This window comes from Rhamphochromis longiceps, linkage group LG15 (genome assembly GCF_057381845.1).
Source record: "Rhamphochromis longiceps isolate RC_006_pf linkage group LG15, R_longiceps_female_GT1.1, whole genome shotgun sequence".
NCBI classification, from domain to species: domain Eukaryota; kingdom Metazoa; phylum Chordata; class Actinopteri; order Cichliformes; family Cichlidae; genus Rhamphochromis; species Rhamphochromis longiceps.
The window spans coordinates 21,329,500-21,395,500 of record NC_140571.1 but is presented as its reverse complement, the minus strand read 5'-3'; the positions used below and the strand labels follow the sequence as shown (position 1 = coordinate 21,395,500).

Genomic DNA, 66,001 nt, shown 5'->3' with positions numbered 1-66,001 from the left:
AAAAAGCTCACAGTAAAGAGGCAGAGTTCCCCTAAAGTAAAGATGGGCAATTGATTAGTGATGGTAAGTTTGATTCTTTTGACTGAATATAGTTTGAATGAGTCACTCACCAAAGTGAATCGTGTTTTTTGAGTCATTTGAGTCACTGAGTCAGTTGCCCAGAGAGTGCAAAAAATGTACATTTTCACTCAAACTTAATTTGTTTCTCTTTTCATGTATATCCTACTGCTAAGATGAGTGACTGCAAAAGAAAAACAACTGTTTTATATTTTATTTTTTTTATATATGTCCACTGAGCTGTGAGCCAGGGGGCGGTAAAGCGCCTTAACATTGGTTGCCAACCAAGAAGAAGAACCTGTGAGCCAGTAGGGAGGGGACGAGATTCGTTCCTGCTATGCTTTATAACAGGAAGGGAGGGGGGGGTGAGTCCTGAGCAAGGAATGTAGAAAACATGGACGATGCGACAGCTCCCCAAAAATGAAGCCAAAACGTCTCTATTGCTCCCTAGTGTCTGGCTGCAGTATAGGTCATAAACCCTGCCTCCTCCATGTTAGTGGATGGGACTGGGGTCAGACTAAAATAAATTAATTCTCCTCAGATAATTTTTTTTCCCAAAGATTCTTTCTTTTGTTATCAATAGTTCTCATGATGGTGCTTTATGTCCAAGGAGTCTCCTTTCCCATCCATCCATCCATCTTCATCCGCTTTATCCGAGGCCGGGTCGCGGGGGCAGCAGCCTAAGCAAAGAGGCCCAGACCTCCCTCTCCCCAGCCACCTCCTCCAGCTTATCCGGGGGAACACCAAGGCGTTCCCAGGCCAGCCGAGAGATATAATCTCTCCAGCGTGTCCTGGGTCTGCCCCGGGGCCTCCTCCCGGTGGGACATGCCTGGAACACCTCACCCAGGAGGCGCCCAGGGGGCATCCTTGTCAGATGCCCGAACCACCTCAGCTGGCTCCTTTCGATGTGGAGCAGCAGCTGCTCTACTCTGAGCCCCTCCCGGATGGCCGAACTTCTCACCCTATCTCTAAGGGAGAGGCCAGCCACCCTTCGGAGGAAGCTCATTTCTGCCGCTTGTATCCGCGATCTCGTTCTTTCGGTCACTACCCACAGCTCGTGGCCATAGGTGAGGGTAGGGACGTAGATCGACCGGTAAATCGAGAGCTTCGCTTTTACACTCAGCTCCCTCTTCACCACGACGGACCGGTGCAGCGTCTGCATTACTGCAGCTGCAGCCCCAATCCGTCTGTCGATCTCCGGCTCCCTTCTCCCATCACTCGCGAACAAGACCCCGAGATACTTGAACTCCTCCACTTGGGGCAGGAACTCATCCCCGACCCGGAGTGGGCACTCCACCCTTTTCCGGCTGAGAACCATGGCCTCAGATTTGGAGGTGCTGATCCTCATTCCCGCTGCTTCACACTCGGCTGCGAACCGTTCCAGTGCGAGCTGGAGGCCCTCACCCGATGAAGCCAACAGAACCACATCATCCGCAAAAATCAGAGATGAGATTCTGAGGCCACCAAAGCGAAAGCCCTCCGCCACTTGGCTGCGCCTAGAAATCCTGTCCATAAAAATTATGAACAGAACCGGAGACAAAGGGCAGCCCTGGCGGAGCCCATCACCCACCGGGAACGAGTCCGACTTATTGCTGGCAATGCGAAGCAAGCTCTTGCAACGGTTGTATAGGGATCGAATCCCGTAGCAATGGGACAGACACCCCATACTCCCGCAACACCTCCCCACAGGACACCCCGAGGGACACGGTCGAATGCCTTCTCCAAGTCCACAAAACACATGTAGACTGGTTGGGCAAACTCCCATGCACCCTCAAGTATCCTCGAGAGGATAAAGAGCTGGTCCAGTGTTCCGCAACCAGGACGAAAACCGCATTGTTCCTCCTGTATCCGAGGTTCGACTAGCGGACGAACTCTCCTTTCCAGCACCCTGGCATAGACTTTCCCAGGGAGGCTGAGGAGTGTGATCCCCCTGTAGTTGGAACACACCCTCCGGTCCCCCTTCTTAAAGATGGGGACCACCACCCCGGTCTGCCAGTCCACAGGTACTGCCCCTGATCACCACGCAACATTGCAGAGGCGTGTCAACCAGGACAGCCCTACAACGTCCAGAGCCTTCAGGAACTCGGGGCGGACCTCATCAACACCAGGGGCTCTGCCACCAAGGAGTTGTTTAACTGCCTCAGTGACCTCGCCCCCGGAAATTGGCGGGTCATTCCCCTCATCCCCAGACTCTGCTTCCTCCTCGGAAGACGTGTCAGTGGGATTAAGGAGGTCCTCGAAGTATTCCTTCCACCGCCTGACAATTTTCTCAGTCGACGTCAGCAGTGCTCCGCCAGCACTATACACAGTGCAGGTAGAGCACCGCTTTCCCCTCCTGAGACGCCTGACGGTTTGCCAGAATCTCTTCGAGGCAGTCCGAAAGTCTTTTTCCATGGCCTCTCCGAACTCCTCCCACACCCGAGTTTTTGCTTCAGCCACTGCCCGAGCTGCATTCCGCTTGGCCTGTCGATACCTGTCGGCTGCCTCCGGAGTCGCACAGCCTAACCAAGCCCGATAGGACTCCTTCTTCAGCCTGGTGGCTCCCTTCACCTCTGGTGTCCACCATTTGGTTCGGGGATTACCACCACGGCAGGCACCAACCACCTTGCGGCCGCAGCTCAATGCAGCAGCTTCGGCAATGGAGACGCTGAACATGGTCCATTCGGACTCAATGTCCCCAGTCTCCCTCGGAATGCTGTTGAAGCTCTGCCGGAGGTGTGCGTTGAAGATCTCGCGGACTGGGGCCTCTGCTAGACGTTCCCAGCACACCCTCACTACGCGTTTAGGTGCACCAGGTCTGTCCAGCGTCCTCCCCCGCCACCTGATCCAACTCACCACCAGGTGGTGATCAGTTGACAGCTCAGCCCCTCTCTTTACCCGAGTGTCCAGAACATATGGTCGCAGGTCTGGTGATACGATTACAAAATCGATCATCGACCTACGGCCTAGAGCGTCCTGGTGCCACGTGCACTTATGGACACTCTTATGTTCGAACAGGGTGTTCGTTATGGCCAAACTGTGATTAGCACAGAAGTCCAATAACAAAGCACCGCTCGGGTTCAGATCAGGGAGGCCGTTCCTCCCAATCACGCCCCTCCAGGTCTCGCTGTCGTTACCCACGTGAGCATTGAAGTCTCCCAGCAGGAAAACAGAGTCTCCAGGTGGAGCACCTTCCAGCACCCCCCCCCCCCCCCCCAGGGACTCTAAGAAGGCTGGGTACTCTGAACTGCCACTCGGCGCATAAGCGCAGATGACAGTCAGGACCCGTTCCCCGACCCTAAGGCGCAGGGAACAAACCCTCTCGTCCACCGGGAAAAACCCCAACGTACCGGCAGCAAGCCGAGGGGATATTAGAATACCCACCCCAGCCCGCCGCCTCTCACCAGGGGCAACTCCAGACTGAGACAGAGTCCAGCCCCTCTCCAGGAGACTGGTTCCAGAGCCCAAGCCATGCGTAGAGGTGAGCCCGACTATATCTAGCCGGTACCTCTCAACCTCACGCACTAACTCAGGCTCCTTCCCCACCAGAGAGGTGACATTCCATGTCCCTATTGCCAGTCTTGGCAGCCGGGGGTCAGTCCGCCAGGGCCTCCGCTCCTGGCCGCCACCCGGCACACAATGCACCCGACCCCTATGGCGCCTCCTGCGGGTGGTGGGCCTGCGGGAGGATGGGCCCATGTCTCCTCTTCGGGTTGTGCCCGGCCGGGCCCCATGGACTAAGGCCACCAGACGCTCGCCCTCGGGCACCCTCCCCGGGCCTGGCTCCAGGGCGGGGCCCCGGTAACCCTATCCCGGGCAGGGTAAACTGTTCCCTCGATATTCTTTTCATAAGGGTCTTCTGAATCGCTCTTTGTCTGGTCCCTCACCCAGGACCAATTTGCCATGGGAGACCCTACCAGGGGGCAAAAGCCCCCAGACAACATAGCCCCTGGGATCCCTGGGACACACAAACCCCTCCACCACGATAAGGTAGCGATTCAAGGAGGAGGTCTCCTTTCCCATGAATTTGATTCTAATTCCTGCCGCGGTGATGTTAAATTGGGGTGAAACGTCATCATAGCAACTTTGACTGACAGCTGCAGTCACAGAGAAACAGAGTACCTCTGTTCGGGAATACAGATAGAGCGTAGGCTCTGAGAGGAGGGCCAGTGTTTACTTTTCGGAAACACGCCTGACTGTTTTACCCTGACAGCCTGAGGTGTTCTTCGGTAAACTGGACTACCCGACAAAAGGACCCGCTGCACTTTTTTGGTAAAGCTTTGGTACTACACGATGCACCACGCACTGTGCGATTTTTTTCAGTCGCGTTAATCAGCTTCTGCTCAAACTGCACGATTGACTCGCAGAGGTTATAAGTTCGTAGGTCACGATGCAGGATCTCACACTATACGGCCCGATGCTCTGATGTGACCCGAGTGCTCACACTGTGCGTCCATAAAATGAAGGTTATAACAGAAAATCTGTCGCTTGCTCTCCCTCGCTGTCTTTTACTCACACAGCACCACCATCAACTTTGCTACATTGCTAATGAAAAACATTGACCAGGCAGCTGTGTTTGAGCAGCAATGTAAATCCAACTATTTTCACGGTTGTTGTGGTCGTGATAATTTTGTGAGGCCACATCGAAAAGGCTCGGATGAGCTTTCCAAAGTTCTACAAGTTGTGCCTCCATCGCTTGTGTCCAGATAACGCTGCACTGCTGTGCTACTCTGTCTTTTTCACCGACGTTTATGTGTTTGTGCGTGCGCAGTGTGAGCGGCTGCGGTGACACCCTCACAACGGTCGTGAGGATTTCAAACATGTTTGAAATACTCCCGACCAAGCAATTTCTGATCGGGAGGTGTTAATTGCTTCTCGTTACACCACGTATACTACACGATGCACCACGCACGATGAAGGCCAACCTCGGGCCGACCAACAAAACGGTCACACGACTCAAAAATCGGCTCAAAATAGGCCAAAGATCGCAAAGTGTAAGCCCGGCATTAGTTAAACGTGTTTGCAAGCTAATCCGTAACTACTGTGCTTAGCTAGGTCCTGAGACCTCGCTAGCTAAGATGAACACTCAGCTGTCGGGGAAACTTGCTTTGTAAAGTTTGTTTAGCTAATCCGTGCAGGTAAATGAATTTACACCGACTAAAGAAATCAAGAGAAACGCCCCGGGGTGCTCAGTCACTAATTATCGTTACTGTACTTTCATTACAAGTATTATACTGTAAAGGCAACAGGCTGCACTCTGCTTCAGCTCCTGTGCAGAGCTGATTATTAAATATGTGCAAAGACCAGCATGTTTTCAGTCTCCACATGTGTAAAGACAGTAACACTATTTTTTTAAGCTTGTACTTCAGTAACTCCTCATTAATCTGTAACTATGGATTAAACTGTAGAATTGACAAAATGTAAGATCCTGAGTGTGTGGGACAGAGAAGGATCAGCTTTATTTCAGATTTGAGAGATAAACATTATATTTCAGTTTGTGATGATTCTGTTCTCTTTGTGATTACAGGAGCTGCCCTCAGATTCAGACCTCAGCACCACCGAGTGACAGCAGACAGATCATCCAACATGTTCACATGTTAACTGCAAAATTAACTGATGAAAACAGTACAAAGGTTAAAGTACCACATGTGCTGTCAGTGAAAGCTGCAGCTGTTTTATTGATAAGGTTAAAGACAAAAAGTCAAAAGTATTAATCACCCCTGTAACTGTGTCACTGTATATCAGCATTACCAGGACCTCAGTTTGGTGTTTCCGAAAGCTGCTGATCTCAGACCTGCACAGCTTCCATTGTAAACACTTGATATACTCAGCTGCATGAAGAGCACGTTTGAGTTTCTCTGACACAATAAAATAAAACTTGATGAAGGTCAAAGGTCGTCACTTGTATGTTTAACTATAAACTTGTCATCTGGAATTCCTTTAGAGTTTTTTGCAGATAGTGTGTCATTTACCATAAAGTGATTCAGCTACTCATGTCATGGTCCTGGGCCATGTGGGCCCAGTATTCTCAGTTTTTGTGTGTTTTGTACTTTATTCCCTAGTTATGCCTTGGTTCCTAGGATTATTTAGTTAAAATGTTCCTTATTTGGTTACCTCCTGTGTGCCCCTGTGTATCTGTGAGCCCTCGTCTCTCCTTGTGTTTTATTCTATGTTTTCCCCAGCCCGTTATGTCTGTGTTTTCCCCGTGCTCTCTCTCCTCCTGTCGGAACCTCTGTACTTCCTGTTTTACTTTGCCCGTCTCCCGTCAGTGTTGCGTTCACTCCTGCAGTGTCTTGTTATGATTATCAGTGTCACCTGTGTTCCCCGTGTGCTCCCACTTCCCTCGTTAACCCTCTGTGTATTTATGTCTGCGTCTCCCTCAGTTCTGTGTCGCGTTCTCCCTCATGACTGTGTGCCCCTCCGTGTGTGTCCTCGTCAGTCTGTTCCTTAGTACTTCCCAGTTTAGTTTCATGTTATTTTGTATCGCCGTTATCTTTTGTCATCTTTTGTCAGCAATAAAGCTGCATTTTGAGTTCAGTCCTGTTTTCCCGTGAGTTTGCGTTTGGGAACTATTTCCTGCCTGCCACACAGCCAGATCATGACAACTCATACCAGAGTAACAAGAGAGGAACATATATTTTAAAATATATAACTTTCTACATGACTGAATATAATATCTTTATTTAAAAGTCCAGAGCCTCTGGGGAGTATCCGAGTATTTATAACATTACACAAACCAAAGGTCTTCATCACAGTGTTCATGAAATGCTGGGTTTATCCATCTTCTGGGGCAGGCCTACGGTGGAGGTCTGAAGATTTCCCTGTGAGGGAGCTGCTGGTCAAGATCATGAGTCCTGCTTGATCAATGCCATGAGCTTCAGTCTTCCTGTTGTTTCTTAAATGGAGTTGACGTCATGCCGCAATGCATTGTGGGAGCGCGGCGCCATTTTCGGGGTCTACAAATCAAAACGAACACACTGTGTTGGAACGATGACTACAAGAAAGATAATTAAAAGCAGCTCAAAAGAGAATGGACTGTATAGAGACCGATTGCGTTCAGAGGCGAAACAGCGGTACTTACAGAAAATAGCGTGCATTGGAAATGAAATACGGCGGTGGAGTAGAAACCCTGAAGACCAACCGCTATTGACGTAGCCTGACATATTTTCGTACCTTGTCTGTGGAGTCAGCGCGTACAAGTCATCATTCAAACAAAGGTAAGTCAGCTCGAGTACTGCGTGTGAAATGCGTTTGATTTCCCTGCAAACATTCAGATTAGTGCAGCATAAATTCATTCATGAGGGGGAAATTACAGTGAGAACATGTGGAGGCTGTTAGAGGGATAACATAGTGAGTTCAGTGCATTGATGTGACATTGTCCTGAAGGATTTAGTTATTCTTTATGGTTAAAGAAATTGCAATAATTTATTCATATTTATTATAAATAATTCTAATTATACATCTTGCTTCCATATTTGTATCTTGTGTCACTAAAAATACATTTTGTTTTTTAGTTTTATACATTGATTAATGACCTGCAGAATCTCCTTATCATATTAAGTGATTCATAATTGTCACTTTATGCTTTCTCCATCTTGAAAGTGATTACATCCTTGCATTACATACTTTAGGTTCATTTTCTGCAGGCAGGTTTCTGAGAGAGAACAGGCAGATTTACACTATAACATGCAGCGTTCTATAGATGGACACATAAAAAAATTAAAAATTACATGTATGTACTAACTTTCTAAACACTTATCTACATTTATGATAAAGTAGATAAAACACATTTGTGTCGGCCTTGGCTCATAGTTCTTGTCTTTAAATGAACTTTGTGTGTGTTTCAGGTACTGCACTCTAAGACTGAATGAACCAGCATTGCAGCCATGGGTCACTGTGAGCATCACAGGGAAGGTTGAAGCCGCCCACTGCACCTGTAAGGCCGGAGTCGGAGAGACCTGCACCCACGTCACTGCTCTTCTGTTTAATGTAGAAGCAACAGTGCGGATCTGTGGCACAAGGAGTGTTACAGATGAACCTGCACACTGGGTTTTGCTGGGTAATATGACCAAGATACAGCCAGAGGTTGGCCATAAGATAGACTTCTCCTCTTCAGCTGCCCAAAAAAAGGCTCTTGATCAAAACATAAACAGACAATCCGTAATGAAAGGTCAAAGGAGCCGTCCTCAAAAAAGAAAAATCCCACCTGCTACTGTGGAGGAGTTGTCACTGCTATAATGCCATAATGTTTTATCTAGGGGTCTAGATTTATGCCTGTAGTGCACTGCCGTGTAAATAATTTGCATTTACTGAATATGTACTGACTGAGTACCACTGTTTAAAAATTGAATAAAGAAACAAACTAATTTTTGCCTTTTTTTTTAAACCACTTTATAGAACATCACATCAGTAACAGTGTAGAATCCATGTCATTTATAGTTTACAAATGACAAAATGTTTACACCAAATCATGACAGTGTTTACATGATATCAGCCACTACTAACACTACTTTATTTACTGTATCTTTTAAAAAATACCGCTATTTATACAGCAAAAGACTTAAGAATATTTAACAGGAGCAGGTTTCATTCTCCCCTGGTTTTATTATCACACTGTTCACCAAACGCAGCAAACCTTCACCATCTTATCCAGAAGGGTCACCCCTTCACCCTCACATGGAAGAAGTAATCTGATTGGCATGGTGGTATGTTTGAAGCAGGTCCCTTGTGTAGCACTGGAACCCAGTCACGATGTTTCATCCATTTCATTGGCTGGTTTGCTGCAATAATGCCAAATAATTAGCAACTCTATAAATAGAAGGTAGTTCTGCAAAATCACTCAGTAGGATGTTTGTTCTAATTAGCTATGACCTCAGAGTGCATCGGAAATAAAACTAATAGGCTATAAAGAGTGATACGAACATATTTAGAACTTCCCGTAATGAAAATGTCTGGAGCACCAACAGATATCTGGGAATGGTAGAGAACTGGATATCAGCTCGTCTCACAACTGCTATCCAGGCTAGACGCCTTCGATTGGTAACATCTGATACAGGAGCTGCCTCATGTTGCTTCCAGGTTGGGAAAGAATGAAAAGATAAACCATTTCAAGCTTATTCTCTTGCCGGTCGTGCGATTGAACATTGCAGCCGACCACACAGCAAATACGAACCATGGCTGTTGTGTGTGCCTTTGCTCCTTTTTGCGCTTTGTTTTGACCCCGAAAATGGTGCATCAGGCCAAAATCCTTTCCACGCCCACCCCCGTGACATCACGCTCTGAAGCCCTATTTTGACTTCATTTTTGCACAATGGGAGGAGGCGCTGTCACGTCGTCCATGTTTTCTACAGTCATTGGTCCTTGTCGCTACCTGATCCGTACCGGAAACCCGATCGGTACCCTACATGCGCGAAAGGTGTCCACTTCCGGTCGTAGCGTTTTACGATAGTTGTGGGTTAGAGTATCTGTTAAGATGTTAAGAATAATAAGTATATCTTAAAATGTTTCCAATAATGAAACATTTCAATATAATATAGACAAAAACGAAAAATAAAAAGATAGATCATGAAAAGTTGATGTATAACCTATATATGCACATCGAACGTGTTGCGCTTTTGCAGATAATTTATCCTCATATAACTGTCTAAAAAAATAGAAAAATGAAGTTGATATGAAGCCTTGACGAGCTGGTGCTGATGTTCGTAAACGAGAAAAGTGGGAAATGAAGATTGTGGTTCATCCGTTTCTCAGAGAAGACAAAAGCAGGGATAATATTATCGTTTGATCCTGGTGTTGAAGCTGTATCACGGCTTCCTAATGCATTGTTGCCAAATGCATTGATCTGATTAGTCTGATTTGTGTATTCGGATCCGAAACATCTGAAAAATCGGTTTGAATTATATGCACAAATTCGTCCAGTGAAATAACACGGTCGGGGCGGAACGCCTGCGTTAGGAGGCGAGTCTGAAAAATAATTTTAAGGGCAAGAAGCTGAACCAGGGCAAGCAGCAGCAGAGGAAGAAGAAATATGGTCCAAAGCAGAGAAGGTGATGGGGTCAGACAGCAGAGGGAAGGAGAGACAGCCTGAGTTCTCTGTGTTTATTCAAAGCGATCCCCATGGTAAGATGTCTATCTGAATCTACCAGAATGGTACAAAATACACCCTTGGTTGGAATATTCCCAGAGTAGAGACTCTTGTTACTGTTTTGCTGCAATGATTGGTTGGGCAGCGAATAACAAAATGAGTGAAAAAAATGAAACTCTGATGACGGCAATGGATGACCATCGCCAGAAACAAGTGCTTGAAAACCAGACTTACATTAAGACTATAGCAGAAATTCTAATCTTGACTGCTACAGAAAATATAGCTCAACGTGGACACAGGGAGTCTGCTGACTCAAATAAAAGGGGCATTTTCCTAGAAATGTTGAACATGGTAGGCAATCATGATCTTGTGGTTAAAAGGAGACTGGAACAACAAGCCAAAAATGCTTTGTACACCAGTAAAACCATCCAGAATGAAATTGTTTCATGTTTGGCTGAAATGGTTGCTGAGGAGATCATGCGAGAAGTTAAAGACAGTGCACAATTTTCAGTCATTGTAGATGAGACTAAAGATGTCAATCAGAGCAAATTTCTTTTATAGTTAGATACTACTATAATGGTGCAATACACGAGAGTTTCTTAGGGTTTCAAGAGGCAGACAGACTGGAGGCTGTTGGGCTGACCAGCAAGATTATTGGCTGTTTAGAAAAACATGGGCTGGACTACAGACAGAACCTTGTTGGCCAAGGGTATGATGGAGCATCTGTGATGAGTGGGTCACATTCTGGTGTACAAGCTAGGATAAAGGAGGTGGCAAAGTATGCTTTCTACATTCACTGTAGTGCCCACTGCTTAAACCTTGTCATAGTAGATGCAGTGCAAAGGGTGCCTGATGCAGGAAATTTCTTTTCTTTGCTAGAACGATTGTACACATTCATATCTGGATCTTACGTCCATCAGAAATGGCTGACAGTGCAGCAGGAAATGTTTCATGGGGTACCAAGAGAACTGCAGCGCCTTAGTGATACACGTTGGTCTTCTAGACATATAGCATGTCGCAATATCATGGACAGGTTGCCTGCAATTTTGCGTGTACTAGAAGAGATATCATCAGAGAACAATGCACAGAGAGCTGTAGAAGCAAAGGGCATTCTGGTTCAAATGGATCTGAATTTTGTTGGATGCCTTGCACTCTTCAGAAAAGTATTGAGTGATTCTAATATGTTATCAGAAATGCTTCAGTCCAAAACTGTTGACCTTTCTAAGGCTATAAACCTAGTTGAATCGCTTAAGAAGACAATGGTTTATTACCAAACTGAATCCTTTTTTGATGACCTGCGGACTGATATTGTATAAACATGTGAAAAAAGTGGCATTTCAACCCAACACATCCCAAAACGATCAATACAGAAAGCAAGAAAACTTCATGATTCTCTTGTTAATTCTACCCTTGGACAGCATGTAGACCCAGACAGCAAACAAATGTTCAGAATCCAAGTATTCTATCCAGTTATAGATTGTATGATGGGAGAAATGGAAAGACGCTTTTCTAGGCTGAACTGTAATATTATGAAAGGTATTCAGGCATTAAATCCATCAAGTGGCACATTTTTGAGAGAGGAGGATGTACTATTTCTTGCCCGTGCTTATGACTCCAATACTGATGATCTGAAGCATGAAGTACCTCAGATTAGGCGAGTCTTAGAAAGACTTGCAAAGAGTGATGAAACAGTTCCTACCACTCTCCTAAAATTTGTGAGTTTCTTGGAGTCGTATAATGATGTGTTTTTTGAACTGTTTCGGCTGTGCAAAATAGCTGTAGTGTTGCCTGTCAGCAGTGCATCTTGTGAAATGACCTTTTTTGCTTTGAGGATAATTAAAAACTATTTACGATCAACTATGACAGAGGAAAGACTGTCCAATCTGTCTATACTCAGTATTGAGTCCAAACGCACAAAAACATTGGATTTGGATGAGTTTGTCAGACGGTTTGCTCATCAACATGGAAATCGCCGCATTCAGCTGTTGTAGACACAATATTCTTCAACGTGGCCTAATGTAATGAAAAATAAACTTTAAGTACTTGACTAGTGAATTTTGATGGTGAAAAATGTTTTTTTTATATTATTTTGTTCAGTGTTTTTTGTAAAGTGCAGATTTCTGACCTTTTGCTGTAAATGTAAGGATGTAATACACTTTTGAATGTATTTCCAACATAAAAAGAGTGTGAAACTTAATTAAAAATACAAGTCCAACTTAATCCACCTTGTATTGTGTAGGTTTCTGGATTTTGTACTTATTGGGATATATGCTTATTTGTTGTATAGGCTATACAGTACATAAAATCCAAAATATTTTTTAATGTAACTGAAATATTTAGTTATATCGGCTAATGCCAAAAAGAATGTTAGGCTACGTTATATTTAAAAAAAAAAATTGATGTATTTTGACTATATATGGCATGTATTAGAAAATGTAGCACCTGCAAATGTGTAAAGAAATGGCTTCAACTTTGTCACCCTATCTGATCTCCATGCCACCCCCAAAAATTTTCTGTAGATCCGCCCCTGCTAATAAGGTCATGCACCCTGATTTTAAAAATGAATGTTCTTCATTGGATGATGAAGTGGCCTTTTTCATGTCTCCTTGTGATGTTCCTCTGCCTCCAAGACCTCCACCCATTGCAGAGTTAGGTCACTCTAGAAAGCACAGATATTCAAGTATTTCTTCTGTGGATAATGAAGAGGAACAACTGATGCCTAAGCATTAGGCTGATGACTTATAATGTTTCATTCAGGGGCAGCTCTAGAAGGGTGGCATGGGGTGGTAGGTGCTACCCTAAAATGATCTCTTGCCACCCGAAGTGCCACCCTAGGTTTGCATATGACAGTGTTGTTTATTAAAATAAGATACCATTAACACTTTGAGCGTAGTTACAGTTAACAGTGAATATAAATGCTAAAACTGAATATATTGCATAGTGTTACCTCCCTCCACAAATAACAAATGGTTCAGCCCATAGCGCAGACTGGCTTTTTTCTTGTTTTCAGTAGCAAGTGATGGTTATGATTGTGAATTGTGAATTCAGATTTCACACAGGTGGTTGGTTGATGCACTCTGGAAATGGAATAAGGGTGAGTATTATTAACCCTCTGGGTTCCACGGACTCGCTGCACCCCCAAATCACATGACTGATTTAAGCTGACATAGCAACAAGCTGCCACGCTGAGTCTTTCAGCCCGTGCTGAAAGATCGGACTTCAAAGTATACACCGTTTTTTAAATTTTAATTATAGGCCAGTAAATCCAGAGTTATATATATATATATATATATATATATATATATATATATATATATATATATATATATATAACATATTAGGGGTGAAACGATACACAAAATTCACAGTTCGGTTCGATATTTTTTCGATACAAAAAAATGTTCATGCCTTTTTAATTTGTCATTTATTAAAATTATAAATATATATTTTAACTCAAAAGTACAGTTTTGAAATTTAATGTTGTTGAAACAACAAAGTAATAAAAAGTAAATCTATCTGATCGAGCTTAGCTTCTGTCTCGCTCATATATATAAGTATATATGAGCCATGCTTTTTTCTATATCACTTTTTAGGGGTTTTTTTCCAAAGCATTTTCTGAGGACAGCGCAAAAACAGTAAAGAAAGGGGGAAAAGCCACCTATTTGGGGTGGCTGTAGCTCAGGTGGCAGAGCAGGTCAGCCACTAATCAGAAGGTCGGTGGTTCGATCCAGGGCTGCCTCCTGGCTGCATGCCAAATATCCTTGGGCAAGATACTAACCCCATGTTTGCCTACTGGTGGTGGTCAGAGGGCCCGGTGGCGCCAGTGTCCGGCAGCCTCCCCTCTGTCAGTGCGCCCCAAGGCAGCTGTGGCTACAATGTAGCTTGCCATTGCCAGTGTGTGAATGTGTTAGTGATGGGATTTCCGGCTCTTTTTAGAGAACCGGCTCTTTCGGTTCGGCTCACTAAAAAGAGCTGGCTCTTTCGGCTCCGAACCGGCTCTTCAGGTTGTTTTGTTGCTTTAATTAATTTATTATTAACAGTATTATAAAATTATGCACAAAAGGAATTACTAACGTAAAAAAAGTGGTTTTATTTATATATGTTTATATATAAATATATGCGGTGGTCCCTAGAGACAAAACACGTACAAACTCCAAGACACATTTCTAGCATGAACTGAACTTCCAAAGCAGAGCTACTAGATCACTTAAATTACACAATTGAAAGCATGTGTGTATTGTTTGTGTATTTATACACAGGCACTCATATATATTCAAATAATTTTAAAAAAAATGTTCATTTACCTGTTACTACCACACAACAAATCCAGTCATTGGTACTTGCTGGCTTGTGTAGCCACTCGGTAACAAAAGTTCAACACTGCCCCCAGCATCCTGGAGCACTTCTGTTGTCTTTTGTACGTGTTTTGAGTTTTTATGTGCTTCTGAGTTTTTACGTGTTTTGGAGTTTGTATGTGTTTTTACGTGTTTTGGAGTTTTTACGTGTTTTGGAGTTTGTACGTGTTTTTACGTGTTTTAGAGTTTTTACGTGTTTTGGAGTTTGTACATGCTTCCGAGTTCGTACGTGATTTGAAGTTTGTATGTGCTTTATCTCTAGGGGCCACCGTAAATATACTTTTATTTATTCACTCCACATAAAATGTAATAAATAAATCATATAATACAAAAATCAACTATTCACATTTCAACTTTTAACTATTTAAATTTTCAGCTTTTTCCTTTTACAAATTTAAAGTGAAACAACACAAAACACTGCAAACCACAACACAATTAAATATAAATTAAAATATGAAAACAAAAAGAAACATGCACATTCTCTGTCAAATGGACCTGCATGAATAAACTTTCTGAATCCTTTATCATCTGCAACTGAAAATAGTTGTGGATGATTACTATACCTTTCTAATGTGACGTTGTTGTCCCTGGCTCTCTTTCTCTCTCTCCCCCTCTGGATCTGTTCCTGTGCTACTGAGTGTAACTACTGCCCCTCCCCCCTCTGCCCAGCGTAAAGCACAAGGCTCGCATGCTGAGTGAAGCAGAAAAAAAGTGCGAGAGAGAGGGTGAGAGAAAAAAAACAAAACAAAACACACGTGACGGCTCGCGATAAGGAGCCGGCTCGCGTCGTTCACGTCAAAGAGCCGGCTCTAAGAGCCATTTCGTTCGCGAACGACCCATCACTAATATTTAACCCCGTGCAGACGGATTCCCCATGCCAGTCCGTTAATCACCTCTCTGTGGTAACTTGCCTCCCGCGAAAGCGTTGTACTGATGTATCATTTGAACTGCGTTAACTCTGCCTTCATGTGTCTAGATTTCAATCTGGCGTCCTGCATCTGCCACCTGCCTGCTGGCTTGGACCACCCGGTGCACCACCTGGCCTCATCACTGACTCTACGGATACCCTTTCCACAGAATTTCACACTCCCTTCCCGAGTCCCACGGTCCCACTCCGATCATAAGCCAACTACACAAACCCTGTCTTGTTGCGTTTACCTGTTTTCCCAGCTCACTATTAATTTTCTCCCCTTTCTGTTGCAGCCTCTCACGGTCCCGATTTCGGCTTCCCCGCATCATCTATTTCCCCGGGTTTTTCAGTTCCTCGCTTGCTTCTCTGGTTATCCTGGGTCACCTTTTGTTAATATAGTAGTTTTTTGCTGCTCGCATTTGAGTGTGCTTTTGGATCCTTTTGGTGTACGTGCACCTCGGTGCCTGACAAATGACACTGACCAGTGTCCCATTCTACCTCCTCCTGAAGTCCCACTGCGCCCAAGTCCTCCACCTATTGGAGTTTCTAGTAACTACAGAAAACACCTAAATTCAACTTTCTCAGAAAAGCCTCCTGGTGCAACTGCTCATGAGGATTCACCGCGCCCACCTGATGAAATTGCACACTTTCCAAAGAAGAGATACTTCCATTTATCTACTGTTGCTTTTCCTTGTCTCGATGATTAAAGATGTGTTTGTAGTAATAAATACATTTTTGAGCAAATACATGTTGAGATGGTATGCTTGCTTATGGTGGTTATGAAAGGATTCAAAAAGGATTATTGCTGATAAACTCTTAGCTTTTCCTACTCATGTTCTCCATGAGCTATTTTGATGTATACTTTGAAGATCCACTCACATTATTATTAAATATGTATATTCTCAGTAGAGTATATAGCCACATGTGAACAAGGAATACATTCAATTCTACCAGATACTCATTAACAAGTTACCTCAACATAAACAGTGTTGTGGAGTAATGGAATATATCCTCTATGCTGTTACGTATATAAAATACAAAATATGCGTAACTGTATTCCTTTACAGTTACCCTATTAAAAGGTGGTATTCAAAATACAGTTACTTTGTTGAAATGAATGGATTACACAGCGATATTTTCCTGTTTCATAAGGCTGTTGTCATGGTCCTGGGCCATGTTGGCCCAGTGTTCTTAGTTTTCTTGTATGTTTGTATTTTGTTCCTTATTTAGGCCATGTTTTCTGAGTTGCCCTGTTGTGTTGTTCCCTAAGTGTTTTCCCTTCATGGCTTTTACCCCCTGTGTGCCCCTCTGTGTATCTGTGAGCCCTCGTCTCTCCTTATGTTTTATTCCATGTTTCCCCTGCCCATTATGTCCAAGTTCTCCCCGTGCTCTCTCTCTCCCCCCTGTGTGCCCTGTGTATTTATGAGCCCTCGTCTCCCTTTGTGGTTGTTTCATGTTTCCCCAGCCCGTTATGTCTGTGTTTTCCCCGTGCTCTCTCTCCTCCTGTCTGAACCTCTGTGCACTTCCTGTTTACTTTGTGACTCTCACGCCCGTACATGTCATGTTCAGTTCACCCCGCCCTGTCTCGTTATGATTATCAGTGTCACCTGTGTTCCCCGTGTGTTCCCACTTTCCTCGTTTACCCTCTGTGTATTTCTGTCTGCGTCTCCCTCTGTTCGGCGTGACGTCGTCCCTCATGCTGTGTGTGGATCTCCCTGTGTCTCCCTGTGAGTTCTTAGTTTATGGTTTCCCAGTTTAGTCTAGTTTGTATGTTTGTTCTCCCAGCAAATAAAGCTGTGTTTTGAGTTCACCTCCCCGAGTCTGTGAGTCCTGCATTTTGGGTCCAACTCCTGCCTGCCGCACAGCGTTTCCTGACAGTACGACGTCACCACAACATGGACCCAGCGGATTCATCCCGGGAACATGACCTCTCCCGCATCCACCGCCTGATCGAGCGGGTTTCCCTCACTAAGGACGCTAAGACCATGGCAGTTGGGATTAACGCTATAGAAGCGATCCTGGAGGGGAATCCTCATTTGCGCACACTAAAGGGATTTATGGGCTTCATGGACCAGCTGCATGAAGCCCAGGAGGTGCTACAGGCTCGGGAGCTTGCAGCCTTTGTCCGCGCCCAGTATTCTTCGCCGAAGCCGCCGCATCGGCATCGGCCGCAACACAAGGAGCTCTCCGCGGAGTCGGCCGCCGTACAGCAGCAATTGCAACAGGGGAAAGGCGTTTCTGCACCGCGGCCACAGAGCTCCACTTCTTGCCGCTCAGGGCTTAATTCACCTGCCTCCTGCTTGGCGGCGATGTGGTCGCAGGACGAGGACGTCTTTTCTCCATCGTCACCAGTTTCTCCTGTCGCCTCAGCCCCTGCCGCCAGGAGGAAGCGGCGCCACCGCCGTCATTCCTCACTACAACCGGAGCCCAATCACTCGTCAGAACAGCAGGCAATGAGTAGTGAGGTGAAGGCGGTTTGTTCCATGGACATTCACCCCGGCCCAGTAGAAAGAAAAGACTCCCTGACTAATTATGTTGATGCTTTTTCCGCTGAAGAATCAGAATGCATGGGCAAAACTCTGATTGTGCACCCTCTGTTGGAGCCTGCTAAGAACTCTTCTGTCGATACAGAGTTAACCCCGGACAGTTTGAATTCAGTTTTGACATGTACTGCTGAATCTATGAATGACGCTGTGGGTTCGCAACCCAAGAATGGGGAGGGGGACTTAACGGGCTGTTTCTGCCCTGTTCTCTTAGAGCAGAGAAGCCTAAGCAGAACTGTTTCTTCTGAACTCGTTCAGCTAGTTAAACCGAGCCCTAGAGGCTCAGGGGAGCCTATACCACCCCCTGCATCACGCTCACTACAAACACCTCCTCAACCGTTAGCCCATTCAGCAGCCCAGCTCGCTGTTCAGCTGCCCTCAGCTCAGTCAGCTGCCCAGTTAGCTACTCCGTTACCTGCAGCTCAATCATCTGCTCCTTCACTAGTTTCATTCTCACCACAACGGTCACTTCAGTCTTTCTCAACCCAGTCTCCTGCTGAGCAGCCAACTTTTCTCACTCGTATTAAGCAGGAAAACATGCTCAACAGGACTGTTTTCGTCCCTTGAAAGCTGGCCCGATTAGAGACATTTACTACCTCCAGGGCCTCCCTAGAGTCCGAGTTTCAACCCGCAGTTGACTCTGGACCCCTGGGGGCTAAGGAGTCAGCCGAGGACTGCACCCAACTGTTGCCTCCTGAGCCTAACCTATGTGTTGCTCAGCCCCAGTCAGCATCAACGCTGCCAGAGGCCCGTGCGCCTGCTGGTCCTGCTCTGTCCCTGCCAGAGGCCCGTGCGCCTGCTAGTCCTGCTCTGCGTTTTCCAGAGGTCCCCGGGCCTGCTGGTTCTGAAACTGTTTTTGCTGGGGGGCCCGAGGAGCCCGTCCAGCCTTCTGCTTCGTCAGCTGGGGGGCCCGAGGAGCCCGTCCAGCACCATGCCACGTCTGCTGGAGGGCCCGAGGAGCCCGTTCAGCTTCCTTCCACGTCAGCTGTACAGGCTGGGAAGCAGCCTGCTAGGAATGGCGTGAGCTTTCTCTCCGCCTCGGACTGCTTTCTGCTTCAGCCGTCTCTTCCGGCTGGAGGGCCCGAGGAGCCCATCCGGCCTCAAGCCACGTCCGCTGGAGGGTCCGAGGGGCCCGTTCAGCCACCCGTCTCCGCTGGGGGGTCCGAGGGGCCCGTTCAGCCACCTGTCTCCGCTGGAGGGTCCGAGGGGCCCGTTCAGCCACCTGTCTCCGCTGGAGGGTCCGAGGGGCCCGTCCAGCCTCACGCCTCGTCAGCTGGAGGGTCCGAGGGGCCCGTTCAGCCTCCTGTCTCCGCTGGAGGGTCCGAGGGGCCCGTTCAGCCTCCTGTCTCCGCTGGAGGGTCCGAGGGGCCCGTCCAGCCTCACGCCTCGTCAGCTGGAGGGTCCGAGGGGCCCGTTCAGCCTCCTGTCTCCGCTGGAGGGTCCGAGGGGCCCGTCCAGCCTCATGCCTCGTCAGCTGGAGGGTCCGAGGGGCCCGTTCAGCCTCCTGTCTCCGCTGGAGGGTCCGAGGGGCCCGTTCAGCCTCCTGTCTCCGCTGGAGGGTCCGAGGGGCCCGTTCAGCCTCACGCCGCATCAGCTGGAGGGCCCGAGGAGCCTGTCCAGCCGCCACCTGCGACCGCCTCGTCGACGCCTGGTCCAGCCTCTGCCTGTGCTTCTGCTACGCCTGGGCCAGCCTCTGCCTGTGCTTCTGCTACGCCTGGTCCGGTCTCAGCCTCTGCTTCTGCTACGCCTGGTCCGGTCTCAGCCTCTGCTTCTGGTCCAGCTTTGGCTTCTGCTTCTGCTCCGCCTGGCCCAGCTTCGGCTTCAGCCTGTGCTCCCCCTGGTCCAGCCTCAGCCTCTGCAGCTCCGCCTGGTCCAGCCTCAGCCTCTGCAGCTCCGCCTGGTCCTGCCTCGTCTGGTCCTGCCTCGACTGGTCCTGTGCCCACCAGGCCTTGGCCAGCATGCCTGAGACTGGAGGGCCGCCGCTGCCTTCCGCGCGGTCGGCCCCCTGAACTGCTCCGTCGTCTCCTTCGCCGCCGCCGCTGCCTTCCGCGCGGTCGGCCCCCTGAACTGCTCCGTCGTCGTCCCCCCCTTCGCCATCGCCGCTGCCTTCCGCACGGCCGGCCTCCGGGCCAACTCTGTCACCTGTGCCACCCGCCTGGTCGCCCCCCCGACCGTGTGGCCCGTGAACTCTTGTGCCTGTGGGCTCTGGGTCGGCCCCCTGAACCTTATTTGGACTATAGTCATGTGCTCCTGTGTTTTCTGTTGTTTGTTTTTGTTTCCCGTTCTGGTCCCTCCGTCCTGGTCCCCCGCCTCCCGCCCTGGGTGGGTTGTTTTCTGTTTTTGTTTTTTCGGGTTTGGGCTGTCGGGAGCCAGCCCTTGGGGGGGGGGGGGGGGGGGTACTGTCATGGTCCTGGGCCATGTTGGCCCAGTGTTCTTAGTTTTCTTGTATGTTTGTATTTTGTTCCTTATTTAGGCCATGTTTTCTGAGTTGCCCTGTTGTGTTGTTCCCTAAGTGTTTTCCCTTCATGGCTTTTACCCCCTGTGTGCCCCTCTGTGTATCTGTGAGCCCTCGTCTCTCCTTATGTTTTATTCCATGTTTCCCCTGCCCATTATGTCCAAGTTCTCCCCGTGCTCTCTCTCTCCCCCCTGTGTGCCCTGTGTATTTATGAGCCCTCGTCTCCCTTTGTGGTTGTTTCATGTTTCCCCAGCCCGTTATGTCTGTGTTTTCCCCGTGCTCTCTCTCCTCCTGTCTGAACCTCTGTGCACTTCCTGTTTACTTTGTGACTCTCACGCCCGTACATGTCATGTTCAGTTCACCCCGCCCTGTCTCGTTATGATTATCAGTGTCACCTGTGTTCCCCGTGTGTTCCCACTTTCCTCGTTTACCCTCTGTGTATTTCTGTCTGCGTCTCCCTCTGTTCAGCGTGACGTCGTCCCTCATGCTGTGTGTGGATCTCCCTGTGTCTCCCTGTGAGTTCTTAGTTTATGGTTTCCCAGTTTAGTCTAGTTTGTATGTTTGTTCTCCCAGCAAATAAAGCTGTGTTTTGAGTTCACCTCCCCGAGTCTGTGAGTCCTGCATTTTGGGTCCAACTCCTGCCTGCCGCACAGCGTTTCCTGACAGCTGTGCCCTCTCTATTTTTGCCCAAACAAAACACACATTAAGGACCCGGCCATCGCAGTCTACGTGGGCCAGGTCCTCAGAAGGTCGGGTAGGCCAGAAGTAAACGGCTGTGAAATTGGACGGTCTAGCCTGATCTACTCCCGCCCTTAATTAAGAATATTTCCGGTCGTCAGCGCCCCGAAATCTTGCTCTGTTTTTTGTGTACATTTTTAATTATCGACAAGCTAAAAAAAACTGTGTTGCGGTCGTCATCGCCGGCATGCTTTGAACTGCAGGCTCATCAGAGAAAATCATATCCAGGTAAAACTATTAATCTAGATGCATTTAGGAATTACTTAGCTAGTTTTATGGATAATTTTGGTGACTGAATGACAGCGGTCATTCAAAATATATGAACAAAATCTCTTAGAAAATGTTCTTCTATAAGTTTCAATTTATTTTCAATTATTCATATGATCCTGTTACTTATTTGTGTACATAAAATGGCAGTAAAATTGTCAGAAAGCTGAAAACGGTTAATTTTTAGTTCATAAAAAAGCTTAGCTACACAGATGAAATGTTTAAACTGTTATTTATCAGTGTTAGTATATTTCACTCAAGCTTAGTAATCAATATATGCCATAATATATATGTCATAAAATAAATGAAGTCATACCTTTCTATTAAAACTGTTTATGCTGTTCTCCACCTTTTCCTTAACCAGACAAGGCCGTTGTACTGCAGGATTAACCAAGGTGTACCAGTCCTGGACCGTTTTTTTAACCAGGAGGATCCAAGGCCTGATTTTCGGCTAAGCAGGGCATCTCTGGCAGTGTTGCTAAATCTCCTGAACCAGGATCGGCAGCATGGATGGGGTGCCACAATTGAGATACTGGTGTATCTTTTCTGGTTGGCAAGTGGAGCATCCTACAGGGTGGTCTCAAGAGTGTTTGGGATGCCTCGTTCTACTGTCCACTACATCGTCCACCGAGTCACAAAACAGGTGTTGGCCATTTGCTACCAGGTCATCCACCTCCCAACAACTCCAGAGGACCTGGAGGTAGTGTCCCGTGGGTTTGCAGGGCTGGCACACCACAGAGCCTTTATGAAAGCGGTGGGTGGAATCGACGGCTGCCACGTACGCATCAAGTGTCCAAGTGGCCCTGATGGTCAGTCCTATAGGAACAGAAAACTGTTTCTATCCATCATCTTGCAGGCGGTTTGTGACCATCGGGGCCGCTTTATCGACACATACGTGGGCTGGCCTGGGTCGGTGCATGATTCCAGGGTGCTCCGCCACAGCCCACTGTACAGTCAGTCAGTCTACCCTCCTCCAGGGCATTTCATCCCCGCAGATGGAGAGTACCCATGCCTCCAGCGTCCACTCCCTTTCAGCACACCCTACAAGAGGCCAGTCCAAGGTGTGTAAGCCCAGCGCTTTAACAGCCATCATTCCAGGGCACGCACCATCATAGAGCGTGCTTTTGGAATGATGAAAACGAGGTTAAGGGCCATCTTCCTGCAAGTGCTGGAGGTGCAACACACCTTTAAACCCCACCACTCAATGTCAAATTAATTGTGTGTACACACACACACATCTATATATATATTAGGGGCATAGCTGGACTGGCCATCGGGCATACCGGGCATTTGCCCGGTGGGCCGCTGGCGATTTTTTGTTTTTATGGGCCGATGGATTTTTTTTTTATTTTATTTTTTATTTTTAGGAAGGGTATATATATAATGAAAGGTGTTGGATTGGCCAATTGGTCATGATCGACTCTGGGCTGGACCAATTACAGCCGAGGAGGCCGGATGCACCCTCCCCCTTGTTTAGCAATCACGTGATTTTCGCGCATTGCATGCCGGGAACTCGTGGCAAAACAATCCAAGTACCGCATCAAATGCAAGCATTTGCAGCACCGCAAAACGTTCATTCTCCGGTTCCAATACCTTCTTGTTTTTTCTTTGACGCACAAAAAAGGAATGTACAAAACAAAAGGAGAACAATGCCGTACAAAGACAGACTCGACGAAAAGACAGAGAAAAGATACGAGGAAAAAATCAAAGAAGTGAAAGGGTTAGACCCTTACGAGCACACAGAGTGGACAAAAGACATTAGCGTGCTGCCCAACTTTCACCACGCTCAGATTTATAATTATACGGTTCTTGGAGTGAGTGCATACACTCATGAAGTTTAGTAACTTCAGGTCACTGCAACAAGCCCAGGTACAGTTTACCGACGGATGGGTGCAGGACCTTGGTCCAAAGATTCGCACCAACATTTGTTTTGATCCAGCATTATTTTTAATGCAGGGGCAAATTTAAAAAAAAAACTTACGTTCATTGCCCTAGGAACCGTTTTCTGCCACGCCCCAAAAAGTGCTATAAAAAGATTATATATTCATATTTTTTTCCCACTTTAAATTAGCCAATCTTTTAAAACTACTTCTCCCTGAAATATTCATATAAAGTTTTAATTATATTTCGGGGGTTTTAGCCCTTTAAATCGCAGTTTAATTACATGAGCGCACCGTTTTTTTAGCCCCCCAAAAAAACCTTAATATTTTCCATAAAATACATTTGAAGTAATATTTCACTTTTATTATAATTAGGCCTTTGGATGGTCCAAAGATTCGCACCAACATTCGTTTTGATCCAGCATTATTTTTAATGCAGGGGCACAGGAAATTCAATATAATGGTATATTATGATTTTTCACTTTTTCCCCAATGCTTTTTACCTTGTTGTGTTCTAAAATAAAATGAAAAAAAATATGTAAATGAAAATACAAGATCAGTTTGAACCAGAAAAACACTTTTATTTAGAACAATGAACATGAACATTTATGTTTTTGGGAACGGGAAAGATATAAGTAAGAAAAAGGGAGGGAGAGGGGAAGAGCATATGTGGAGGTGTGGTGTGTATGTGGAGGTGTGTCAGAGTCCTCAGTTGACGCAGTCTTTGCAAATGAACACAATGTGGTCCTTACATGTGGACTTCCCGCATTTGCAGCAGGTGCCGACGACGCGTCTCCTTTTCTCATCGCAGAAGTCGCACTGTCTCCTGCCCTTGGAACTAGGGATCAGGGCGGGGCCTGCAGCAGCACTCTGCCCACTCGTCACGATGTCTGCAGCACCTGATGAGCGGGGAAGGCGTCCTCGCTTCAGTATGTGTGGGTTTACTAAAGCTTCACCCACTTCTTCAACATACAGCCTCCGTTTGTAATTTTTCTGCTGTTTCCAGGATGGGTCAATAGCGGTCCACAGCACGTAGGAGTTGTACAGTGACACGTCCAGCAGGTTGTGGAAGAGTGCCACTGGCCAGCGATTTGTTTTCCTCCTAGAGGAATAGGTGCCAACAACCTAAAAAAACCACACACACACACACAAAACAGAAAATTTCAAACCTATGTATATTTTACACAAGAACATATGAGCAAGAATGAATAAATCTGTGCGTAACTGATGCGTGATGACACCTACCTTGTCAAGGTTGTCGACGCCACCTTTGCACCGATTGTAATCTTGGATGATTACTGGCTTTCGCTTCCCTTCCCCGCTCACATCCGGAGTGCGGTGTTTTGTGCTCATCAAGAGCACATTTTTGCCACGTCGGGGGACATAGGAGACGAGAGTGTGGGTGAGCGTGAAGGCGAACGCAGACGACAGGACCGCTCTCCCTCTTGTCTGGAGCAATCGAGGCGGAAGCTCCGGCTTATTTTTCCTAATCGTTCCAACTAGGGCCACTTTCCTCTTCAGCAGCTCTTCTGCCAGGGCAAAGGACGTGAAAAAATTGTCACATGTCACCACGTTTCCCTGGAGCCCCTCCATTAGCTCCAGGGCCACCTGCATCCCCTGGTTCACCTCCGCGCAATCGCCAGCTTTGCCGGTGTATACCTGGAGTCTCCAGGCGTAGGAAGTTTCCACGTCGCATACAGCCCATATTTTTAGACCGTACCTTGCTGGCTTCGTTGGTATATATTGCTTGAACTTGCACCTTCCCCGGAACGGGACGAGCTGTTCATCAACACAAATGTCTCTGCCTGGGTTGAAGAGCAGCTCCAGGCGATGTGTCCACAAATCCCACACCTTGGGGAAGGCAGCCAGCTTGTCCTGACGGGGTCGGGAAAGCTTATCATCAAAACAGAGCGCCCCGCCGATTTGATGGAAACGCTTGTGGGACATGGTGGCTCGAAAAATATCCCGTCCGCATTTATCACCCCAGAGGCTGCGAGACGATTCGTGTCTTGACCGGTAAACACCGGCCAAGATGAGCAGCCCAACATAAGCACGCAATTCATCACAGTCCATGTCACGCCAGCCGGCGACTGCGCGTCTCCCGTGCGGATTAGTCATGGCCACCGTGTGCTGCACAATTTCATCCGTGAAGAGGAGTGCAAAGCTGGATGCCAGGTCCCTGATTCGGGCGGCGGCGTAGTGTGTCGGTCCTGGGGTGACATTTGTAGCTGCAGGAAAATAGCGGAGGGTCTCTGTATGAGTGGGGGACCAAACGATTTTGCCATTTTTTGCAGTCCATTCCGAAGCTGCTTCCTCCATCTCCCCTTCGCTCTCAGCGTCAGATGTTTCTTCGTGGGAACTGGACTCCAGCTGCTCTAGTTCCACAGAATTATCAGTTTCCTCTCCAGAATCCTCGGAGGAGGATGAGGAGTTATCCTGGCACTCTGAGTCCAGGACCATTTCCAACACTTCATCTGTGCTATAATATCTTGCCATCCTGAAAATGACTACTCCCGCTCTACTGCTCATTCTTATAACCTCTGCTGCATTGCATCTGCATAAACAATTTGAGCCCGCAGACAAAACCCAGTCTAATTTGGTTTCGGCCCCTGCTTTTATGTTTATTTTGTTTATATTGCAGCGTGGCCTTCTAACAGAGGAAAGACTTTTGAAGTTAGACACAGACACACTTATTTTTCTCTTTCCTTTTTAAATTTTTTTAGGCATAAAGACCTTTATTTTACATTTTTTAAACATACACACCATTGTCTAAGACTGTTAGTGACAGAGAATTATCATTTATTTGAGCAGAAAGTCTATGGAATAAATACGAGAGTTACTTCATTTCCTTCACTTGCCCAAAAGTGAAAAAATGGCGCCACCTGGTGGACAAATATAAAAAGTAAAACTTCAAGGCCCTGAGTCCTCATTGACATCCAAAGCAAAATAAATAAATAAAATCATATAATAATAATTTTGGGATGAAAAATAGCTGTTGTGGCGAATCCACTAGCCAAAAAATGGATCGGACATCAATTGTAGAAACGATAGTTTTATATAAGGCTTCAAAAGGGGAATGTACAACAAATAAACTGCTCGACATCAGAGCAACATACAATGGCTTCCCAAACTTTCTTTTCTAGCTAAAAAACCCCAGAGTAACTTTCGTCTACTACAAAGGATTCTGGGAAACGCAGTTTTCTAATGAAAATACCTGTTAAATGCTCCCTTTTAGCAGAAAATTAAATCTATAATTAACAGCCCTCACTAAACATGTGACTAACACTTAAATCACTTACAAAATAATCAAAATGCTGTTATCAAACAAAACTGCAATAAAGTTACAACAATAGCGTTTATAATGGAAGTCAATGGGGCACAAAACGGTCCCTAGGGTAATGGGTGTGGGGATTTTTGCTGCTCAGCCAGGCTGTTTTAAGAAATTCACACTGAAATTTTAAAAATCTTTTAAAAAAATAATCCTTTGGCAAGTTTGGTTATATTCCACTGAACACAGTGGAAATGGCATGCATTTAAAACAAAAAAGTGGCACAAAAAGGTCCCAGTATGACATGAGGGCTAGGGATCTTTTTTAATAGCACTTTTTCAAACTGTTGTCTGCTACAGAGTCACAAGTATTATACTAGTAGTAACATAGAATCCACTTTCTACGGTTTGCATATTTCTGAAAAACCTCTTAGTGGTGTGGCAGCCGTCAATTGAGCCAGCCTTGCAAACCCGTGGATGGACTATGCAGCGGACAGAGGGAGGAAGCATCCTAAAACTCTCTTTGCAGACCACCTTGTGTGATTCTCCACTCTCCGACCACAAAAGACAAACCACGCCCATATGGAAAAGATATATATATATATATATATATATATATATATATATATATATATATATATATATATATATATAAAAACACCCAGCACGCCCCTGCGGGCGGTTTATCCTTCAAGCTCGGGTCCTCTACCAGAGGCCTGGGAGCTTGAGGGTCCTGCGCAGTATCTTAGCTGTTCCCAGGACTGCGCTCTTCTGGACAGAGATCTCCGATGTTGTTCCCGGGATCTGCTGGAGCCACTCGCCTAGCTTGGGAGTCACCGCACCTAGTGCTCCGATTACCACGGGGACCACCGTTACCTTCACCCTCCACATCCTCTCGAGCTCTTCTCTGAGCCCTTGGTATTTCTCCAGCTTCTCGTGTTCCTTCTTCCTGATATTGCTGTCATTCGGAACCGCTACATCGATCACTACGGCCGTCTTCTTCTGTTTGTCTACCACCACTATGTCCGGTTGGTTAGCCACCACCATTTTGTCCGTCTGTATCTGGAAGTCCCACAGGATCTTAGCTCGGTCATTCTCCACCACCCTTGGGGGCATCTCCCATTTTGACCTCGGGACTTCCAGGTTATACTCGGCACAGATGTTCCTGTACACTATGCCGGCCACTTGGTTATGGCGTTCCATGTATGCCTTGCCTGCTAGCATCTTGCACCCTGCTGTTATGTGCTGGATTGTCTCTCTCTCTCTCTCTCTCTCTCTCTCTCTCTATATATATATATATATATATATATATATATATATATATATATATATATATATATATATATCTTATAAAGTTTGTATCTGCCTTGTGTGAAACTTGTATGAAAAGCATATAAGAGTGAAAACAGATATAAGATCCCTTGAAAAATTATATAATGAAACCTGTATGTTTTGGATACTTACTAAAACAATATATGAAAGTAATGAGAAAGTGGCCACTTTCATGAGTAAATCACGTAAGCCTTATATGATTTACTCATGAAAGTGTAATCACATATAAGTTTTTACTATTTCTTTTCCATATGGGCGGGTCACAGTCGCAGCACCCCATCCATGTCTGATCTTCCTTCGGCAGATCCAGCAACACTGAACCTGGCCCCACCTTATCATGCGAATATCATTTCGCATGATAAGGTGGGGCCAGGTTTCACAATGAACACACCCGAAACTCTGGCTGATTGGGACCCACGCCCAGTTTCCCACCTTGGCTCAGGCGATTAGAGGATCATCAGGGGGTCCTTTTGTCCCTCTGTGGGGGGGCACTCCCACTAGGTTTATATCTGGGACTCTCCACCATTTGACCTTAGAACTGAAGAAGCTTCTCGGATGAGAGGTGAAACGTCTTCAAGCAACTTAAAGAAGTCCAGACGCTTTTCTTTGCAAGCTCCTTTGACAGACTGATTTACAACACAACATGGGGACATGAACAGAGCACCAAGGACAGACACAGGTAGGGCTGACAATACACCAAACTACAGGTTCAACCCTAAACTAATACAAACCAGAATAAACACAAAACGGTGGGTCAACGACCCAGGACCATGACACTATGTGCCATCTTTGTGTACACTTTCCCACCCAGACTTCTAGACTTCTGATTGGCCAACATTTCTACACGGTTAGGAATATATCGCCATTTGTTGCTTTGGCATGTTCCTAGCAGTGTTTTCCTTCAATTTTGCGTTTACATGTGGACGGGATTATTTTTTAAAACGAAAACGGAAAATCTCAGTTTTCAAAAATACCTGTGTACGTGTGCACGTAGCCCCAGTCTCCAAGTGTTTTAAGTCGATAAATATGTACTTAAAAAAATAATGACAAATAGAAAATCTGTCCATGTGTACCAAAAACATACATCAAATGCTTAGGTAAACTACTGTGCAACAGTTGAACTACAAAGTAGAGAAGAATGCAAATATACAGTTACAGCAATTCCTTAACTTACAAATTTCAAACCATACATAAAATGCATATTTATCACGACATGCTGTTTCTGTGATAGATCCCAACTAGCTTATGTGCAGAGGTTAAATTATGAACACTATATATATTTGAATTAGCTATGTCTTTCATTTTAGGCTATCATGCTTGTGTTAGCTAGCATGTGCTAACTAACACAGCTTGTGTTAGCATTGTGCTATATTGTTGCACTAACAAGCTAGCAAGCGTGGCTTAAACAGCCAGATTCACAACAAAAAAAAACCCCAAACATGAATAATTATCACTGAAAAGAATTAACAGACTAATGATACCTGTTCACACAAAGTATTTTCATCGAGATGGTTGAAGACAGATTCACTCTTTGTCACGTCCTGCAGAGCAGACCGAGTGGAGTGAGTGAGGTGGACCCAGGTGCATACTGACCTTAACCTCCTAAGACCCGAACTTATCCACGGCATGCATTTTAAATTTCTCTTTGATATTTGGGCTCATTGGGACCCGATGAATGTAAAAATAAAGAATTACCAGATTTTTTTTTTTTTTACCTAATTTTTGTTTCTAAGAAAAATGAGAGCCACATATGAGGATATCTGTTTACATTTTCCATAAAACAGTAGCAGTATAATGTCCTTGTAAGTGGATATCAGGCCCTTGTAGAGCAAAATTCAGTATTTTGGTCTAAATAACCCAAAATGTGATGTCCACGTATGTGGACGCCAGGTCCTAGGAGGTTAATGAAAAACAAGCCTTTATTTTGGGGCTAACACTCACAGACAAGAAGCAAGGCAAAATGAGGGAACATCTTTCTTTCTTTATTTTGTCTTTGCCTGTCCTGTTCGGTACTTTAGCAATCACGCTTGTTGTCTGAAGGACAGGAAAGAGCCCAACGAATTTATTTTTTCAAGTGGAGAAAATATGCCAATGCCATGTTGTTCCACTTGATTAGTCTGTATTATCATTCTTTATTTATGTTATTTTTTTAAGTTATTACAAATTGGACAGACATATGGAAAGGGAGAAAGGAAGCAAAGGGGTAGGGGAGACGGTAAAAGAAGACACTGCGAAAATCCGTTTGATCACCCGTCAAAAGAAGAAAAGAGAAAACAAACAGCACAACATGATAGAGACAACAACCTAGATACATGTAAGTAACAGTAAATACTAAATATTGAATGTTACTAAGTGGCACGGAGGACCGACAGTGCACAATATGCTTTAAGTTAGCAGCCAAGGAAGATAGGTTTGTGTATGTGAGCGCCTGTGTGTACACCTGTATGCGTGAGCGCGTTTAAGTTTAAAAGGTTTCTCCATCTGGGGGTGTGAGGGAAAATCTAAACTTAAACTAGGAAACTATAAATAAGACTTTCACTATGACTTGACAAAATTAAACTGGATGTGGGGTAGGTAACACAGACGATGCAACAATGAACAAAGGGAGACGGAGGACTTTGTTACGACTGTTGTCGTAATGTTGTCTCATATGTAAATCTGAGTGTACAGGTTAGTGATGGGTCGGTCGTGAATGAAATGGCTCTTAGAGCCGGGTCCTTATTAGGAGCCATGGGTTTTTTCCTCTTTCTCTTGCTCTCTCGCTCTCTCACTTTTTTTTTTTGCTTCATGCTGCACGTTAGCCTTGTGTTTGGGCTGAGCAGAGACGGGAGACACAAACAGAGCCTTGTGTTTGTGCCCGAGGGGACAGGGGCGGTAGTTACATCGCAACAGCAGTAGCACACGAAAAGACCAGGAGGGAGAGAGAGAGAATGACAGAAACAACAAGAGACAACATCATTATATTAGAAAGTTATGTTAAAGAAAATGAGTGACACCAAGAAAAGAAGAAAAATCTGTAACCATTTCAATTTTATTGAAAATAGAAATGCTCTTCTGAATAGTTGCTGGGATGCTTAGAACTCAAAATTCACTGCTTTAAATAGTTTATTTTGATGCACATGCTGTTTTCTTTTGCAAAGAAAGCAGTCTCCATTGTTGACATACCATCACCTGATGTCCAGTAACATCATATCATCATTCCTTTCTCTGGCTTTTTCATAATGTAAAACAAAGTTTACACTTTAAATTGACTTACATTACATTTTCTTCTCTTCTATCTTGTACTTAATTTGTCACTAATTCCAACACAGATAAACATTCAGCCACATATGAATACACTTTAAGTTAACATTAAGTTTTTGCTATTTTAGTTCACATACATTTGTCATTAGTTCAATCCCACATGAACATCCATTTCAACGTGCTCGTTCTTATTCATTTTCTTAGGAACACTTTTCCTACATTTCTCTTCAAAACTCAGTTTTTGTCAATCACCAAATATTATAATATAACATAATAAATAGAATATTTTTTAAATCAGAACATCTTGTATAAAGTGTGATTTTCTGATTTTGTTTAACTTGTATTTTTCTTCTCTGGCAGAATTTGTGATTTTCATGCACTACTTAATGTGTATCCATACTTAATAAAAAATACTTTATAAAAACGTTCATGTCAGAGCAGAACAACGTATACATGTTAAGACATCCTCAACAACCGCATTACGGATGATAGCTTTTAGTTGGCTTTGATGGTTGCATTGATCCAGTCCACAAACTTAGAAACTTGAGTGTAAACACTGGCCGTCCTGCCCAACGTACATCACTCAGTCCATGTTGCGACACCCTGAAGGACAAATCTGTTCTGCTCATAACAAACCGGAGGACCACCTCTGTCACCCTACAGGTAGGAAACAAAAACTAGATATTAGATAGTGGATACTTTACTATTTTACTCACACAGCTGTTTTTGACTGATGCTAAAACCAAGCTAAGAAAGTGTCAGAGTCTGCGTGTGGAGAGAGGAGAGCGGACCCAAATGCAGACAAAATGAAGCGTGGAACATAACTAGATTTTAACGAAAAGGGAGCTGTTCATTGTGGCTGTTAGAAAGGTGCAAAACAAACCTAAAGTGGAAAAACTAAACATAAACATGAAAACCTGGTGTGGAAGGGTGGATACCTGGAAACAGGGCGTGAACACAACAGACAACCTAACAATGGATGCATGACAACAGATCACATAAATACTAGGGGTGCAACGATACACAAAATTCCCGGTTCGGTTCGATACTTTGGTGTCACGGTTCGATATTTTTTCAATACAAAATAAAATGTTCATGCCTTTTTAATTTGTCATTTATTAAAATTATAAATATATATATTTTAACTCAAAAGTACAGTTTTTAAATTTAACCCTAACCCTTGTGCGTGTTTTTTATTTTGACAGCGAATGCGCACCTGCGGACCACTTATGTGCACCCCTGGTTATTTAGCTCGTCATATTGCAGCCACAGAAATTCTTTTGTCCATGAAACCATAAAGCTGCACTTTCTTTTTGCCTTATAGTCTGATTTGTCATAACTTTTCCGTTTTGCGGTAAGCTTTTCTTTGGCTGTCACTTCTTCACCCTGACCTGTCTTATTTGGCTCAGCAGAACTGAAATATATATCCTGCTGCTTTTACAGACGCACTCACATAAGCTCAGCGATTCTCTGCGCGATCAACCTCTCACATGTTTAAGCTTGCTGCGGGAGATTTCACTTGTCATGTTTGCATAGTAAGCTAACGATTGATAAGACGATGTCAGAGGAATTGGTGCACAAATTATCATCACTCACCAATCAGTACTGTCGCTCTCTATACACAGTTCACGCGATTGCAAAGTGAAAGCAAAAAAACAAGCGCAAATTCAAACGCGATTTCAATATGTCACATATTGACAGTGGCTCACCGATGCCAATGACATAATTACCCAGCTACATTTCCGAAAGAATGCAAAAGCATTGACATATATTTTTCCTTCCTACAATAGCCGGACGGGCAGGGCAGAGATAGATTTTGGTAGCCCGACTGGAAAAATCGCTAGCCACGGGACGTCGGGCTAGCGATTTTGCGAGCCCTGTATCTGATTGAGAAATCACTCATCTTTGGAAAAGAGAGTTTATTACAGAGAAATGGCTCTTTCCAAAATAAAAGCTATACTATCCGCTTCTTCTGGGCTATATTCTCAGCAGCATATTAAACATATCAGGTCCCCATAAGCAATGGCGTGTCCAGCGGGGTGGCCTGGGGGGGCACAGGCCACCCCCCAAACCAGACTGGCCACCCCAGGTGCCACCCCAAAGGCAAAACAATAAAATTCAATCAAATATCAAATGTCCGATTATGTTTTCACGGTGACGCTCAGATATCCGAGTGTAAGTGAATGCAGCATCGCTTCTGCGCTATGCGCATCACGTTAGCAAAGGTAGGAGAGCCAAGCGCGAAAGATGGCACTGCAGGAAACAATTTTTCGGTGAAAGAAAATGAGGACAGAATAAATGTCCCGGTAAGTAATATCAAGTTTGTTGAGTTTAGTAAACTTCGGTGAAATTAGAATACCAAGGAAAAAAATAACACTTAAAGAATTATTGCAGCTGTGGAATATTTCAGACAGTATGCTACTGAGGGCAGCTAACATAAGAGTTATGCGTTATAAGATATAATCTAAGTCGTAACATTGCTGTATGGAGCTGCAGATTTGGTTGCAGGTTAACATAGCTGGACTGGCCATCGGGCATACCGGGCATATCCCCAGTGACTTATTTTTTATTTTTTTTGTAATGGCATGAACAATGAGAGGTGGTGGATTGGCCAGATGCAGGTCGATGTGTAGAAATAACTCCGTTGTTTGGTGGTGGCTATGACGGGGCTTCCACAGAGGCAACAGGTGGATGAGGGAAGGGGAGGCAGGAGGAGAGACCCGAAGCAGCCACCAGTCCGAGTGTCAGGTGAACTGAACTTCAGGTAAGAAGTTATGACCTGCAGTCTATCTGGGTCAGATATAAACCAAGTTTAGGTGGAGTTTATTTTCATGTTGCTGACTTTTTACTGTCAGTTGCAATAACTCATACTGCGTTCTAGCCAGTTTGACGGAGTTTTTATACAGCTGGGTGGGTGCTATGATGTTACTGATAGTGAACTTTATTTTATTCATAAGGTTAGTAGAGTTGCCAACGGCTCCTTAAAAAAATGGAATGGTCCCTCATTCAGAGAAAATATTACACGTTTCGTATTGAGCTGAGAAGAGACGCAGTTTGTCCCGGACTTTAGCTAGAATGGAAAAAAGACACAAAGCTGGATTTATTCTGTCTTTATGCTGCACAGCTGCCTCTTCTCTCATTCTCTCCCCCTCCCTCTCCTGTTGCTACTTCAATCATGAAACTGATCAATGATCAGCTGATCGGCTTTTCTCTCTTGTTTATCGCCCACTTTGCGCCAGAAAGAGGAAACCAGCAGATGTTGCGCTAAACAACAGCAGCACGTTTAAGCTTGATCGGCTGTTGTTAGAATGTATTTAATATTAATTTCTAGTATCAGCTGATGTTTGGTGGAGCCACAGCTGTAAAGCTGCTGGTCATGATGTCTGTTTAGATATGTGGTGAGAGGGAAACATGAAGATGAAACCAGGAGATGTCCTTACTGAACCATCAGAGCTGAACAGGTGATGGAGAAACAGGTTTACCTTTTAGGTGACATGAATGAGTTGAAGGGAAGTTATGAACTGTTTCTGAGAGACAAATAACACCAGGATCCTTTTTTATGTAGCAGACAGCTGGTAACTGTGCAGGGGCGGGTCTAGCAAAGTTTTGCCAGGGGGCCAGGTAGGGCATTAACAGGGAAAGGTGGGCACAAAGAAATACTTTTCTTTCTTATTCTCATTTAAAATACCTAGTTTTTATTAAATAATTATCTAAATCTTACAACCAAAGTTTTTATCTGACGTAAAATGTATAGAAATCATACATATACCAACAAGACTGTACATCACTGTCACAACAGGGTTTGTTTTCAGTCAAAGTCTTTATGGCTTTACTACCTGGTGGGTCGGTCTGTAGTAAAAATGCCCAATTTTTTTGTCCCAGTCCAGCCCTGCAGGTTAATACTGGCAGTGTCACCATGCCAGCTGACTGTATTTTATCATCAGCCAGTGTTGTTCTTTATCAATATTACCAAAGTTTACGATAAGGCAGCATAGAAAGTATTTACTTGCTTTCAGGTTTCATTCAAATGTTAGTCTTTTCAGTTGTTTCCCCACTTTTTTCCTGTTTCAAAATCAAACACCAGTTTGTGAGAAGATTATCTTCTTTTTTTAACAGGCAGATAAAGTTTTGCATTGGCATTGGCTAATTTGTCAATTGTTTGTTACAAATGTTCGTATTTTAATTTTCAAAAATGTTTTTGCCCAAAACATATGTGCACTATATGTCAGTAAAAATACTATGCAAATATTGTTGTCCTTGACTGCTGAGTAAACACTGACAAAGCACTGATTGTATCTCTTGTACTTTATCAACGCAGTATCTAAAAACTTTGCACCGTAGTGGTTAAAATCTCATTCTAATAAGAGTTAAAAGTGCATTTGGTTATTAGGTTTATAGGATTATTGAATTATGGTTAAGGGTTGGTAGAATTTTTTTTTAAAACATTATCTGCCAATTAAATCTGCCACCCTTCTCCAAATCTGTGCCCCTACCTGGCCCCCCCAACAAAAATTTTCTAGACACGCCACTGCCCATAAGGAGACTCATGTGCTAACGGCTGTCTAAATGACTCGGGTAAAGTTTGTAGCATGCATGCTTGTTGTTTTTGTCTTTGCACTAGGATGATGTCGGCGTAAATGTGCAGTCATATTCGTTGTGTTCCCACTAGTGCTTTCAGGTTAACCTCGTTAAAATGACCTTAACGCCACAACACGGCAAATCTCCGTTAACGAGCTACCCCTGATAGCCCCGTGCATGGGGCTAGACGGCCAACACGTTAACGAGCTAACTGCGCTAACACACTAGCTCCCACCCATGTAATTGAGCATTGCGTGGCACATCCAACATACTGTTTTACTTTAGTCCATGACGCGCTTACCTTCAGGGTCATACGTCACATGAAAACCAAAATAATTCCAAACGCCAGATCTGAATGAGGGTGGGGGAGGTTCAATTTGCCATGTTGCAAGGAGAGCTTAACTTCTGTCTCGCTAGCTTGCCCTGCGCTCTTCCTTCTGACTATGCTGTCTTTGTGGAGCGCTCAGTGGATCTGCGCTCGACAGTGCAGCCTAGGCGGAGTAGTCGAACGCAGATTCACTGAGCGCTCCACACAGACAGCATCGTCAGAAGGAAAGTTGATAAAATAAATTACAAATGTTGTATTGTTCGATACATATGCGTACCGAACCAAAAGCGCTGTATCGAACGGTTCAATATCGATACGAATATCGTTGTACCCCTAATAAATACACACAAGGGTGACAAGGCAAATGGAAACACACGGGGAACACAGCTGAAACAGATGAACATGACGCCACAGGGGAAGAAAAATTAAACAAATTAGACTGTCAAAATAGAAAATACAGAGGTGCAGACTTAAGACACACGACCTTGACATGACATCAGGGAACAGGAGATGGGACACGGGTATAAGAAACAAATACAGAACATGACAGCGAGGGGGAGACAAGGAATGAGATACAAGGGGAAACGTAAACGAGGAGGAGACAAGACTGGGCACACGGGAAAGAGAGGGAACGAGAGCAACGCAAAGGGAGACAAAGGCATCACAGAGACGCACAAAGGGCGACGGGGACTTAAACACAGGGGACATGACAGACTCCCACACTAAAGACATGAAATTACAATCATCATAATGAGGAATAGTGGTGGGTCGGTCGCGAACGAAATGGCTCTTAGAGCCGGTTCTTTGACGTGAACGATGCGAGCTATATTTCTTTTGAGATTATTTACAAGGATAGAAACGGTTAAACTTTGGAGAAGAAAGAGAGGGATTGTTTGGCCATTGGTTCAGAAAAACACAAGAGTAGTAAAGAGAAAAGAAATGTATGTATATGGGTTGTTGACAACGGCCATAATTAAATGAATTATGAATCCTACCAGAGCAACTAGGTACGTTGCAGTGCTCCCAGCGGGCATTAGGATCCGTAGTGTAACACCACGGTCCATTGCTGTCCCCATCAGGGTTTCTGCAGAAGTTGGAGTAAAGCTCTGCTTGTGGGTGGCTCTGCGGCGTGAAACTGCAGCAGAAACATTAAGAACAAATCTCACAAAGGCATAAAAGGATATGAAATGATGATGTAAAATCAAATGCAAACACATACTTTGGCCTGTGTGGGTAGCTTGAGTCCCATCTTTGACAGATCTTTCCTGAGTTTGTTCTGGACTTTGTTCCTCTATAATCTCTTCCTATTCCATTTACACACTCAAGAAGATAGTCTAGAAAAGAAAAGAAAAGAAAAGAAATAGATTGACTGATGTTTATCACAAATTTCTTATCTGATCTGAGTTCTGTGATGTTTTATGAAACTAAATTAAATTACAGCAGTGTTTAACTTTCAGGTGAAGCTGTTTTCAGTGGTGGAGATTCTTCCTCTGTAATTCTCACCACTGCAGACCATACAGTGGTCTCTGGCCTGCTGTAGAGGAGGGGTAGCACAGTGAGCTCGCAGGAGCGGCACGGGGGTGTGTTTGAAACAGGTATGCTGGGTCAGGTTAAATGACACTGCTATCTTTTGGGGGTTTTCCAGTGACAGTGGAGCAGAAGGACGTGTGTGTGGCAGCAGCCTTGGAGAGACTGTTCCAGCGTGCAGAGCACCGAAACAACAGCATCTGCTGCCCACAGATAATAAAAGATAACAGAGTAAACTGCCAACTGTGTGTGTGCGTGGGGTCCTTACCACAGTGGTGCTGAAATCTTGGTGCTATGTCGGACCCCCAGTCACTCTGCCCGCTCCAGATTGTGGGCCAGGTGATGTCTGCACAGCAGGCGGCTGCGCAGGAGGAGCAGCTGGGGGTATTGCGGGACCACTTGGAGTGGGACACCGCTGTACTGGAGCGGCTGATGGGGGCTGCAGCTGTGCCAGCGTGTCATCCCCCCCGCCCCCACGCTGTCAGTGGCACTTCACCGGATGGTACCGTTGGTTAGGGCTGCACGATTAATCATTAGAAAATCGCGATCTCGATTCATACTTATGTGCGATCTCATTTCCAAATGACAACGATTTAAAAGATTTTTTTAAAAAGACGACGACGACGATTGTACCGCATTTTGGTCCAGGACGTAATCTGCATGAAAACAAGCGCTCTCTCTTCCTGCTCAACAAATGACAAGGGCGGAGCCTTATACCACGTGATACAGAAGCTGTGCCGTGTGATGCTAAAATTAGCAGGGAAAAAAACAACGGAGAGCACGTCAGGGATGATGAGAAAGTGACAGTAGAAAATCCGTCCCGGTCAACCACCCAAACATCAATAACGGGAACCTTATACAGCGCTTCCCTATACACGTCGAACTCCCGCAGGCACAAAGAAATTACGGAGGCTATCACTTATAACCTGACTAAAGATATGGCTCCCATCAACACTGTGCAAAACGAGGGATTTAGGAAAATGATCAACACCCTAGACAAATGCTACACAGTGCCGTCCCGCAACTATTTTTTCTATTGTTGCACTACCTGCTCTATACACGCAGTGTCGAGCAACGGTGGAGACGGAATTTCAAGCAGTACAACATTTTGCAGCAACAACAAAACGTGAGACATTTGTTGTTTTTATGTTTATTTATTGTTTTTATGTTCAGTCTCAACTGTTACGAAGTTGATGTGCAGTTAATAAGTGCAATAAATATTTATACTGGAAAAGAAAATCGTGAGAGAATCGTGATCTCAATTCTACCGTTGGTATTTATAGAGACTTTTCACGCCACAATGCTGGGGTGCTGCTGTCCGGAGGAAGAGTGGGCACCACGGCTGTTGCCTCTGTTGTCGGGTGAAGCCCAGACAGCTGCCCTGAGCCTGCCTCCGGCGTCCCATGGAGTGTATTAAGATGTCTGTCAGGCGGAATTGGATCACCTTGGTCTTTCCCCGGAGGATTACCGGCAGCAGTTCCACGCTGGTCAGATGCCGGGAGGGGAGCGGCTGATAGCATGGGCAAGGCAGCTCGAAGACGAGGCGAGGTGGCTGTGTCCAGGGCGCATGTAGGAAGACGCCCGTATGCTGGACTTGGTGGTCATGGAGCAATTTGTGAAGGGGTTGCCCGACGCCACCACACATTGGGATCGCTACCACAGCCCCATCGATCAGAACGTGGCAGTCAAACTGGTGGAGGACCATCTGGCCACTGGCCAGGAGTACACGCATCTGAGCAGCCAGCCTACAGGATGCCGGCGACATTGAAGAAGGGACCTCAGCATGGACAGGACGGAGTGAGCACCGGTGTGGAGCCCCAAGAACCTGTTTGCACCCCTGCTTCCTGCCAGAGACCCAGAAATGTTCGTCGCCGCCTCTGAGCCATGGGCGGCTGAACAGACCCTGGGGCCAGAGTGCTGAAAGTGCGGGTGGCTGGGGCACCTACGGCGGGAGTGTCCGTTGATGGAGGTGGGCCAGGTGTTCCGCTTCGCTGGGGCTCCGGCCTTGGGGGCTGCACCCAGACCCTTGTCCACTGAAGCTTGGTTTGCCCCGGCTCATTGTTGGAGGCGGAGTGGGTGGAGGTAAAATGTGTGCATGGGGATGTTCACAGGTATTCCATAGTACCGCTGCTGCTAAAATTCCGGGGCAAAATGCATAGGGGAAAGGCTGCGGTTAGCCCGCGCCTGTCGCGTCCCCTGATTTTGGGTACAAATTGGCTGGGGTTTCATAGCTTGTTGGAGCAGTACATGGGGATGCGATTATGACTGGTAGATGCGTGTAATGTCTGCATGGTGCTCAGTGGTGACGCGGGGTCGTCCAATGCTGACTTTTGTGGGGAAGAAGAAGTGGGTCCTTCTACGGAGGTCCTTCTGTCTTCTGTGTCACGCCCTATGGAAGATTTTCCACTGGAGCAGTCTTGTGATGACACCCTACACTCAGCCTATGACCAAGTGATAGATATTGATGGTCACCTGGTGTGCCCTGAAGCCATGCAGACTTACCCGCACTTCCAATTGCGGAACAGTAGGCTGTATTGAGTGAGTTGCGACACTCACACTAACGAAATACACACCCAGTTGTTGGTGCCACGGAGCCGGCTGAAAATGATTTCCCGGGCGGCTTATTGCAACCCCATGGCAGGGCACATGGGATGCAAGAAAACTCAGGAACAAGTAATGGCCCGATTTTATTGGCTGGGCAGACGTGCGCCGATGGTGCGTGTCATGCCCGGATTGCCAGATGGTGAGCCAGCCAGCCGTTCCAAAAGCGCTTTTGCATCCATTACCCTTAATGGAGGTCCCATTCGAACGCATTGGTGTGGACCTCATTGGGCCATTCCACCAGAGTGCACGCGGCTATCACTTTGTATTAGCTCTGGTGGACTATGAAACGTGATACCCAGAAGCAGTGCCACTGCGCACCATTTCTGTAAAGAGCCTGGCTCAGGCACTGTTTCAGGTCATCTCCCGAGTTGGTATTCCGAAAGAAATACTGACTGACCAGGGCACGTCGTTCTTGTCTCGCATACTCAAAGAGCTGTATGAATTACAGGGCATTAAATCCGTTTGGACCAGCATCTACCACCCTCAGACTGACGTGGAGTGGCTGAATAAGACTTTGAAGTCCATGATTCGTAAGTTCATTCATGAGGTTGAACACAATTGGGATCGCTAGTTAGACCCTCTGTTGTTTGCAGTGCGGGGAGTTCCCCAGGCCTCCACGGGATTTTTTACCTTTGAATTACTGTACGGCAGGAAGCCGCAGGCAGGAGAAAAGTCCGAGCCCCGCAAAAAATGAAATTCAGTACGTGCTGGACTGCTAAAACCGCTTCTCCGGTGAGCCTGGTTAAGGAAAGAGATGAGTTGAGGCCGGAGGTACCAAATTCCACTACTCCTGCCTCCCTTCATTGTGATAACTATCTCACACAGGCCCAGAGAGCAGTTGATGCTGCATTGCAACAGCCTGGTGCAGCCTGGCATATGGTGTGTTCATGGCCCTACAGGCTACCCGAACATAAAAATTGTTCAGAGGTAATTGGCTTAGATGCTAAAGCTGGGAGTAATAGAAGAATTATGATATAGCCCCATCGTTCTTGTGGTGACAAAAGATGGGTCTATATGGTTCTGTGTTGACTATCGCAAGGTGAATGAGGTGTCACAGTTTGATGCTTACCCCATGCCCCGGGTCGACGAGCTCCTGGACCGGTTAGGCAATGCCTGTTTCTTCACGACGCTGGATTTGACTGAGGGCTACTGGCAAATTCCCTTTTCTGGAGAGTCCAGGGAAAAGACGGCTTTCTCTACTCCATACGGGTTGTACCAGTACCTTCCAGCTCCTCATGGACTGGGTGCTGAGACCACACACTGCGAATGCTGCCGCCCACTTGGATGATGTTATCATCTTCAGGGACACCTGGACGAAGCATGTGCAGCGGGTGGCCGCGGTCCTGGAGTTCCTGAGACATGCGGGGCTCACAGCCAACCCGAAGAAGAGTGCGGTTGGACAGAAGGAGGTAGAAGTATGTGGGGTACCACTTGGGGGGCGGGCAGGTTCGTCCTCAGGTGGAGAAGACAGCAGCGATTGCATCCTGCCTGCGCCCCTAGACCAAAATGGAGGTGAGACGGTTCCTGGGGCTGGCCGGCTATTATGGCCAATTTGTGCCAGGGTTTGCGGACCTGACCAGCCCCTTGATCGAAAGAGTGCCTCAGATCTGGTCCAGTGGACAGGGCAGTGCCAGGCAGCGTTTGTGTGGGTGAAACAGGCTCTCTGTGGGGAGCTGCTGCTATACACACTTAATTTCTCTCTCCCTTTTCTCCTGCAGACAGATGCCTCAAACAGAGGGCTGGGGGCCGTTTTGTCCCAGCAGGTCGGGGGAGTCGACCGACCGGTTGGTACATCAGCTGGAAGCTAATGGACCGAGAAACCTGGTACAGCACTGTGGGAAGGGAGTGCCTAGCGATCGGGTGGGCGGTTGACTCCCTTCATTACCAGCTCCCGGGATGCCCATTCACCCTCTGCTCAGACCATGCCCTGCTGCAGTGGCTCCACTGCATGAAGGATGCCAACGCCCAGATTACCCAGTGGTATCTGGCCTTGCAGCCTTTTAAGTTCAGTTTTTCAGAACATTGTGTAGTGCCTATATTTCACATATTAGCTACATTAAATACCAAACCAAATGGCAATTGTTGAAAGAGAAATGGCTGCTAGAGGACAATTAGACATGTATGTCAGCTGAACAAAACAAAACAAACACAATAACATGTATGAATCTTACCAAAGCAGCTGGGTACGTTGCAGTGCTCCCAGCGGGTGTTAGCATCAGTAGTGTAACACCACGGTCCATTTCTGTCCCCATCAGGGTTTCTGCAGAAGTTGGACTCTAGATCTGCTTGTGGGTGGCTCTGCGGCATGAAACTGCAGCAGAAACATTATGAAACGTTTTAACAAAGGCATAAAAGGATATGAAGTGATGATGTAAAATCAAAGGCAAACACATACTTTGGCCTGTGTGGGTAGCTTGAGTCCCATCTTTGACAGATCTTTCCTGAGTTTGTTCTGGACTTTGTTCCTCTGTAATCTCTTCCTATTCCATTTACACACTCCAGAAGATATGCTAGAAAAGAAAAGAAAAGAAAATCACTAGAAATAGATTTATTGATGTTTATCACAAATTTCATAATATAAATTATTTATCCGGTGCGAGTTCTGTGATGTTTTATGAAACTAAATTAAATTACAGCAGTGTTTAACTTTCAGGTGAAGCTGTTTTCAGTGGTGGAGATTTTTCCTCTGTAATTCTCATTATTTCAGACCAGCCATTCCTCTGTGAAGGAAAACACTGATTTATCTCAAATATCATGGCCATGCATTATAACTTACCAAAGCAGCTGGGTACGTTGCAGTACTCCCAGCGGGTGTTAGGATCAGTAGTGTAACACCACGGTCCATTGCTGTCCCCATCAGGGTTTCTGCAGAAGTTGGAGTAAAGCTCTGCTTGTGGGTGGCTCTGCGGCTTGAAACTGCAGCAGAAACATTTCGAAAAACTTTCACTAAGACATAAAAGGATATGAAATGATGATGCAAAATCAAATGCAAACACATACTTTGGCCTGTGTGGGTAGCTTGAGTCCCATCTTTGACAGATCTTTCCTGAGTTTGTTCTGGACTTTGTTCCCCTGTAATCTCTTCCTATTCCATTTAAACACTCCAGAAGATATGCTAAAAGAAAAGGAAAGAAAAGACTAGAAATAGATTTATTGATGTTTATCACACATTTCCTATAGTAAATAATTTATCTGATCCGAGTTCTGTGATGTTTTACAAAACTAAATTAAGCTGTTTATAGACACAGTACCTCACTCATCATGACACATATGCTAAACATTAACTACAATGTCAACAAAAAACATTGGAAACAAAAAACATGTAAACTAGAAAAGACTGGCCACTGTAGCCGACAGAAAGGACAGCATGAAAACATAGGCTTTAGTGTTTGTATTATTCATAGAGAAAAATGAGGATCGTTACCATTTCTTTCATATAAAGCTATGGTGCTTCTGCGAAAGACACTGTCTGTTTTGGAGTTTACCGCTGCTGTCCAACACTCTTGGTCCTTTTCATTATAGATAAAAGACCTGTGTGTAAAAAAAAAAAGAAAAGAAAAATTAAAAAATTGTTGATTCCTTTCTTGAAAGGTGCTATACAAATCTAAGTTATCTACACATTAGGTTTTGAGGTGGCCAATGGAACAACGCATACATGGACAAGGGTTGATAATTTGGTATTAATAGAAAGCTACTATGCCAGCTAACCCACTAAAAGAGATAAAATCAAATCACTTTTATTGTTATAACACATGTGTGCAAGTTTAACAAACAACAGTAGTGTGCAAAATACAAGAGACAGGATGCAAGCCAAATATAACAGGAATGTGAAAATTATGAGAATAAATATATGTATAAATATAAGAATGTATGCACATTAATTAATATTTATACCACATATATATATATATATATATATATATATATATATATATATATATGTGTGTGTGTGTGTGTGTGTGTGTGTGTGTGTGTGTGTATTAGGGGTGCAACAATACTAGTATCGATATTGAACCGTTCGATACGGTGCTTACAGTACAGTACAGTGCTCGGTGCGCATATGTATCGAAAAATACAACATTTTTTATTTATTTTATCAACTTTTTTTCTGACGATGCTGTCTGTGTTGAGCGCTCAGTGGATCTGCGTTCGACTACTCCGCCTAGGCTGCACTGTCGAGTGCAGATCCACTGAGCGCAGCGCAAGCTAGCAAGACAGAAGCAAAGCTCGTTGCAACATGGCAACTCCCTCAACGCTACCTGAAATTGAACCTCCCCCACCCTCATTCAGATCTGGCGTTTGGAACTATCTTGGTTTTCATGTGAAGCATGACCCTGATGGACAAAAGTAAAACAGTATGTTGGATGTGCCACGCAATGCTCAATTACATTGGTGGGAACTAGTGCGTTAGCGCAGTTAGCTTGTTAACGTGTTGACGCCGTCCAGCCCCAAGCACGGGGCGATCCGCGGTAACTCGTTAACAGAGATTTGCCGCGTTATGGCGTTAATGTAATTTTAACGAGATTAACACTGACAGCACTAGTGGGATCACAACGAATGGACAACGAACACAACGACTGCACATTTATGCTGACATCATCCTAGTGCAAAGACAAGTAGAAGCAGACAAAAACAACAAGCACGCATGCTACAAACTTTATCATTTAGACAGCCGTTAGCACATGATTCTCCTTATGGGGACCTGATATGTTTAATATGCTGCTGAGAATATAGCCCAGAAGAAGCGTATAGTATAGCTTTTATTTTGGAAAGAGCCATTTCTCTGTAATAAACTCTTTTTTCCAAAGATGAGTGATTCCTCGATCAGATAGATTTATTTTTTTTATTTTGTTGTTTCGGCAACATTAAATTTGAAAACTGTACTTTTGAGTTAAAATATATATTTATAATTGTAATAAATGATAAATTAAAAAGGCATGAACATTTTTTTGTACCGAAAAAATATCGAACCGTGTCACCAAAGTATCGAACCGAACCGTGAATTTTGTGTATCGTTGTACCCCTAATATATATATATATATATATATATATATATATATATATATATATATATATATATATATATATATGTATATGTATAAAAACACCCAGCACGCCCCTGCGGGCAGTTTATCCTTCAAGCTCAGGTCCTCTACCAGAGGCCTGGGAGCTTGAGGGTCCTGCGCAGTATCTTAGCTGTTCCCAGGACTGCGCTCTTCTGGACAGAGATCTCCGATGTTATTCCCGGGATCTGCTGGAGCCACTCGCCTAGCTTGGGATTCACCGCACCTAGTGCTCCGATTACCACGGGCACCACCGTTACCTTCACCCTCCACATCCTCTCGAGCTCTTCTCTGAGCCCTTGGTATTTCTCCAGCTTCTCATGTTCCTTCTTCCTGATATTGCTGTCATTCGGAACCGCTACATCGATCACTACGGCCGTCTTCTTCTGTTTGTCTACCACCACTATGTCCGGTTGGTTAGCCACCACCATTTTGTCCGTCTGTATCTGGAAGTCCCACAGGATCTTAGCTCGGTCATTCTCCACCACCCTTGGGGGCATCTCCCATCTTGACCTCGGGACTTCCAGGTTATACTTGGCACAGATGTTCCTGTACACTATGCCGGCCACTTGGTTATGGCGTTCCATGTATGCCTTGCCTGCTAGCATCTTTCACCCTGCTGTTATGTGCTGGATTGTCTCTGGGGCATCTTTACACAGCCTGCACCTGGGGTCTTGCCTGGTGTGATAGACCCCAGCCTCTATGGATCTTGTCCTCAGAGCTTGTTCTTGTGCTGTCATGATTAGTGCCTCTGTGCTGTCTTTCAGTCCAGCTTTGTCCAGCCACTGGTAGGATTTCTGGATATCAGCCACCTCCTCTATCTGCCGGTGGTACATACCGTGCAGGGGCCTGTCCTTCCATGATGGTTCCTCGTCTCCCTCCTCTTTCTTGGGTTTCTGCTGCCTGAGGTATTCACTGAGCACTCGGTCAGTTGGGGCCATCTTCCCAATGTATTCTTGGATGTTCGTTGTCTCATCCTGGACTGTGATGCTGACACTCACCAGTCCCCGGCCCCCTTCCTTCCGCTTAGCATACAGCCTCAGGGTGCTGGACTTGGGGTGAAACTCTCCATGCATGGTAAGGAGCTTTCTTGTCTTTATGTCAGTGGCTTCTATCTCCTCCTTTGGCCAGCCTATTACCCCAGCAGGGTACCTGATCACGGGTAGGGCGTACGTGTTGATGGCCCAGATCTTGTTCTTACCATTCAGCTGACTCCTCAGGACTTGCCTGACCCTCTGCAGGTACTTGGTGGTTGCAGCTTTTCTAGCAGCCTCTTCATGGTTCCCATTCGCCTGCGGGATCCCCAAGTACTTGTAACTGTCCTCTATGTCTGCAATGTTGCCTTCTGGTAGTTCAATCCCCTCAGTTCTGACTACCTTCCCTCTCTTTGTTACCATCCGACTACACTTCTCCAGTCCGAACGACATTCCAATGTCATTGCTGTATAGCCTGGTAGTGTGGATCAGTGAATCGATGTCTCGTTCACTCTTGGCATACAGCTTGATGTCATCCATGTACAGGAGGTGGCTGACAACTGCTCCGTTCTGTAGTCGGTATCCGTAGCCAGTCTTGTTAATGATCTCACTGAGGGGGTTCAGGCCTATGCAGAACAGCAGTGGGGACAGAGCATCTCCTTGGTAGATCCCGCACTTGATGGTGACTTGTGCTATGGGCTTGGAGTTGGCCTCTAATGTTGTACGCCACATCCCCATTGAGTTCCTGATGAAGGCTCTTAGGGTCCCATTGATCTTGTACAATTCTAGGCATTCCAGTATCCAGCTGTGGGGCATTGAGTCATAGGCCTTCTTGTAATCAATCCAGGCAGTGCACAGGTTGGTCAGTCTGGTCTTGCAGTCTCGGCTGACTGTTCTGTCTACCAGTAGTTGGTGTTTTGCACCTCTGGTATTCTTGCCAATTCCTTTCTGTGTCCCACTCATGTATTGACCCATGTGCCTGTTCATCTTAGCCGATATGATGCCTGACAGGAGCTTCCATGTAGGGCTGGGACAACGCGTCGACGTAATCGATTACGTCGACGCAAAAAATACGTCGACGTAAAAAAATCTGCGTCGATGCGTCGTGACTTTCAAAAAAAGACATGGCGGCAGCGAGTAGCGGAATCATGAGTGAGGCAGTTGCAGTCAACTTAAATCACTCCACCTGAACACGCAGTATGGGGATATTTTAACAGAAAAGGAAGTGATTCAGTCGTTTGCCGGCTTTGTGAGGTGGAAATGGCCTATCATAAAAGCACGACGGCTATGCACCAGCACCTCAAACGACTGCATCCAGGAGCAGCTTCTGCAAAGGACAAACCACCGTAAGTTTTCAACTTTTTTACTAACACTAGTTTTTACCCGTTAATTCATCCAGACACCCCCCCACGTAGACGTACACTCACTTATAGACACAGAGATAAACACCCAACCTCCGTAAATGCAAAACTCATTTAAGCTGCTTAGCAGTAACATATAGCAGCTGCTGTTTAGTTGTTCTCTTTCATAGCATTCGTTTCGTGTCTCACTATGGGAACGCCTCCTGCGTGACCTCATCAGAAGCTCAAATACCATTACGCCAGCCCTTACAGGCTGGCTAGGTGACGCCCATGTCAGGAGGGGCCAGTGCCTCCCTATATAATAGGCTGACATAGCGTCAGATGTCATTCAAAAACCTCTTCTCGCTTCTCACAGAAGTCTGTAGACAACTGTGCTATTGGGTGCTAAAGCTAAACTGTCCACAGATTCGAGTGAACAACTCGGTCGCCGGGCGCTTTGTTCCCAGCTGTTCAGTTGTCCACTAGCATACAAGCAGTAGCAATACTGTTCTGTAGCTAGTGCTGGTGCCAAGTAGCAATACTTTCACCCAGGGAAGTAGCAATACTTTCCGAAAGCGAAGTAGCAACACTTTGCTAATAAAGGTACCCCTAGCTTCACCATCAGGTAGCAATACCCTTCGACGCTAGCGGTTTTACACATTAGGCAGCAATACCTGTAGAAAAGTAACAACACCTTTCAACCCACGTTAGCGAGGAATAGCAATATTCTCCGCACTCAGTGTCAGTCTCGCTAACGTGCGCAACCCTCTAGCTAACCATGGCTACAACGGCCAACGAAGTTGCAAAACTTTGTCCTTGCGGCAAGAAGATTTCTGCCTGGGATACACACCCCGTGTGTGCGGCATGCCTGGGTTTATCTCACGCTCAGGCTGCCCTGACACCTGCACACGACTGTATCCACTGCGCGGCTTTCCCACGCAAACTACTCCGCCGCAGGTTAGCTCGCCAGGCTAACCTGTCGGGTGGCGACCCTTTGCTGTGTGAGGCTGCTGCGGCGCAAGGAGAAACTGAGATGCCCGATGATTTGGCCGCAACGCCAGGGCCGAGCTGGGCAGAGGCAGACCCTCAGCCCATCGCGACCGCTTTCCCGTCGCTGGAGGCACACGGAGATCGTGTGTTTTTCCGCGATGCTGGAGTCACCTGGGGAGGAGATGCTAACGAGGACGGAGATGAATCGGCTGACTCGGAGCTCCTGCTGTCTGACGACGGCGAGGAGGAAGATTCCACCTCCTTGGCTAGCATCAGCTGGGCTGCAAAGCCCTCGGCTACCGGCGAGGTTGACAAACCGACACCGCCGTCTCCCCTGGATCTCGACATGCAGGACATGCAAGCGCGCAGCCGCTAGGCTCAACATCCCGTGGCCCGCCATACAAACAGAGGTTGTAAAGTCTCGTTTTGACGGTAAGAAATTGCCGAAGGTGAAAAAGACGGGGAAGCATGTGTTGCCTGTTTTCCCTGAGCTACTCGATGAGATAGCGGTGACGTGGAAAGCAAAACCTTGCAGCGAGAAACACCCCATCGTGGGGAGCTCCCTGCTGGATTGTGAGGGGATGGAGTCTATCGGCCTCCGCCGAATGCCACAAGTGGAGCCGTTGGTGGCGAGCCATCTTCACCCGAAGACGTCTCTGTCCTCATCGGCCCCATCTCTCCCCTCCAAAGCAGACCGCTTCCAGTCTAGCCTTACAGATAAGTGCTACAAGGCAGTGACTCTGTCAGTAAGAGCCCACAATGCCTCTTCTATGCTAATGGCTTACCAAGCTGAGCTAGAAGAGGACATGACAGCTAACACAGATACCACAGTGTGCGAAGAAATCTGCGTTATAACTGAACACGTCCTCCGCCTCTACAAGGTAGCCATACAGGCTACTGGGAGAGCCATGGGCCTCATGGTTCTTCAGGAGCGAGCACGCTGGCTCGGGCTCACCAACCTGACGACTAAGGAAAAAGAGGAACTCCTCGACACCCCTGTCGTCCCTCACGGTCTCTTCGGTGCGGCTGTTACATCCATGCAGAAGAGATGTGAGGAGAAAAAGAGAGATGATGAGGCTCTGAAACTCTGCCTGCCGAGGAGGGCCCAGCACGCCACCCCAGCAGCGCCAGTCATTCGCGCAGGCAGCGTCTTGCCCGGTCCCCGCTTTCAGGATTCCCAAAGTGCCTAAGACGCAAGCAGCCCCCCAGGCTGCCGGGGCCCCTAAGAATCCATGGACTTGGAAGCAGTCTCCCCAGGCCAGACCTCAAGCGGCCCCTCCTCCTCCCCCCGCTGCCGCGATCGTGAGGAGGAAGAAGCGGCCGGCCTGACAGCCTCTCCTCTAGGCGGGAGCGAACCCAGTTTCCCGCTTTCATGGGCCACCCTCCCGCCTCCCAGCTCCGTTCCAGAGCAAGTTCAACGGGACATGTTCCACACAGAGTGCTTGACTCGGGCCGGCGTTCCTGTCACCGGACCCGCCAGAGGGAAAGAGAGCCAAAGTTCGCAGTGTTGTTTCACGAGCACTTCTCTCATGCATTCTGTATTAAAAAAGCCCCGACACGCGCATCCAGGCAGTTTGCCGAGGGCGCTGTCGAGTGTTGCAAAACACATGAGAAAATCAAACATGCTGAAAAACGGAGCACTGTCTGCCATAACGCAGCCCGTGGAGACTCGCGTTTCCACGGCTGTGATGATGCAGATGGGCCCGTCACCTCGCTCGCCTGTGACAGAGGTGACGGGACGCCGAAATGGCGTATGTTTCGCGCTGCGACCACAAGGGGGCGCCAAAACGCCATATTCGGTGGAGTGGCCAGTGAGCCCTCTGTCTCTCCACATGAAGAACTGGGCCACCTGCACTCAGTCAGCATGGGTGCTGAGGACATTGAAAAAGGGCTACAGGCTGCAATTCAGTGTCGCTCCACCACAATTCAAAGAAATTGTTTACTCTCGTGCTCCGGGCGACTCTGCCAGTTTTCTCCTGGAGGAAATTTCCACCTTGAGAGACAAAGGAGCTATAAGAATTGTCCCTCCCGAGGAAATGCACAGCGGATTTTATTCGAGGTATTTCCTTGTGCCAAAGAAAGGGGGGAGGGGGATGAGAGCCATTCTGGATCTCCGTGCCCTGAACCGGCATTTGAGGACATACAAGTTCAGGATGTTGACGCACGCCTCGCTGCTACGGTTTGTACGAGCGGGCGACTGGTTCACATCAATCGACCTGAGGGATGCTTATTTCCACATCCCCATATATCCCCCACACCGAAAGTATCTGAGATTTGCTTTCCAGGGGATGGCATACGAGTTTGTAGTCCTGCCTTTTGGTCTCTCACTGAGCCCAAGGGTGTTTGTGAAATGCACCGAGGCAGCAGTGGCCCCGCTCAGGAAAAAGGGCATTCGGGTGGCCACGTACATCGACGATTGGCTGGTGGCAGCCCCAACCCGCCAGGGAGCAACTTGTCACACAAATGCTCTCATACAGGGGTCCCCCAAGTTACACACGCTGGCACACAGACTGATAGTCTGGAGCAGTGTTCACTTGCTGTCACTGAGAGCAACTCACGTGCCGGGGATCTTGAACTTTGGAGCAGATCTTCTCTCCAGGGGCAACCCGCTGTATGGGGACTGGAAGCTTCACCCGGAGGTGGTGAAGCAGATCTGGCTGCGATTCGGTCTGGCGACCGTGGACGTTTATGCATCCAGGGAGAATGCTCAGTGTCCCCTGTTTTACTCGCTGAACGATCAGAGAGCTCCACTCGGGGTGGATGCTCTAGCTCACGAGTGGCCGAGAACCCTCCTCTATGCTTTTCCCCCAGTGGCCCTCATTTCTCCAACTCTGGCCAGAGTGAGGGAGAGAAGTCACTATATGATCCTGATAGCCCCGCACTGGCCAGGGAAACACTGGCTGGCGGAGATTTTTCAGCAGCTGTGCGGCCCACCTTGGCTGTTACCACTACGCAGAGACCTCCTGTCTCAGGCACGGGGGGAAATATTCCACCCCCACCCAGAGAGGCTGGCTCTGTGGGCTTGGCCCGTGAGTGGTTTAACCTGAACACGGTGGGGCTCCCTCATAGTGTTATCGACACTATTCAGTGTTCTAGAGCATCGTCTACTCGGACGCTATATGAGCATAAGTGGTGTGTGTTTGAAAGCTGGTGCTTAGAATCACAGGCCATCCCTTTTCAGTGCTCTGTGGCTGTGATTCTGTCATTTCTTCAGGCCCTGATTGATACGGGTAAAGCCTTCTCCACCATCAAGGTGTATTTGGCAGCAATTTCAGCCTGCCATATTGGTTTTGAGGGAAAGACTGTTGGCCAGCATCCCTTAATATGCCGTTTCATGAAGGGTGCACGGCGTAAATTGCCTACGTCTAGGCCATTGGCTCCATCGTGGGACCTTCCCACAGTATTGGCTGCGCTCTCCTGTTGCCCATTTGAACCCCTGGAACAGGTTGAGTTGAAATTTCTGTCCTTGAAGACGGCTCTTTTAATTGCTTTAGCTTCTGCTAAACGTGTGGGAGAGATACACGCTCTCTCAGTGCATCAGTCATGCATTCAGTTCTCCTCGGATAATACGAGGGTCTGTATGCGGCTCAACCCTGCCTTTGTCCCGAAGGTTGTCGGCACATGTTCCCCTAAAGAACTGCCGGCCTTTTGCCCACCGCCTTTCTCCTCAGAGGAGCAACAGCGGCTGCATACCTTGTGTCCAGTCCGTGCTCTGCGCATTTACATGGACCGAACCCAGGGTGTCAGACAAAGTGACCAGCTGTTCGTGTCCTGGGCTAAACCACATATGGGAAAGCCTGTGTCTAAACAGCGCCTCTCCCATTGGATAGTAGGAGCAATTGCCCTGGCCTATACTAGCAGGGGCCTTGAGCCCCCTGCTGGCTTACGTGCGCATTCCACTAGAGGTCTGGCAACCTCATGGGCTCTCTTTAGGGGAGTTTCTATTCAGGAGGTGTGTGCAGCTGCATGCTGGACCTCACCTCATACATTTGCTAGGTTTTACAGGTTAGATGTGACAGCACCTAACCTAGCACATTCAGTCCTCAGTGCAGGTTCTTCCCGGGTGGGGGCCTCTCCCCTGTGAAGTGCTGTTGGGGACAGTTGTCTTCTTAACAGGCATGTCTGGCAATCCGGGAGTCAGTATTTCTCCCATAGTGAGACACGAAACGAATGCTATGAAAGAGAACTTAAGGTTATGTATATAACCCCGGTTCTCTGAGTAGCATGAGTGAGTGTCTCACCAGACCGCCCTCCTTGCTATGGAAGCGAGGAAGTGGTGGGCTTGTTTTGAATGACATCTGACGCTATGTCAGCCTATTATATAGGGAGGCACTGGCCCCTCCTGACATGGGCGTCACCTAGCCAGCCTGTAAGGGCTGGCGTAATGGTATTTGAGCTTCTGATGAGGTCACGCAGGAGGCGTTCCCATAGTGAGACACTCACTCATGCTACTCAGAGAACCGGGGTTATATAACCTTAAGTTATTGTTTTTTTGGTTTGTGGCCCATGCTGGCAAAATGAGTCGGAATGCATGCAGGCTGATTATCAGAATCGGCGAAAGACAAAAATGTGAGACAGCGAATTGGCCGCAGGAGAAATGTTAACAAGGATAATGCACCATCTGCTAAACGTAGCCGTCGTGGACACTATTACAACATTGTTAAAGTGCTTGCAAAAGCAAAATGACAATGAACTCTTGATTTGTCAAATTTAATGTGTTTCATCCTATTTGAACGCTGTTTTTATACATAATGCTTCTCCAGCTTGATCTTATAGGTCAAAGTTATGCCATCTAATGACTAGAAAGCAGTGCACCAGTAAAGGTTATCTATGATTTTAAAAGACAAGAGACCACTTGCTGTGGGTGAGGGATTCAAAGAAATGCTGACCACTTTCCAACCAGGTTACACTCTGCCGTCTAAGCGTCATTTTACAAGCATGATGGAGAGAAAGTATGAAACTTCAGTGGAGAAACTAAGGAATGAACTAAAAAAAGCCACATCCAAAATCTCCCTTACCACTGATGCTTGGACAAGTCTGGTCACAGAGTCCTACTTAGGGGTAACTTGTCATTTCATTATTTGTTCAAAGACGCCATTGCTGCTGTTTGTATATTATTAATTTTTTGCTATGATTTCCTTTGTTATATTTGTTTTGCAAAACATTAAATTTTTTGTTAAAAACAGAAGATTGTAGTACAATGTTATTGTGGATTTTGTTTTGTGAATGAAGAGCACTTTTTGGCAGAAAGCAAAGTGAATGTTAAATTTTGTTTGTTTAAAGACACCATTGTTGCTATTTATTTGAAATGTTTTGTTAACTTTTCCTTAATTTTATATATGTTTGCACATTTCATTTCTTGTTAAATGCTATCTCTATTGTATTGATTGTACGACCTCTACAACTTTATTTTGCAATTTTTTTTTTATTAAAAGGTCTTCAAATGAATAAATTTGTGTTTTTCATTTATATACATAAATTAGTAAATGTGAAATTGCTATACAAGTCAAATAATGGGGAAAAAAATCGTTAATCGAATCGAATCGAAATCGAATTGGATTGAAAAATGAATCGTTAGATTAATCGATGCATCGAAAAATTAATCGCTAGATTCATCGATTAGGAAAATAATAGTTTTGCCCAGCCCTACTTCCATGTAGTACTGAGGCAGGTTATTGGTCGGTAGTTGGAGGGGACCGGTCCCTTCTTGGGGTCCTTGGGGATCAGGACCGTCCGACCTTCGGTTAGTCATTCCGGGTGTCTCTCGTTAACTAGCAGCTGGTTCATTTGTGCTGCCAGACGCTCGTGGAGTGCAGTCAGCTTCTTTAGCCAGTAGGCGTTGTTAAGGTTCACATAATTGAGGAAGGAGAGTACAAACAACCAGGTCCAGAAGATCTTGGTCAAACAATTGATTTTAATGAATACACGCGTGGGAAGACCACTGTACGCAGACAGGAATTAATCTTCGACTTAATCAAAGCATACACAGATTTTTATAGCATCAGGGTTTGAATTAATGACGCCCCTTCATACGTCACAGACAGAATATATACATACGTCAAATCAAAACCACAATGACTTTTAACACAGTTTAAAAGAACGTTGTCTTCTATCTTCATGGCCGGTACTTCCTGTCACTGCCGGATGCTCTCTTGTCATCTTGACACCTCAGCAGCAGTTCTGCGACAAACTGCTCTTTTGCAACCCCAAGCAAAACATGATTAAACTTCCACCTATAAATGATTCTCTCTAACTGAGTGTGTGTGTGTCTATGTCGTCCTCAAATGCTCTCTCAATTCACCCGTTGCACTTCTGACCTTTTACCAGACCAGAGGCTCATCCTTATGTGTAATAACCTAACTGAAACTACATGTACTATGTTGAATAAATGTTTTAATCAAGAACCTCTACTAAGAGCTTAGTAAAAGAATATAAAAATATAACAGACAATTTGAATAACCTAGTAATTCAAATAGCCTCGTCTAACCTGCTCCTCAGAATAACTTAGACTCTGCTTTCACTTCTGCAAACTCTCTGCAACTTCCGGTCAACTCCTGCAACTTAGTCTTTCTGAAAGACACACACACTGTTTAAACCTCTGAATACAATATCGATGCTGCAGATTATATTATTAATGCAATGGTAATGATGATGATTATTTAACAATAGCAGTAAAATAATTTCCCTGCTCCACAGCGTGAACCATGTCGGGCCCTGGTGCTGTCCAACTCTTCATACTGGAGACCCTTTCTTGGATATCTGCCACTGTGATGGTTACTGGACCCTGTTGAGGGAGGTTGTTGTGGTCTGCCCTCAGATCAACTAGCCACTGAGCATTGCCGTTATGGGTTGCGTCCTTCTCCCATATGCTCTTCCAGTATTGCTCCGTCTCCAGCCTTGGTGGTGCTGTTCTCTTATTATTATTGTTCCCTTGCCACTGAGAGTACACCTTTGCTGGCTCTGTGGAGAACAGCTGGTTTATTCTCCTGCCTTCTATCTCTCTGGTGTACCTCCTCAAGCGGCTGGCCAAGGCTGTGAGTCTTTGCTTGGCAGTTTCCAAGGCCTCAGGTATGGACAGCTTGCTGTATTTCTTATGCACCTTCTTTGTCGCACCTTTCTGCAACTCCGTTAGTTGGCTAACCTCCCTCCGTGCTACTTTGATCTTGCCCTCTAGCCTCCTCCATGGAGGGTACTGCCCCTTGTGGCTGTTCAACTTGTAGCCAAGCATCTCACTGATCACTGCTGCCGTATTGTAGATCAGCTTGTTAGTGTCGGTAATCGTGGTTGTAGGTATTGTCCATAGTGCTGGATTAACATCATCTAGCAGACCTTCTGAGGGTACTTTACGTAATCTTGGTAACCGGCTACGGGGGATCCAGGTTTCAAGCTTGGCCATGATCCTATTTTTCAGGTCAGTTCCTCTTGCACTCAATGATCCTTCTCCTATCGCACTTGGGGCTATGTACCCAATCTCGGGTGGGGGTGATGATATCTCCCCCCTGACCTGGCGTCCTGACTCCTCCTTGCCGTAGAATTAGTGTTGTACCTCGTCAATCTCTAGCTGTGATATATATATATGTATATGTATATGTATGCATGCATATATATATATATATATATATGTATATATATATATATATATATATATATATATATATATATATATATATATGTATAGATGCCCCAGAGACAATCCAGCACATAACAGCAGGGTGGAAGACAGGCTAGCAGGCAAGGCATACATGGAACGCCATAACCAAGTGGCCGGCATAGTGTACAGGAACATCTGTGCCGAGTATAATCTGGAAGTCCCGAGGTCAAAATGGGAGATGCCCCCAAGGGTGGTGGAGAATGACCGAGCTAAGATCCTGTGGGACTTCCAGATACAGACGGACAAAATGGTGGTGGCTAATCAACCAGACATAGTGGTGGTAGACAAACAGAAGAAGACGGCCGTAGTGATCGATGTAGCGGTTCCGAATGACAGCAATATCAGGAAGAAGGAACACGAGAAAGTCTTATTTATAGTTTCCTAGTTTAAGTTTAGATTTTCCCTCACACCCCCAGATGGAGAAACCTTTTAAACTTAAACGCGCTCACGCATACAGGTGTACACACAGGCGCTCACATACACAAACCTATCTTCCTTGGCTGCTAACTTAAAGCATATTGTGCACTGTCGGTCCTCCGTGCCACTTAGTAACATTCAATATTTAGTATTTACTGTTACTTACATGTATCTAGGTTGTTGTCTCTATCATGTTGTGCTGTTTGTTTTCTCTTTTCTTCTTTTGACGGGTGATCAAACGGATTTTCGCAGTGTCTTCTTTTACCGTCTCCCCTACCCCTTTGCTTCCTTTCTCCCTTTCCATATGTCTGTCCAATTTGTAATAACTTAAAAAAATAACATAAATAAAGAATGATAATACAGACTAATCAAGTGGAACAACATGGCATTGGCATATTTTCTCCACTTGAAAAAATAAATTCGTTGGGCTCTTTCCTGTCCTTCAGACAACAAGCGTGATTGCTAAAGTACCGAACGGGACAGGCAAAGACAAAATAAAGAAAGAAAGATGTTCCCTCATTTTGCCTTGCTTCTTGTCTGTGAGTGTTAGCCCCAAAATAAAGGCTTGTTTTTCATTAACCTCCTAGGACCTGGCGTCCACATACGTGGACATCACATTTTGGGTTATTTAGACCAAAATACTGAATTTTGCTCTACAAGGGCCTGATATCCACTTACAAGGACATTATACTGCTACTGTTTTATGGAAAATGTAAACAGATATCCTCATATGTGGCTCTCATTTTTCTTAGAAACAAAAATTAGGTAAAAAAAAAAAAATCTGGTAATTCTTTATTTTTACATTCATCGGGTCCCAATGAGCCCAAATATCAAAGAGAAATTTAAAATGCATGCCGTGGATAAGTTCTGGTCTTAGGAGGTTAAGGTCAGTATGCACCTGGGTCCACCTCACTCACTCCACTCGGTCTGCTCCGCAGGACGTGACAAAGAGTGAATCTGTCTTCAACCATCTCGATGAAAATACTTTGTGTGAACAGGTATCATTAGTCTGTTAATTCTTTTCAGTGATAATTATTCATGTTTGGGGTTTTTTTTTGTTGTGAATCTGGCTGTTTAAGCCACGCTTGCTAGCTTGTTAGTGCAACAATATAGCACAATGCTAACACAAGCTGTGTTAGTTAGCACATGCTAGCTAACACAAGCATGATAGCCTAAAATGAAAGACATAGCTAATTCAAATATATATAGTGTTCATAATTTAACCTCTGCACATAAGCTAGTTGGGATCTATCACAGAAACAGCATGTCGTGATAAATATGCATTTTATGTAGGGTTTGAAATTTGTAAGTTAAGGAATTGCTGTAACTGTATATTTGCATTCTTCTCTACTTTGTAGTTCAACTGTTGCACAGTAGTTTACCTAAGCATTTGATGTATGTTTTTGGTACACATGGACAGATTTTCTATTTGTCATTATTTTTTTAAGTACATATTTATCGACTTAAAACACTTGGAGACTGGGGCTACGTGCACACGTACACAGGTATTTTTGAAAACTGAGATTTTCCGTTTTCGTTTTAAAAAATAATCCCGTCCACATGTAAACGCAAAATTGAAGGAAAACACTGCTGGGAACATGCCAAAGCAACAAATGGCGATATATTCCTAACCGTGTAGAAATGTTGGCCAATCAGAAGTCTAGAAGTCTGGGTGGGAAAGCGTACACAAAGATGGCACATAGTGTCATGGTCCTGGGTCGTTGACCCACCGTTTTGTGTTTATTCTGGTTTGTATTAGTTTAGGGTTGAACCTGTAGTTTGGTGTATTGTCAGCCCTACCTGTGTCTGTCCTTGGTGCTCTGTTCATGTCCCCATGTTGTGTTGTAAATCAGTCTGTCAAAGGAGCTTGCAAAGAAAAGCGTCTGGACTTCTTTAAGTTGCTTGAAGACGTTTCACCTCTCATCCGAGAAGCTTCTTCAGTTCTAAGGTCAAATGGTGGAGAGTCCCAGATATAAACCTAGTGGGAGTGCCCCCCCACAGAGGGACAAAAGGACCCCCTGATGATCCTCTAATCGCCTGAGCCAAGGTGGGAAACTGGGCGTGGGTCCCAATCAGCCAGAGTTTCGGGTGTGTTCATTGTGAAACCTGGCCCCACCTTATCATGCGAAATGATATTCGCATGATAAGGTGGGGCCAGGTTCAGTGTTGCTGGATCTGCCGAAGGAAGATCAGACATGGATGGGGTGCTGCGACTGTGACCCGCCCATATGGAAAAGAAATAGTAAAAACTTATATGTGATTACACTTTCATGAGTAAATCATATAAGGCTTACGTGATTTACTCATGAAAGTGGCCACTTTCTCATTACTTTCATATATTGTTTTAGTAAGTATCCAAAACATACAAGTTTCATTATATAATTTTTCAAGGGATCTTATATCTGTTTTCACTCTTATATGCTTTTCATACAAGTTTCACACAAGGCAGATACAAACTTTATAAGATATATATATATAGAGAGAGAGAGAGAGAGAGAGAGAGAGAATCCAGCACATAACAGCAGGGTGCAAGATGCTAGCAGGCAAGGCATACATGGAACGCCATAACCAAGTGGCCGGCATAGTGTACAGGAACATCTGTGCCGAGTATAACCTGGAAGTCCCGAGGTCAAAATGGGAGATGCCCCCAAGGGTGGTGGAGAATGACCGAGCTAAGATCCTGTGGGACGTCCAGATACAGACGGACAAAATGGTGGTGGCTAACCAACCGGACATAGTGGTGGTAGACAAACAGAAGAAGACGGCCGTAGTGATCGATGTAGCGGTTCCGAATGACAGCAATATCAGGAAGAAGGAACACGAGAAGCTGGAGAAATACCAAGGGCTCAGAGAAGAGCTCGAGAGGATGTGGAGGGTGAAGGTAATGGTGGTCCCCGTGGTAATCGGAGCACTAGGTGCGGTGACTCCCAAGCTAGGCGAGTGGCTCCAGCAGATCCCGGGAACAACATCGGAGATCTCTGTCCAGAAGAGCGCAGTCCTGGGAACAGCTAAGATACTGCGCAGGACCCTCAAGCTCCCAGGCCTCTGGTAGAGGACCCGAGCTTGAAGGATAAACCGCCCGCAGGGGCGTGCTGGGTGTTATATATTTAAAAAAAAAAAAAAGAAAAAAAAAGAAAAAGAATATATATATATATATATATATATATATATATATATATATATATATATATATATATATATATATGTATGAATATTGTGCAAAAGAAATGGCATGTATGTACAACATGGAGTGCATATATGTACAATATGGAGTGCATAAATGTCAACATTTTTTTCGCGTGAACAGCCCATGTGAGATCCTCCACCAGATATACACCTAAGAAACGGAAGCCGCTCACTCTCTCCACAGCTGCACCGTTGATGGTGATGGGGGTGTGTGCTTCTCTACACCTCAGGAAGTCCACTATCAACTCCTTTGTCTTGGCACCAGTGTGTCAGGGCGCTGATCTCCTTCCTCTAAGCCGTCTCATCACCTCTGGTGATAAGACCCACCACTGTTGTGTCGTCCACAAATTTCACAATGATGTTGGAGTTGCTGTATGGTGAGGGTGGCTGTAGCTCAGGTGGTAGAGCAGATCAGCCACTAATCAGAAGGTCGGTGGTTCGATCCCAGGCCGTCTCCTGGCTGCATGCCAAATATCCTTGGGCAAGATACTAACCCCATGTTTGCCTACTGGTGGTGGCCAGAGGGCCTGGTGGCGCCAGTGTCCGGCAGCCTCGCCTCTGTCAGTGCGCCCCAGGGCAGCTGTGGCTACAATGTAGCTTGCCATCGCCAGTGTGTGAATGTGTGTGTGAATGACTGAATGTAGTGTGAAGCGCTTTGGGGTCCTTAGGGACTAGAAAAGCGCTATACAAATGCAGGCCATTTACCATTTGCTAGTGGCCGTGCAGTTGTAGGTGTAGTGTGAGTACAGGCGAGGGCTTAGTACACACCCCGACTGGCTGAATGGGGTGCGTAGGAGGGCTTTGTACGCATCCAGGAAGGAGGTGTAACAGTGGTCAAGCAGCCGCTCTCCTCGTGTTATGAAGTAAATGTGTTGGTGGAGTTTTGGTAAAACTTTCTTCAGGTTTTCTTTGTTAAAGTCCCCGGTTGTGATAAATGCCATCTCTGGGTGCATGGTTTTCTGGCTGCTAATCGCACTGTACAGTCCCATCATTGGCCAGTCAGCCTCGGTTTGTGGGGGAATGTAAACAGCCGTAATAATGACTGCTGTAAATTCCCTCGGTAGCCAGAATGGCTGGCACTTAATGATCAAGTACTCATCAGGATTATACAGCTCATGTGGGAACTATAGATGAGGAGAAAGCCAACATTCACAGTTACCAAGAAGCACCTAGTTGTTCAGTTTAACCCTTTAAGACCTCCAATAGAACCAGGTCCGCCAGAGCTTACTTTATATTTTTACATGCTGTAGTGCCATTTTTGGGAGCATTTCAAGTTGCTATACATTAATACAACTGTTATATCCCATATTTTAATAATATGTATGCATTAAGTCCATAGTAACTACATTAATTGCAAAAAAGTGCAATAAACCAAAAAAATTGAAAATTGTTTTTGTTTTTTTTACATAAATTTCTACTTGAAGAAATTTAAGAGGTTTATCGCTTAAAACTTTAAATACAAAAAAGTTGCAAAAAATAGTTTACAACAACAGGAAATTTATTTTGAGTGTTTTCATAGTTTTATTTTTGAGATACACCAATTTTTATATACTGCAGGAAAAACGAAAAACAATCCTATGATGCAAATTTGCAAAGAAAACAGCATGTGCATCAAAACAAACTATTTCCAGCAGTGCAATTCGAGTTCTAAGCATCCCAGAAACTATTCAGAAAAGCATAAAACATAACTCCAGTATAGGCTTTTAAGGCCTACAAATAAAAACTAAATTTTCCGCGAAAATGACATCACTTCCGGTTTCGAGCAGGAAATTACGGACATGCGATCGTTCGCGCTGACGTCTGTTTCGATGTGAGAAGTGTTACGAACAGCTGATCGGATCAGCAAAGCGTGTTTCTGGAATATTATGTTTTTGTTCCTGCAAGCGCTTTTTAAGCAATTTTTGCAAAGCTATATGTGGAAGGAAACCGTGACCTACGACAAGCTGATGGCACAAGATGTAAGTACAACTCGTCCGGTTTCATATGCAAAAAAAATTATTGCGCTAGCTTACGCGGTTCCGGTTCTACAGGGATTTAAAAATAGTTACGCAAAACGGAGCGTGCCTGTTCCGACTGGTTTTAAAGGGTTAATAACATCAAGAGAAGCTATTATCAAAGCTCGAGATCAAGAGTCTAAAGTACAATGGGAACAGCAGTGAGCAGTATGGAAATATTTAGCTAACCCTCGTAGAAGAGAGCAGTGAATCCTAACTAAATGTTGCCCAGCCACCTGCAATGGCAGATGCATCTACTGAATTGAGAAAATATGTAACTAAGGTAGCCACCCAAGCAAACGCACGAGTCTCCTGGCTAACAGTCCCATCAGAGGAGATGCTTGCAGATGTAAACAACTGAACAATACTGAAAGAACATCTGTGAGAAAGAGGTGTCACACCAATACCAAGTGGCTGGTGGACTTAGAATAAGACCAGACCACAGCAACTTTCTATGGAAGGTTGCTGTGGCATAGCAACTATACTGAGTAGAAACATGCGTCAATACACAAGAATAGCTCAGAAAGGCATTGGAAATACAACAGACAGCAAAAGCATCAGCTCCTTGTTTATAGAGCTGCAACACAGGACTTTACAACTACGCAGACCACGCTGAGCACCGCCTTGACAACCTACAATTCAATTCTTCACACATCCATATTAGAGTGCCTGGACTATACAAGGCATAATGGTAGGAATAAGATCCCACTTATTGATACATAAGCCTTACTGGTCATCAGATTCCCAGTGTGAACAATAAAGAAAGAAAGGAAAGAGTGTATGGGTTAGTTAGTGTCAGAGCCACAATTTGAATCATGGAGCATCGACAAAAACAGCTGAAGATAGATGATGATAAGGAACAATTGTGATAGATGTGGCAATCCCAGTGCAGAGCAACATCAGGAAGAACGAGCACAAGGAAACAGAAAACTACCAGGAGCTAAAGGAACAACTGGAGCAGATGTGGAGGGTAAAATGCGGCCCTATGGATAATGGCAGGACTAGGAGCTATAAATGGAAACATTTTTATTTGTATATACATACCGTTTGTATATACATGCAACATTTTGATTCACAGAACGTAATGTGAGATGTGAACTTACTTGCATGTGAAAGATGTTTCAGTGTTACATTTGGTGGCACAGTCAGCCACAGTATTAACTGAATACGTTCGTTTGTTCAGTGAGAGAATCCATGCACCTTCAGTTTTGGAGTAGCCCTCCACGTCATTGCCACCAACTGCAATCAGTCACATCCAAAAAAAACCAATTACTTCATGTATTTCCTGGTCAGAAGTGACTGCCATAGGAAATGAATGGGAACCCAAAAGCTAAATTTTCTAATCTTTTATTTAGCAGACCAAGTATTGGATATGAGGAGTAAAGTGAAATACTTAGGTCATATCTTAAAAAATGATCTCTGTGATGATGATGATGCGAAACCCCAGCATTGTAAGTTGCACATGCAAGCTAATATAAGGCCACCTAAATTTTACATGTTAAAAGAGCCATTTTCAAGCCTATTGTGCCTATGGCTCATTTGTGGTGTAATTATATCAAAGTCATAATGAAAAAAAAAACCGCTGGTGGCTTTTCAGGATGCATTTAAAATTTTCCTTAAACTTCCAAGATGGACATCTGCAAGTCAAGTGTTTGTCGTGAGTAACGTCCCAGCTTTTCGTGCCTTACTGAGGAACTATATGTACAAATTTATGTGCTGTTTGAATGAGTCAAGAAATTCAATAGTAAGAGCTGTGACAGTTATAACACATGGCGACACAACTGTAGTTCAAGTTTTTATGAACATTGCAATAAGTGTCCTTATATTTGTGAGTTTTGTCTTTGTTTTTTTATAATATGGAGGAATTTTGTCTGAAATATATATATTTATATAAAAATTCCCCCTTCGCCCCTGTGGACGGTCTATCCTTCAAGCTCAGGTCCTCCATCAGAGCCTGGGAGCTTGAGAGTCCTGCGCAGTATCTTAGCTGTTTCTAGGACTGGAAAAAAAGCACCGAAATAAAGCACCGAAATGTGCGTTGCTTGTCGGTCTGGTTACTACCGTTTATGTCAGAACACCGGTACCCATCCGTAGCCATGATTAGTGCCTCTGTGCTGTCTTTCTTTGTCCAGCCACTGGTAGGATTTCTGGATGTCAGCCACCTCCTCTATCTGCTGGTGGTACATACAGTGCAAGAGCCTGTCCTTCCATTATGGTCCCTTCTCTTCCTCTTCTTTCTTGGGTTTCGGTGCTCAAGGTATTCAGTGAACACGCGGATCTTGTTCTTACCATTGAGCTGACTTCTCTGCAGGTACTTGGTGGTTGCAGTTTTCCTAGCGGCCTCTTCATGGTTCCGATTTGCCTGCGGGATCCCCAGGTACTTGTAACTGTCCTCTAAATCTGCAATGTTGCCTTCTGGTAGTTTGATCCCCTCAGTTCTGACTACCTTCCCTCTCTTCGTTATCATCTGACTACACTTCTCCATTCCGACTGACATTCCGATGTCATTGCTGTATATCCTGGTGGTGTGGATCAGTGAATCGATGTCTCTTTCGCTCTTGACATACAGCTTGATGTCATCCATGTACAGGAGATGGCTGACAACTGCTCCATTCTGTAGTCAGTATCCGTAGCCAGTCTTGTTAATGATCTCACTGAGGGGGTTCAGGCCTATGCTATGGGCTTGTAGTTGGCCTCTAGTGTTGTCCTCTACATTCCCATTGAGTTCCTGATGAAGGCTCCTAGGGCCCTGTTGATCTTGTATAGGTCTAGGCAATCCAGGAGGGAATTCCAGGACATATTTTAAGAAATCTGCTACTGCTAAATTTGGGGGATTAACAGTATCACAGGGAAACATAAGGGTGGAAGGGATCACAACCAGCACCTCAAAAGCTCAAAGATTCTTATTTTTTAGATCAAGATAAAACACTTTTAGACTCCCACATCAAGAGTGCTGTTGGATTTCTCATCTGTTGTTATTAGATACATTTCATTACAAGTCTAGCAGTTCTCATAAGAGCAAAACACAAATGCTGTCAAGACTTATTTTTCCATCAAGATTTTTTTTCCTTTGCCACCTTGCACAGAAGTTAAGACAGCAGGTAAATAAAATATTTTACTGAACAGTTATCCAATATGAAGGCATATCAATGTATATTCAAGGAAGTAATTAGAATTTCGACTTGTTTTAACCCAACAGGCCGGTGTGTAAAAGTAGTTATTAAAAGCAGAGGAGATATTGTAGCGCTGTCCTTTTTGTTATGTACCCAAATGTTACATTTTTAAAGACAGTATATATTCTTTGTCAATAAGCAGGTTTTGTCCAGTCAGTCAAGGTTGCTGATTAGAGGGTTTATCGGGAAATCGTGTAGCCAAACAATCCATTTTACGTCATCTGACTAAAAGGAACCAGTATACGGGCTCCAACATGGTTACCAAATCATCCAACACACTGTTTTAGGTCTTTATAAACTACACTACACAGAATTATCCTAAATTACTTTAACGTAAGCTTACATTTATCAAATTCCATTAATTATTCAAATCTAGACTAAAGGTATAGCTTTGAATGTGCTGATGTGGTCTGTCATGACCCATTTAGACCTGAGACTGTGAGAAAAAATGTGTCTCTGTGCTTCTTATTTTGTTGAGTTATTTCTAGCATATGTAATGTAAAAAAAAAGAAAAGTGTTAGTGTTATTGTTGTATTCTGCATTATAAGAATTTAGCACTTGAAACGCATCCATTATTACCATTTAAACTAAATGCTAAAAAAAAGAAGCCAACCCCCCCCCCCCCCCCCCCCCACACACACACACACACACCTTGTTTGCTTTTTTAAATGTAAGAAAACAGAGCTGAACAAATAAGAAGAAAAATCATCTTTACATGCCCTATAGTAGTTGTACTACTTACCAGTGGAGATCAAGGCTCCCAGGATGAAAGCTGCTGTGTGCAGGCCCATGGTGAGACCCTAAAACTAGCAGTTCATCATCGACTTACTCAAAGAGACACCTTGTGGTATATTATTGGGCTTCTTTTAGCATGTTGGGGGGACAAATAGGGCAATTCACTTACGTGTTAATCATTGTCCCAACAGGGACAGCAAAAGCACTGCCAATCAAAATCCTTGTTTATGAGCGCCAGCAAAATCATTGCATCACAAAAAAAAAGCACAGCGTTTCATTCTCAATTATGTGTGACATATTGTTAAATATTTTCAGCTTGGGGAGTGTGATC

General features: G+C 45.3%; 2 protein-coding genes and 1 pseudogene across 2 annotated transcripts; 2 read left to right on the top strand and 1 right to left on the bottom strand.

Moving 5' to 3' along the window:
- Positions 1–10,309: 10,309 nt before the first annotated feature.
- LOC146652590 (52 kDa repressor of the inhibitor of the protein kinase-like) lies at positions 10,310–15,599 on the top strand (annotated as a pseudogene).
- A 15,297-nt stretch (positions 15,600–30,896) lies between these two features.
- LOC146652588 (plasminogen-like) lies at positions 30,897–65,786 on the bottom strand. The gene is made up of 10 exons (XM_085381564.1): positions 65,678–65,786; positions 62,866–63,001; positions 43,572–43,678; positions 43,148–43,262; positions 42,924–43,063; positions 42,543–42,657; positions 42,319–42,458; positions 37,236–37,350; positions 37,012–37,151; positions 30,897–31,767 (listed from the first exon to the last, which is right to left on the bottom strand). The coding sequence occupies exons 1-10, from the start codon at positions 65,724–65,726 to the stop codon at positions 31,763–31,765; spliced, it is 1,062 nt and encodes a 353-aa protein (XP_085237690.1). The 5' UTR covers positions 65,727–65,786; the 3' UTR covers positions 30,897–31,762.
- Positions 49,747–51,561, top strand: LOC146652589 (uncharacterized). Its single transcript, XM_085382600.1, has one exon. It carries the CDS (start codon positions 49,747–49,749, stop codon positions 51,559–51,561), a length of 1,815 nt encoding a protein of 604 aa, XP_085238726.1.
- Positions 65,787–66,001: the final 215 nt, after the last annotated feature.

What these genes read in the sequence shown, in the direction of transcription:
- LOC146652589 (XM_085382600.1), top strand. Translation starts at nt 49,747, where the DNA reads ATGGACTTGGAAGCAGTCTCCCCAGGCCAGACCTCAAGCGGCCCCTCC.
- LOC146652588 (XM_085381564.1), bottom strand. Translation starts at nt 65,726, where the DNA reads ATGGGCCTGCACACAGCAGCTTTCATCCTGGGAGCCTTGATCTCCACT. An exon ending in AGCTTTATATGAAAGAAATG is followed by an intron (nt 43,263 to 43,571) that starts GTAACGATCCTC and finishes CTTTTCTTTTAG; the next exon opens with CATATCTTCTGGAGTGTTTA. An exon ending in CAACGTACCCAGCTGCTTTG is followed by an intron (nt 42,658 to 42,923) that starts GTAAGTTATAAT and finishes TTTCTTTTCTAG; the next exon opens with CATATCTTCTGGAGTGTGTA.